Source organism: Takifugu flavidus, chromosome 3, assembly GCF_003711565.1.
Source record: "Takifugu flavidus isolate HTHZ2018 chromosome 3, ASM371156v2, whole genome shotgun sequence".
Taxonomy (NCBI): domain Eukaryota; kingdom Metazoa; phylum Chordata; class Actinopteri; order Tetraodontiformes; family Tetraodontidae; genus Takifugu; species Takifugu flavidus.
Window position 1 is genome coordinate 17,964,760 of NC_079522.1, and position 66,106 is coordinate 18,030,865.

At 41.0% G+C, this 66,106-nt stretch overlaps 1 protein-coding gene and 2 long non-coding RNA genes across 5 annotated transcripts; all 3 read right to left on the reverse strand.

Annotated features, from left to right (window-relative positions):
* Window positions 1-5,103: 5,103 nt before the first annotated feature.
* pudp (pseudouridine 5'-phosphatase) lies at window positions 5,104-23,865 on the reverse strand. The gene is made up of 4 exons (XM_057026131.1): window positions 23,555-23,865; window positions 22,988-23,206; window positions 21,593-21,822; window positions 5,104-5,398 (listed from the first exon to the last, which is right to left on the reverse strand). Exons 1-4 carry the CDS (start codon window positions 23,622-23,624, stop codon window positions 5,222-5,224), a joined length of 696 nt encoding a protein of 231 aa, XP_056882111.1. The 5' UTR covers window positions 23,625-23,865; the 3' UTR covers window positions 5,104-5,221.
* On the reverse strand, window positions 7,455-21,550 carry LOC130522106 (uncharacterized). Of its 2 annotated transcripts, XR_008949551.1 has the most exons (5): window positions 20,236-21,550; window positions 17,843-19,936; window positions 17,770-17,802; window positions 12,981-13,188; window positions 7,455-12,888 (listed from the first exon to the last, which is right to left on the reverse strand). It is a non-coding gene; the product is annotated as an uncharacterized LOC130522106 (long non-coding RNA). The 2 variants fall into 2 exon arrangements; XR_008949550.1 differs by having other exon boundaries at window positions 17,770-19,936.
* Window positions 23,866-44,873: 21,008 nt separating the features above from the next.
* On the reverse strand, window positions 44,874-47,284 carry LOC130522107 (uncharacterized). 2 transcript variants are annotated; one of them, XR_008949552.1, is made up of 2 exons: window positions 46,544-47,284; window positions 44,874-45,850 (listed from the first exon to the last, which is right to left on the reverse strand). It is a non-coding gene; the product is annotated as an uncharacterized LOC130522107 (long non-coding RNA). The 2 variants fall into 2 exon arrangements; XR_008949553.1 differs by having other exon boundaries at window positions 46,184-47,284.
* Window positions 47,285-66,106: the final 18,822 nt, after the last annotated feature.

A 66,106-nucleotide genomic window follows, 5' to 3' on the forward strand; every position in this document is an offset into this window, starting at 1 on the left:
GAGGGATGCCCAGACAGCCCTCTACCCGGCCATGGATGGATGGATGGATGGATGGATGGATGGATGGATGGACGGATGGATGGATGGATGGATGATGACAGAGATGGCTGTTATGTAGTAGATACAGGCCAAACTGGTAGCAATCCTACTTCTTCTTTCGGACTAGTTTTCTGCTGTGTTTCCACAACAGCCTGCACTAGGCAGCACTTTTGAATGCAGCTTAAACTGGAACCTTTTGCAAAGCACAGTAATTGTTAAAAAGAAAAAAAACCATCTAAACTTCAAGGCAAAACTATTTAAATCTATTAAATATTTAAATATATGAATGTGTTTTGTCCCAAGCAGCCACCGTAGATTCAGCAATGATATAGGTGGATTATTCAGTCCCCTCAGTATTCGTATTTGCATCAGCAAATGTTCTAAACAATTACACTTTTAGTTTTATGTGTCAATGCATTTAATAAAGAAAAAGATCAATTAAAAAGCATCTGTTTAGATTCAGCATCTATCTGAGAAGTGAAGCAATCTTATGTGAGTAAAAATTACAATATTAAAATCTTACATTTTCAGTAGCTTAAAATGAACATAATTCTTTATTTTTTTAAAAACTCAAATGCATACTCAGGTATAGTACTTGAGCAAATATTTTGAATAATATTGCAAAATGCTGAAAAACGCATTGTATTTTGCGCAACATAGCATCATCATTAAAAAAGAGAAAATTGTGATTTGTCTGATGTCATGTGGCCTTAATTGTAGATTAAACTCCTTTTGGAGAGAACAATTCTGCCTCCCACGTCGTCTTCCCGCTCACCTGCTCCTCTAGTCCAATTCATTGCCTCCTCTCTTGCAGATGAATAAAACATGAGGTCTACATGCTCCACTGAGGCTGCAGCAGCAACCAAGCCTGCGTCTTATAACCCAGGAAAGAGCTGCTTGTAGTGGGAGGTCTACCATATCTTCATCTCCATAAAAACTCATTGGGTGAATTTGAGATTGCACATTTGGCAGCAGGATATAGAACTTCATCTGGCAAAAATACTTCTTCTGAATCGCTTTTAGTTTGTTTGTAATTTAGCAAAAGCCTGGCCTTTGAAGATATGTAAATTCTGGTGATTTCGATAATATGTTGGGCAAAGAAAAATCTTAAGTTCTGCTACCTTGCAGAGTCGAGCTTTTTGTCCCAGCAAATGACTTTCACAAGACATTTGGAGGTCATAAAATCGCATATTCCTGGTCCTCATGGAGCACAAGCAGTGGGAATGCTCTCTAATAAGGCAGAATTATGGAATTACTGAGGTGCATTAGAAAGGTTGGGAAAAAATGGACATTTCCTGGGAAGTTTGTTCAAGGCTAAAGGTCTTTGTTTCCATGTTCAGTTCAGATACGGAGCAGTTGTGAAGCCGGGGGGAGTAGATTTTGCATAATAGGCTTAACATTTTAAATTAAGGAAATTTCTGGGAAGGAGAAATTTCTTCAGCACATATGATTGTATTTTGAAACTGAATCCTCCTTTTCAACTTCTTTTTTTCCCAGGACGTCACATGACTTTCAAGGACGCTATGAAAAACATTCCCAGGTACACGTAACATGTAACATCATGCAAAAGAACCCGTTTTGTAAAATCCCTCAATCAGTTTTAAAGACAGTCATAGAGAGTAAAACAGCCCAAAAACATAATTTTCAAAGTTTTAATGACTTCAAGTTAAGTATGTAGGTTTTCACAACTGCCAGAAAGTTTCTTTGATGATAAAGTATATTTAATATCTTTATCTTGAAGTAGCAGGATTGACTTTTAGCCAGCGCTGTTTCGGAATGTCTTCGATTCAAGTGTAAAGACTGAAACCCCTAAAGACAAATAAAAAAACTTTGATATCCAAAATTGGTTCATCCGTGCCATGTCTCTGTCATTCTGCGGTTCGTAACTCTCATAGCGGAGCTTTTTGTCGAACTGCTGATAAAACACCGATCTAAAAGCGATTTGTTGAAGACAGATGTGTCCCACAGCCACTCTATAGAGCACTATCTCTCTCTCTATATATATATACCGTATATATATATGGGTGAGCCCATATGAGGACGCCGGCCAGTGAAACATGCTTTCCAGTTATCTCTCTCTCCACTTCCCTTTTAGCCGCTGCTCTCTTTGCTCATAGTCACAGAGAAATTGGATGAAATGCTCTCTTTCTTTTCTGATTTTTTAGCCTCGAGCCATTTTCTGTACGGTCTATTTTCTAAGCGGTGCATTCAGAGACGCCTGTGAGGTGGTGTAGATGTCTGACCCATTTTGCAATTACCAATATGTCAGATGACAGCTGTTTTAAGTTAAAAAGAAGTGATCATAAATTTAAGCCGTCAGCTCAGGCCCATCTTTCGGTGAGAGGCTTCGTGCACAAACAACACTATTTTCTGTCAGGTGTCCGTGCACAAGAAAATAAGGCCCGTGTCTCACATCTCCTAGTATACAGGTGTCAAGGCAACAAACATGCAGTGGACATAAAAAGCACTTCTCTTCTACCGACTGAATGGTTCACCTTGATGTTCAGAAATATAGAGACATGTGATTACAAGCCTTTTATGTGTATTTAGCTTTAGAGAGGGGCTAATGGCTCATAAGACTGTTTCCACTCTTTAGTTGCGTCCAAGCACAAAATGTTTGAGCTCAAATCGTAGGTTTTTTGTTGGTTCTTGCTAGTTGCAGCACTTAACAATTTCAGGGAGTTCAGGTTTAAAGTGGTCAAAAAATAAAAATAAGTTATTTGAGTAACAAATAGTGGAAAATCAGCAGGCAAACAAGTCAGAAGCGGAATGAACTTAATTTATTTTACTGTCATATAACCAATTATAATGACATCTACCAAGCTGACATAAATGAACAAACCACATAAAACCTGTATTTTTGCAAAGTACATTTAATATAGACAGGAAACAACTGTACATCTGTATGGCAGATTTACCTGCCTGTGTTACACCATGGCCTGGGCCTTTTTGCTTTACCCACATTTTCTTTTTCATTGCTCAGGCTATTCAACCTCTCTGTCCCATTATCATTCCATTATTTAGGCTCTTAGCTCTACTCATGCCACTCCAGTTGGCCTCTTTGTCCTCTAATGAGTCCATTTAACCTCTCCTGCACGATTTCTAGGCTTTTCAAAGAATAACAGAGTAACAAAAAGTGGTCATAGGTTAAAAAGTGCATGCTTGTGTGCGTGTGTGTGTGTGTAAAATTAAATAAGAATATGCAGGATCTGAATGTGATATTAGAGAATTGAGACTGGTTTGCTGAACGATCAGCATAATATTTTAAAATTTTCTTTTGGCAGTAAATATATGTACATATACACACACACACACATGCTCTTTTGGGTGAATTTGAGATTGCACATGCATGTTATTTCTGATTTGACATGATTTTTATGGCCACACTAAGGACTTTGCCTGTGAGAAGATACATGGTGAATTTAAGCCAAGAGCCAACATCCCATTTGCATGCCTGATAAAGATTTGACTATCTGACCATTTTAAAAAGATGTGTTCCCTCAATTAAATCCAAGTCAAAAAGAAAATTAATAGAAAATGTGTGGAAATTGCATTATTATTGTTCTCTGAATATTCATTATAGATTTTTACATTTGACTTATATGCTATTACGCAGTTTGTCTGAGGTTATTTCAGGGTCAGAACTGTATCCTTTTATTCAGCTGCTGTGGGAACACAGAGAAGACTACATACCAAAAGCAAATGGTATATAAATGCTGGGAAATCACCAACTAATGACAGTATGAGTAAGAAAATAAAAATGCGGGGGGGGGGGGGGGGGGTGCAGAAAGGCCAGCTTGCAACATTACAGATATGATGGTACATGCACACAATACAGGACACGTAGGATGGAGTAAAGGAGCACATCCAAAGAGCTGGAAAGCTATGTTTTTGCATTAATTAATTTTGCTAATACTGGTTCTATGGTAGGACATGCAGGCTTTTTTCTGAGCAAAATCCTTTTTCTGCCCACATCTTAGACCTTGGGACCTTGCATTAATACTGCAAGTTGTGTACTAATACTTTGTGGTTATTTCTGCCAGTAAAAAGTCAACTGTGTGTTAAATCACACGAGACAAGGAGCGGATTGTAATTGTGTGAAGAACAACTTGTACAAGAAGCACAAAATGGGCTAAAGTTAATTATAGCCAAGATCCACAAATCCATTAAAATAAAGCCCAGAAACATACCTTTTTCCCTTATTTTGCTGAACTGGTTTTCGTCACTCCCCCTTAGCAACCTTGAGGTGATTCACCTCACAGGACGGTTAATAGCAATTGTAATAAAGAGAAAAGTTCAATTATTTTTTTTCTGAGCTTCAAAATAGAGATGGAACATATTACTAACCACTTTTGATAATGATTGACGTAACTGTTGTTCCCGCTCAGTGTGTGAATCAGTGTGCAAAATCAGAGATTGGCATAAAAAGTTAGCATAGGTTGTTTCTATCTTAAATTATTACATTAACTTGTGACTTTTACCTTTAGATTGTCACATTTTAATACCACCATATGGTTCCCGTCAGGATTCTGCCGAATTTTCTAAAGGTTTAAGTGGATTTAACCACATGGATGCTGTGGAAGGTGCGGCTCAATGTCGTGTTTTTTTAATCATCAAGTGACTTTTCCAAGCTCTTAAAGTGACATACCAGGGCTTTATTTCACACCTTGTACTAATTGGTAGAGCTCATATGGTTCAAATGAGTCAATTCTTGTTTTAAAGAATAAATTTAATATATTTAGTCATGCTAGCTTTTTATGCATCAACCTTCTGAGTCACCCAGATTTTATCGTGACAGGCAACAGAGCAAAACACATCATTACCTTGAATAAGATGAGCCTCTCTAGACCCAATCAATGTTTGGAAATTTAGGATAACATTAATGCGCCATAATCTGCAATAAATATCATGGCCATGGCCACGGCTCATGGGGTAGAGTAAATCCCGGCCTGTTAATGTGTCCAAGGGTAAAACACTGAAGTATGAACTGCTAATGTTTTCTATAATGTGCTGCAGTGCAGGTGCATTTGATGGAACAAGTAAAGTAGACAGGTGCAAGTCCTCTTTATGGTGCTTTAAATTAATTTTTTAATGACCAAATGTGTCAAAAATCACCAAAAAACAGTTTAAAACAATAATAATCAGCCTATTACGATGACATCATCTTTGTAATTCATCTGGCTCAGCTGAATGACGGCAGTCCGAAGAGTCCTGGCTCGAATTCTTCCACACTCCTGAGCCGCAGCGTGGCCTCCTGTGTGAGGCGGGGGTCCATGTTGTCGTCAGGAACCATCACCACCTGCATCCCCGCTGCCAGTGCCGCCTTGACACCATTGGGAGCGTCTTCAAAGACCAAACACTGGGCAAGGAGAGAGGAGAAGAAAAGATTTTATCCCGTAAGCCTATTAGGTTCTAGCCCACGGGCAGGCATCGCTCTGCTGTGAGCGGAAAAACAATCCAGGAGAATGGGAATCAGCGGTCCCAGTTCCATTTTAGTGTGATGAACTTGATATTTCCTCAGAGTTATAGCGTTTAGCTTTGTCAGCTGAGATATCCATTCAATCTACAATAAGCAGAGCGGCGTCCCTGTAGCTACACTTCATTGGATTTGTGTTTTGCCTAAATCCGAAGCAGTCTTGTTTGTAATTCATATTTTCCTTTGGTGCTGTACACCTTTCACAAATAAGGTTTCCATGCCAACAGTTGTTGGATGGTTTTCCATGCCAAGTTTTAGCGTTCTGAGCTCTTATAGGGCACAGGAACTAGTCACAAACTCCACAAATTAATCAAACAGTAATATTTACTGTTCCATTCTGTTGGGCGTGCGTGGAAAGTTTTATAATGAGGTACAGTGATTTTATTGTTCAGAAAACAAGGAAATCATTAATTTGTCATGATGCCTGATTGTTTGCTCAACTAAACTGTATCTAATTAGCTCAAAGCAACAAGCGAACAAACCAGAAAAAAACAAAACATGGTTGCATAAATGAGTCTTTAGTTAGTTCAGTTAGTGTTGTTCTTCAGAGGTCCTCGCCAATACAACAACACTAATGTGGAATTTAACTAACAGCTGTTCTGTTTCCTTGAAACAAATAAAAGAACTATACATAGACGGTGTACAACAAGTGAACCCGTTTCAACAAGGACACACCGAGACAATATTGCAGATGAACCATCAACCGGAGGTTAAATGTTTGCCGGTATCCAGTAATCACGCGTAAAGACAGGGAAAAGAATCTGTCTCACGCAGCCAGATCGACTCAACAAATGTATCCAGCCCCATCAGACCGATTCAAAGCTGGGATGTGACAACGTTTAGCACAGCAAGGCAGATATGGAAGTCACATCTGCGTGAATTCCAGACGGCCCATCAACGCCCAATGGAATGACACGTCCGCTATGATTCGCTTCTCAACAGTTTTAAGATTGCCGCTGATGTGCTATATTGTGCATGAGGACTGAGTTCTGGTCCAACAATGACTGCGGCGGAAGGAACTGCTGCAAAAAAACCCTGAAGGAAGGGCTCAGCCCTCAGCTAATGTATTTAGTCCACCCTCAAAAGAAATGATGTAAATGAATATCGAATAAACCCTATGTTTGGTGTTGGTGTGTTTTTTTAACATAACAAAATGGAGCTAATTATTAACTATTAAAAAAATAGCTTTTAAAGAGCAAGTTCCTGAGCAGAAAAGAGCAGGAAGACCAAAGACAAGAAGGAAGGCGGTATTAAGAGGTAAGAGAAATGTCCTTGGCTCTGAGTCACAGTGAGGAGGAGTAAGTTCATGTGTTTAGTCAAAAGGCACTTTAAGCCAATCAAGGAGGGCTGTATGAAAGCCTTCCTAAAAGAGCTGCAATGTAGTGTTTGGTTCAAACCACACGTACAGGCAGATAAATAGGCATCTACACAACAAATACAGCACATGTGAAGTTTCCACGAAAAATCCAATGCGCCATCTCCTTCGCTCTGACTGGAATTGAATGTCAATGACGTGATTCACCTAAAGCTCAATTCTGCAGCCATTCGCAAGCCATTGGCTGCTTCCAAGACACAAATCCTACCATCAGGATATAATAATACTAAAAATGATAACAGGAAGAATTGTATTTAATACTCTTTAAAAGTAGTGTAACTACAAATTAACGTGCTACATTAATTGATGTGGAAAATAATGGAGAAAAAGCCAAACGGACGCGTGTAGATATGGGTCTTATGGCTTCAAGCCGAGATGCCCTGGCAGCAAAAGCCACTTTAGCCTCCACTTTAGATCGAGCAAAAGTGCCTACCCAGAGTTCTTGATGCTAGCAAATACATACCAAATGTATTGTGCTAGATCACAATATAACATTATTTAAGATTGCTTCCTTCAAAAGCAAACATACATCGCTACAGTATTTACTTATTGTTTTTAACCGTCAATGTGTCGCTGGTTCGTTGAGGAATGATGTTCAGATAATGTAAAAAGTTGGTTGTTACAGAATTTGTGGTCTTTTTTCCCCTTTTAGCAGATTTGCATCAGGTGAGAAACAGCCTCAGCAGTTTCACAGTGTCTCCAAGTGAAAGTGTCTTCTTTATATCCGTGTCTATTTTAGAAACAATTGCCACCAAAACTGATGCTTCATTCAGGCTACTGTGTATAAAAAATGAGTTTGGTATCTTGACAATGCAGGTGCTGCACGTAGCCATGGTTGGAAATCATTTCACTTTGAGAAAATGTGATAGAAAAGGATTTTAGAAGGATTTGTACTAGTACTGGTTCAAAAATTGTATTACCATATTTCTAAAACCTAGAGGGGTTTTAGAAATTTTAATAAATTTGGAGAGGAAATAACTACACACCTCAGTAGGGAAAATGTCATACGGTGAGTCTAAAGCCATAAAGAAGCAAATTAAGTCTGAGAGAAAGCTTTAAGAACCCTCATTCTTTTCAACTCGCATACGCAGGTAAAACAAAGAGGGCTTGTTTTGACTCTTGAAACACTAATTGACTTCTATGATGTCACTAAGCCTGAAACTGGAGGATGTTGAACAATGAAAGCAAACACTAGAGTACACAATAAAGGACCTGGACTAAATCCCTTGATTGGAGGCAATTAGAACTGGTAATTACCCAATGAGCTTGTGAAATGACACTTTAATCTGCCTCCTTAGTGTATTAAAACGGATTAAAACAGATGTAGCTGCATTGCAGCACACAATGAAGATTGTGAGTGGATTTTTGAAGTAAATTACAGGAATTTATGTGCCTAAACCAAGACACATGCATTAATAAAGGGCAGACATGGGAATTGGAGTGACTGTGCTGATAAAATTACCAAAAAGATAACTGGTGTAGAACCTACATGCAGAAAAACGAACAACATATACAGCCAGCATGGAGCTTTTGAGGACGTTTAAGCTAATAAGTATTGCAGCACCACAACTGCACAATCCTTATCTTTACGATTTTACACTGCTTAAGACAAGACAACCCTTAAATCACACAACCCTGACCTCAAGGAATCTCACAATCAAATCATCACCTCAGGTGGAGGTCTGTACAGGTGGAGGTCAGTACGGGTGGAGGTCTGTACGGGGAGGTCAGTACGGGTGGAGGTCTGTACGGGTGGAGGTCAGTACGGGTGGAGGTCTGTACGGGTGGAGGTCTGTACGGGTGGAGGTCAGTACGGTGGAGGTCAGTACGGGTGGAGGTCTGTACGGGTGGAGGTCAGTACGGGTGGAGGTCTGTACGGGTGGAGGTCTGTACGGGTGGAGGTCTGTACGGGTGGAGGTCTGTACGGGTGGAGGTCAGTACGGGTGGAGGTCTGTACAGGTGGAGGTCTGTACAGGTGGAGGTCAGTACAGGTGGAGGTCTGTACGGGTGGAGGTCAGTACGGGTGGAGGTCAGTACGGGTGGAGGTCTGTACGGGTGGAGGTCTGTACAGGTGGAGGTCAGTACAGGTGGAGGTCAGTACGGGTGGAGGTCTGTACGGGTGGAGGTCTGTACAGGTGGAGGTCAGTACGGGTGGAGTCTCTGTACGGGTGGAGGTCTGTACGGGTGGAGGTCAGTACAGGTGGAGGTCAGTACAGGTTGAAGTCAGTGCAGGTGGAGGTCAGTACAGGTGGAGGTCTGCACAGGTGGAGGTCTGTACAGTCCTCAAGGATATGCCCTCCATGGACCATCACCAAAAACAATCATGCAGGCAGCACAATCTTCTCCACAGCAGCTACAGAGCTCAGTGACCTCCTGCCATCATCTGGGAAGAAAACAACATGCCACGATTCTGGTGTCCTCTGGCACATGCCAGTGTGCATGAAGTAGGACATTGAGAACAGGTCCATCTCCTGGAAGTCCAGCCCTAATGTCCTCCCTTTGGTGTCTGTTTCTGAAGGTCTAGAGAGAAAAAAGTGCTGATATGAGTGGCCTGCTGAAGCCTCTATTGGTGCGTCTTCTGGCTCTCCTCTGCATAAAGGAGCTGCTTTACCCTCCCCAATATGAAACATCCTAAATACACTTCTGGTTGACTGAGAAGAGCCTTCACAAAAAAAAATATTAACGTTATAATTTACCTACAACGCCATCATCAGGCTATCTTCACTCAACAATGCACAGCATATGCCAGCACATATACAGTAGGCAATATAATAAAGGTCTATTCATGACAACATGGCCGGTTGGTGGACGAAAAGTCAGTACAAATGTAAAGATCAGTGGGATAAATATTCCAATATTTGCCTGCTGATTTAAGTTTTAAATTAGAGTCCATGATGGGGTTCCCACAGGGAAGCACAACCCTGCTGAGAAGTGGTAGAAGATGGAAAGGGCGGATAGGCAATATGATGATGCTAATTTTTAGTGATGTTTAGCTGAAATTTTATGTTTTATCAAAGTTTTCAGGCCAATTTGTCCCAAATTAAAGGGACACTGTTCTGCTCCCAATAGCTCCAGCATCACCTTCTCCCTTCCCTCTGGATTTGAGTCATCGCTAATAGCACGTGAACAGCAAGATGGATAGCAATCCAAGTTAATCTGGCTAACAGAGGTACTTTTGAGGTCATCTCATCTGAACTACTAAAAATGCACCACTTCTCTGAGTAAACAAATCCACCTTTTACCAAGAGCGACAGCTTAATGTGAACACTTCCTTTTCAACTGACTACAGTAAAAACACTGTTGTATCAGTGGCTTAGTACTGCTGAATAGAGACTAAAACCATTTCCCAACGGTAGCTGCAACACAGACAGGAGGTGTTGTGATTGTTAAACACCAACAAGGCAACAAATCCTCATAAAAATGTAACAAGCTAAATGAACACTGAAAACACAAGTTCACCAAATCTCTGCTGACCAGGATAATACACCAAGGATAATACACCAAGGTCCAAGGTGTCCTGGAAATAACCCCCCCCCCCCCCTTCCGAGGAGAATAAAATGGAACCACAGTCCCAATCTGGATTCTCTGCCCTCCTATTTTGCCTTCTGGTTAATAGTGATTACTAAGAAACTGCAACTGCCTTCTGTCCCGCTTCACCATCACTATTTTACTATTGCAGCGTAGAGAAACTAACATCTTTCCAATACATGATCCTGGAAACCAAAACTTCAAGTGCTTTTCATCAGCACATTTCATAATTACGACGCTGACAAGGTAGAAACAGGTCATGTCATTTTGTACACTGAAAACTGACAGCTGTTAGACAGCTGTTAGGAAACAGGTGTTACCTAGTTACCAGTAAACCCATTCCTTATCAAAACATTACCCGAGTCAACTGGTGCAGGTTGATTCGCATAGGTAACAATCGATCCCGATTGTATTGCATTCACATATTTTATATTGCAGAGATTGATTCCAGTATCCTTCAGCTATTTTGAAAAAACATTGGAGTAAGAATTTGACCCAAAGGTTTTGCTCAGCAGCTCTGGATGTTCTGGTGGTACAAGTGTTGAGCTGTGGCTCAACACCAGAGAGCAGCTCAACACCAGAGATAAGCTCTCACTGAATATACGACTCCTGCGGTGACCTTACTGTGACCCTGCGCTCATACCCCATCTAAACTCTGCTTTGCCAAAATACTCATCCCATCCAATAGAAATGCATGTCCTTCCTGTGGCCATTGTGATCTTTCTTCAGACGACTGTGGCAAAAAAAGAAGTGTCTGAAAAGGGACTGTAGATTTCCAATTTTTGTCAGAGGCCTTGAATAATTTACTGTTTTTAAGCACTGTGGCCCTTAGTTTAAGGAGAAGGAAATAAACTCAAATAAGATCAAATGTTCATATTATGATTCTGGAACTGTCCAACCACCTGCTTAAAGGCAGAACCACCACGCCTTTACAAGCTCCCCACCCTTAAATGCTATGGGTAGAATTTATAAGACAATATCTACGCACAAATTTTGACATGTAAAATGACTTGTGCAAAGATGTGTTGCAGTGTGAAGAAAAAATGAAAAGATTAAATCAGTTGGAGTGGTTTTAATTGATTCAGGAGACAAACTGTTGACTTGGTAATAATGATGCAAATGGAAAAAGATTATAAAAGATTCTTTTTCATAAGGAGGATGATTATGTGTTGATAAACTGGTAATTAGCATTTTGATGGATAATAAAACTACTCTCTCATACTAACTCTGCATATCATAAAATGACTTCAATGAGTATGGCAGTACCAGCTTTGAGCGTTTCTACTAGTTTCAAAATTCCCCCGAATGCCGTCGTGATTCTCTTTTTTCTTCTGTAGAGACAAAAGAACGATTAGATTTAATCTCAATTTCTTTTGTCTGGATGGATATTGGTTATTTTCCCTTCATGGAAAATGTTACTGGCAGCTAGAAAGAAAATAGGATTTCAGACGAGCTTTAAATGTCACGAGGTTGAAGAGAATTACAGGAATAATGAAGCTTGGCTTAAATGAAGACTGAAGCACGAGCAGAGGTTCTCACAGGACTGGAATCTATTTGTGGTGGTGAGTTTCCGTGGGAAGGAGGGTTGGGCACATGCCTTAAGAGGTTAGCTTATTGGCTAACTATACAAACAGCATGACAGCGTCAGTTACTGTCTCTGCACATGTTGAGCTCCAAGCTGTGTTAAAATAATGACAGGTTAATATATGATAATGATATAACATGATAACTTAAAGGCTTGCTGATAAGTTCATTCATAAAAGATGCATTATGATGCGTGCTGCCACCAGACTTGTAACGACATGATCACGGGCCTGTCTAGGACAATCTCAGGATAACGTGTTTAAGCAAAAGCAAATAAAAATGTCTATTTGGTTCAGCTCTAAGTTATTTGTACAAATAAGTGAAATTATGGGAAACACTGACATTGAGGTTTTTTCACATTTGTGATCGCTGAGGGCAACAGTTCTGAATGTCTTGCTTGTTGGTCAGAATTTCCTTAATAAAACATTTTTTGTTTTTCAATTAGGTCTAACAATTAGATAAAGAGTAAATAAATAAAGCAAAATATAACAATTACTTTGTTTTTATTGAGAAAATAAACCAATATAAACCTGACAGCAGGTAAAATTATTTTAAGGTTTTTAAAAAACATTACAGCATGTTCTTGGCCTCCACTGGATTGTGCTAGTTATTCATTACTAGGGGAAAGGGGAACATTTTAGGAACTAAAAGCAGATTTCTGGTTGACAAATGTGTCACAGTAAATGTGATACAAAAAGGTTGGAGCCGCCTGGCATTGCCACTTGGCTTTATCTGGTCAAAGCTACAAGGAGTAGTGGCATCCGCTACGCTCTTCAGAAGTCACCGCCAAAGATTTACAACCAGTCCTCGGGCCTACACCCAAGCACATGCAAGATTAATAAGAGCCTGCAGAGTCTTGATTCACACTGTCTTGAAGTCGAAGCTCCTAACGGAAACGAGACAAATGGTTTGACGGGTGAGGCCAGGGCTGTAAAGCATGCACATTTGGTGTGCACGGATTCATAAACAGATCCTTACTATTGTGTGGAACAGAATGCCTCCTTTACACGTTTGGGCTGCGGACACCTTTCTGCATCCTGATGCCACCATCCGGGGCCTGTTTGCTCTGATCTGGAAGAGATCCAGGCCCTTTTTCTGGCTGCAGATGGCACACAGCTGGCCGTGAGGCAGTTCAGTAAAAGCACCTCTTCGTAGAGCTGCACCCCGACATTTACCTGTTCACATTCTAACAAGGGTCAAAGACATCGATAATCAGAATGCATTCGAGATTTTGTTCATGTGAAAGCACAATTACTATATTTATAATATCAGATGGCACAACAGTCATGTGGGTGCACCTAGTATCATCACATCCAGTATTCCAACTACTGCAGTATTTAGTACATCCCCTGTCACTCACTTCTTACTTTGAACATTATGGATTCATACTGGGGAGTTCTATTTCTGAGCTGCCATGAAAAGAGGAAATAACCGCAAATTGACGGTCTGGCTGAATGATGCAATGAACCTGGGACATTTCCCTGAGTGGATGGTTGGTTAGCCAATGTCTTCGCTATCAGTTCATCCAGTCACTTATTTCTTCTGCACTGCACACGTTACATGTGGCTCGGTGGCAAAAACTGAGTAGATTATACTGATAAATGCCCAATTCTCAACACCAACTTTACTAGAATGGTGTAGAAAGTACCAGCACCTGCTCCTCTTGAGTTAAAGTTTAAATAAAGCACTTAAGAGCAGCAGCTGCCCATTTCACATCTTCATTCTTCAGGTGCTCTCTATAAGATTCAATACATTCATTTATAGAAGACAATAATTTTCTGCATATAAGTGTTTGATTTTGAATAAATAATAGTAGTTTTTAGGTGTAGATTATTTTTCAAATAAGTTGAAGTCTTTATATGTTATATACAATATAGATCACAAAAGTTGCATAGATCCAATCATATATATGTATGGGTGGGGGGGGTCAGCTTTAGTGTGAGTGCACCCTAATGCTGTGGTGACTGTAGGTCAGGTGATAGAGGGGCTCTCTAGTGATGTAAAAGTCATTACTTTAATTCCCTTGCAAGATGCAAAGGTTCATAGTTTCAAATGAGAGCGAATGGATGAATGCGGAATGATAACATAACACTGAGCCATTAAAGATAAATATAACTATACAAACACAGTCCACTACCCATCGGAGAAGGAATACTACAGCCTTTCAGCTGGGAAACACAATTCTTTTACACAAGAGACAACAACTAAGAGCATTTAATTACAATATTATCGTAATAAATGCCTGCCTTTTGAGTGAAAGCACTTTTTAGCTCTAAGAAAAGCAGCCCAAAGGACTTTGAACATAAGGACACAGACTGGAAATAGATTTTCTTTCCCCTCTTGTGATGACTTGTACTCACCCTTGTAGCAGGCTTATCCCACACACAAGAAGGCTGCTGAGATAAAGTATCCAGTAAAGAAAGCAGGAACAGGAATCTTAGTCTTAGTCATCTGACCCCTAGCGTCACAGAATCCCAGAACAGTTGTTACTTGTTTATCTCTGGCAGGTATCGATTGTAAATATCTCATGGAATGAGCAAGTTGTGTAACGTGTAAAACTTAATGTGCCGCTTTCTGGTGCCTTAATTGCCCCCGTGTCAACATTCAAGTCGAGCAGACAGATGCAAGACTAGATAAGAGGGATGCAAACGCACAAACGCTGGGCAAAGTGGTTTTAAATTAACTTAGCCATCACTGCACTTTGAAAGAATCACCCGGCCCATAATAAGTTGAGTTGACTCCAAAAGCTTTAACATTTTAGTATGCACAAAATGAGCGTCCCTGCTGCTTGAAGCATTAGAACCCTTTAGGTGCTTTTACCTCACCCTGCATCCATATCCATCAAGATCAAATTGTCTCCTATAACCATGGATGTACACATGTGCTCTTTGAACAGCTTGATTTCTGTTGCCCAGTCAAGCGTCGAGCCGGCAAATTAAATGCTATGCCGAGAAACAAAAGGCTGCAAGTATATAGCAGCTTGGAAAGGGCGACGGTTTCATTTGAAAGGCATTTTCTTTGTTTTGTGCGTCCTTCTAATTTCAATGCTGTTCTGCTGAATGGACCAACAGACATGCAGGACGGGCGGATCCCAAATAAGCTCTTTCTCTTCCCCAAAAGTCGGACGCTTTGAAAATGCGGTTCAGCTGCAGCACACATGCTTGGAGGGCAACAGTTTTCTTTGGTCAAAAATATTTAGTTAAGACAAATGTGTGTGAAAGTTTTATTCATCTTCTTGCTTGTCAGAAGTCACCTGTGTCAATACTTGGGGCAGATTTTTTCCTTCCAGCAGCAGAAGGGTTGGATTAGCAGCCATATACGACAATGAGAGGCCGCATATCTACAGCTTATACCCATGGATCCATGTGAAAATAACTTCAAAACATGGTTCAAGTAAATGAGAATATCAGGCAAATTAAGCATGATCGACTCACAACTGGTCAATATACAGACAGATATTAAGATATTAAATGCCACATTGCTCCTAAAGCAGCAACTCCTCAATATCCGCCACCAGCATACTAATGAGAAAGTAAATGCAGACTTGTAATATAACACGCTTAGTGTGCAGGATGAGAACAAAGGAGTTTTATAAAAACAATCAAAATGTGAAATTTAAAAAAAAAAAAGGTGGAGTAGACAAAATATCATTAAATCCACAATAATTACAAAAATGTTTACCCATCGGTAACACACGCCCCACAGGAGCAGGGGAGTGTGCAGGTTTTTGAAGCAGATGAAAGTCGATCGTGCTACACAGGTGGAGATTTTAGGCCATTAAAATGGCACTGTAAAAAATAACCTCCTTGGAACTGGGTAATATATTTCCTGCCACATATTCACTCATTCAGTGGGAAACTCTGTTTACAGTCTTGCTGCACCATTTGCCCGGGTGCAATTCTTTCCATTATTAAACTATTTATCCTTGTGTCATTACCCAGGTCTGGAACGAAGCAACCAAATGGAGTAACTGCGAGAGGAAGTCCTCACGGGACAAATGTCTTTCTGCCTAGACTAAACTGAAGAGTGAGTAGAAAAAGCAATGGGCTCAAAAACACATATGGGAAGCTGGAACAACATGTGAAAATGTACACTGATGATATGATTCCCTTTTTGTTTAACTTTTCAGGAATGTAATATGACATCAGTGCAAAATGTAAGTCATAAATAAAGTTAATAAAAGTCAACACTACTTGTCAGTCCTTCACTGGTCTTACAGGTCTTTGAAAAAGAGTGCCTCTGGTCCTTTGCACTGCCCGTGAAAGTATTCTGCCATTTTCACTTCCATAAATGTGGACGTTCATCCAATGGTTTGGAAGGGAAAGGAAAGCAACATTAGGGCCTTCTCCTAATTTGCTGGCTTTCAAGAGCTCATGTATTCTATTTCCACTTTTATTTGTAATGTTAGAATGAAAATGTGGAGGAATGTGCGCTAGCTGGAGACAGTCCAAAGACAGTAAGGTTAAGCATGTATCCTCACTGTTTAAGACAAAATGGCAACATGTAATTCCCTGTATTTTGTTTTATTTCCGGGCAGCTTCAGCATAATTTGATCGGCATTTAGGCTTTTTCATATTGCCAGCAGTCGGGGGTCTGACCTTTACGTGCGCTGGAAAACTGCAAGGTAAAGAACCAACAGCATGGGCATCACAAATCGATGGTCAGCGTTGTGGTTCTGTGCTTTGCTACCTGTTCCTTTTGCAAAGTTTACAAACTGAGGACAGATTGAACAATGTCCAAGTGTAACGCAGCGAAGACGGACAAAATTTGTGGCTTATTCGGAAAGATTCTAACGGACAACATTTGACCATTTTGGCATATTTATTGATGTGATTAGGCTACTAAGGAAAAGGGTCACTCCTGAGGAATTTGTGTTTTGAGAATACATTTGTTTTAAATTCCTGTGGGGCTATCAGCTTTGTGCTCATCCCATTCCAACAGTTCTAATTTTCACAAAGTATAAATACACTGAGAATACATTGTCGTTATTAGACAACCATGTTATCATCATTGGCAGAAACAGTGGCACAGCTAGTCAGCTAGAGACATTCAGGGGGGTTACCGGTGTTGCATGACCCTATAGCTTTTAATTTGAAAATTTCATATCACTCATTGCACCCTATACTGGCAATATTGCAACGGATAACTGTGCAGCACATGCTCAAACATGCGTAGAGTTGTGCCAAAGCGCTTATTTTCCTGGAAAACTGAGCAGCTTGCAGATCTGGTAATCTTGCCAGTGTGTTTAAGGGCTCAGCATTAATGCTAAAATTAAAAATGCTAAATGACGAAATAACAGTTAATGCCATATTTTGTAAGGAAAAATATGCTGAAGCCCTGCCACCATCAAAGCGTTTGAGGCTATGGGATTAAAATTCTGTCACTGTCAACCATTACAGACCCTATGTGTGTGAAGGCTCAGAGGTGAGTTAAATACAGCAGCCTTTGTGCTGGTCAACATTATTCACACAATTTTAAAAGTGTGTAAATAAAGGTTCATGCAAAGTGCTTTGAAAAGTCAGGATAGACTAAGCAGCAACAATATTTGTGTGGAAGCAAATGTGGCATAGAAAATTGAGGCTGTGTTATTGTTGAGCAAAGGGCTTAATAAAATGAGTACAAAGCTACAAAATCAATCAGAAAATCCAAAGCATTCATTCACAAGTTTTAAAGGTCACTTTAGCTATAAGCTAATTCATCTCAGTGGGGTTAATCAGTATAAAAACAAGCAACAAATATAGAAAAACTATTTTCCCAAATGACTTACAATTCTGGGAACTGAGTGAAAAACTTGCGAGATCTGGCAGTGCCTTAGCTTAGCAAGCCAAATCCAAGGCGACCGCATCCACGCTGGCGATACCAAAATCCTCGGAGAGAGTGCAGAGAGCACACAGACAGCATTAGCATTATAAGCAAGTGCAGACGACAACAAAATACCAACAAGTGTCTCAGGACAAGGTCTCCGAGGAGTGCAGTTCACACACTTTCATTAGTCTGTGCAACAGTACATGCACTGTCAAACCGTTGAGCCTTTTCCACTGTAGGCAGTAACAAACCAATTTCCTGTTTAAGATAGAAGTGTTCAGGTCTTAGATGTTCCTGATTAAATATCTGGATTATGTTGTAGATGTCTTGTATAATAAATGAAAATGGGAAAAACTAGTTCTCTCTGCCCCTTCATGTCTTGTCTCAAACAAACGTCTCGATTTCTATATCCGGAAAAGCTAGAGTAAACTTTTTAAATGTTTGCATTTAATGAATCTATTATTTATTTATTATTTTAAGTTTAGAAATCTGTTAGTTGTCCATTGGTTTGAATTTGTGAATGTTCTCTGATGGACTGGCGACCTGCTCGGGGTGTATTCCTCCCTATTTCTATCTTGTGACTGCTGGGGTACATGCCGACATCACAAAATGAAATATTACAGATATTACCTTGCTGGGATTTATCAACAGGGTAACAAGTACCAACGGCGCTGAATGTTCCCGTAAATAATCAGGATTATTTTTCTATTTCGGTAAAAAAAAAAAACAGTCACGCTAAAGCCTGTCAGTCACATTGATATCAGCTCACTCCAGGTCTGCTTGTGAAGAGCCAAATATGTGACAAGGATCTGCTACTGTGATCATTCTTATGTGGCAAATCAAGAGGGACCAAAAATGGCTGCCAGTTACTATAGATGTGTCCTGTTACTATACATCTGTTTCTTGCTTTTACCCTATTTTCTCAAGCTTCTGGCCTCCGGCTTTGCCTCTGTCTTGTGTCTCGGCTCCTTGTCTCCTCTCTTCCTCCTCCTCCTCCTCTCTACTGTCACAGGATGGGGAGTCAGAGAGTGACGCAGCATCATTCGTTATTCAATTGAACACTCTGTCGATTCCACCTCTGAGCCTCAGTTTCATATCTCATCAAGAAAAATGCCAGGCCTAACTGGGAATGGCTCCAGATAACAAAAATAAATAAAAATCAGCTGTGTGGAGCCACGGGGAGAGCTATTTCCAACAAAAAGCCTTTTAAGTGAGTGGAGAAGAGCAGACTTTTTTTACTCAATGCCTCAAATTTCTCTTTCGAATTGAGGTTGCAAATATTCAAATGCTGCATGAGGATGTTTCCATTTGCCTGGTTGATTATGTCGTGATCATATCTTGAAGGAGGGAAATACAGATGATGGATATTCAAAATATAACATGCACGTCCTGCTTTTGAGGTCAAGCTTTTACAATATTGTCAATGTATCGTTTGCACCTAAAACTATCCTATAACGAATAGAAACTTGGTCTTAACTCAACTAAACACTATGGATCACATCATGGAACATGCTGTACAATATCATGTAGTGCATCAAACCGCTTTTTTAACCTCCAATACTGATACAGACACCTGAGTTTTAGTATCGACCCTTCTGATACACATACAAAAGCGCTGAGTATATTAAATTAAAATAAAAAGTAATCAGCTCTTTAAAGTGGTTTAATGCAAATACGAAATAAACATGCATTACAAAGTTAAATGAATAAACCAATAGCTTCACTAAAATGGTAAAAACGAAACATTAGTACAAGGGGCACAGAGGTATTAGGTGGTGGCAGGGAGGCCAGAAAACTTGGTGATTGGCGCCGCAACATTTGTATGAATCATCTACGACAGGAATTGTTTCTTCTGTAAATCATCCATCATATCCTTACAATTGTCCAGCAGTGCTAGAGCGGCTTGCTTTACCAGGACCTTGCTCATGCTCCTCCCCCCCCACACACACACACCCCCACACACACACTGAATTCTTCCATGAAGCTGCTGCTGGGTTTCCACTCGGGGGGGCTTTCCTGGTGGCTCTGAAGCCTATGACCCTCCATCAGCGGTGGGGTCCTCACATCTTCCACCTGTTCCTTAGCCAGGTCCTTTGCTCAGCTTGGCAGAGACTGCACTGGTAAAAAATCTGAAAAAAACCCAAACATGTTCAGCTCAGTTATAGACTCAGAAAGTAATGCTATCAATTACTTTATATTATTAATACTAATTCATAATACAAGTATGCAGTTTTCCTTACTTTAATTTTCCAATATGGTATTAGCATATGTAATATCTATAAGTTCTCTAAATGTATCCATTATAAGTTCTATTAAATATATATAATGTTTCTCACAAAGAATGAAATGACTGAAATTATAAAAATATTGAAATATTTCACTATACTCCCTACATTATACCTGTAATATAATAACTTTACAGTCTCACCTGTCTTCATATTTTGGGTCCAGCAGCCTGGAGAGCACGGAAGTTCTTCTTCAACCGTGCTAAAGTCCTTGTGAACAGCTTTTCAGAGGGTCTTCCTCATAGTTTTAATCCCATTGTCAGCTTGAGCTTCAACAGAGAGGATATATTTCTGAAAGGTGATGCGCGGGACATCAGCAGTGGAGGCTCCAGCAACCTCTCTATCATGAGGTGGGTGCTGTTCCACCTGGTTCCAACGTCCTGCTGCAGCCATTCCGTTACATGTTCGTCTCCAGCTGATATCTTGCAGTCGTGGCTGTGCCAGTGGAGAACATTTAAAGTGTCCAACAATCTGTCTCCCACTTGCAACAGCGTCACTCACAGCACGCTGTGATAGAAGTCCCTCGTTGACAAGTTGAATTGTACGTGCAACGCAGCTTAAACTACGCACGCTTACATTGACCCTTGCGCTCACATGTATTTAGCTCAATGGAATTTGCCCCTTGTCAAACATTTCCATTATGGTGGGTGTGTGACCCATAGATGTTTGCTGCATTTAATATTGCAAAGTTTGGCACGTAACTCTCATCAACCCAGTTTGCTGTTAAACTAAAGAGGAGAAACTTCAGAGCTCCGGAAATCTATTGAAAAACTCAGAACTTTGACATCTTTTATCTTCTCTAATATGCATTTGCAAAGGTTACCGTGCAGTTCAAATAGCGCTGTCTCGGAGAAATGTTTTCAGCCTGCCACGTCGCAAACGCTATTACTTGGAAATTTATCACCTCTTTCCTTCATCTCCTTCAAATATAGCTGCTTTGTGCCACCTCCTTTTTGTTTATCTAGATCAATTTGTAGGTGCTTGATTAAGTTTGGTTTGTTATAAGCTGACTCCAAGGTAGTTTTCTCTGTCAACTGGACTGGAAAGAAGGCGAAACGTCTTCAAGAGAAGAAACCCAGTCCAGTTGACAGAGAAAACTACCTTGGATACAATGACCTGGATGGTTATAAGCTGACGTTGTAACACCGACCCACAGAACATTTACTCCATAGGTATTGCAAGGTGCCATCAAGTTTTTGGAAAACAATTCGGGCAATTTCTGAAAACAATTTCTGTTAATAAATATTATAAAAACACTGAATCGACTGGCCCCTATGATTCAGGCCCATTGTCAGTGATACTCGATGAAGAGTGTTATTGATATTGGACCATACCGATGCCAATATGGCTCAGTGCACCCCTGTGCAATATTGCTGTCTCCTTCCAACTTGTATTCCTAAAACATGGGAGGAGCGTGTGTGCGTGCGTGCGTGCGTGCGTGCGTGCGTGCGTGCGTGCGTGCGTGTGTGTGTGTGTGTGTGTGGATTTATCATGTCTTACACTTTCAGGAGCTGCTGGAGGGTTGAATCTGCTGGCACAGACCAGGAAGGAATCAGGAAGAGGTTTGTTGTTTTTAACATCAGGATCGTCACCTAGAACGATGTGGTCAAAGCGACCAAAGAAGTCTTTATGTTGGCTGGTCTTCAAACTGAAGGTGGCACTGGCTGAACTGGTTGCCACAGCAATTGGGATGTTATGCTGCTGGAGATGGATCACCAGTTTCTCCACTCCTGATGAAAGAAGATACTTATGATACCAACTATGGTAAATATTGTTTCACACGAGATTTTTTTTTAAATAGTTCACATGTATTTTTTGTAGTACAGCAGATTATGGAATATACTCTAGTAGGAATAGAATGTTTAAAAGTTCCTTTTTGAGTGTAGTGCACTGATCACTGTCATTGAATTATTTATTTATTATATTACTTAGCTTGTTAAAAGTTGAAATAGGTAACAAAACAAATGCAGAACACAGCAGTTTTCAGTGTGAGGTTCAGAGGAGGCTTGTGGGGAAAAACCTAAAATTATACATTTAAAGATCTGGATAGCCAACAGGTCAGAATGGACACATTTTTAGTGAACAGGACAAAAGTTGATGAAAAAAATCATATTGGGGTGAGTGGAAAGTGCAGGAATTAGGATTATTCACATTTAAATTAAAACCCAGGGAGTAAATCTATACCAAATGTCCAAAAGAATCAGAGCCACAAAGTTGATAAGACAGAAAAACATAAAAAAGGTACAGCTACTGTACATAAACAGATTATCTGTGTAATAGGCAGGAGGGTGAAATAATGACAAGAATATGACATTTATGGAGACTAGGGAAGATTGTAGCACAATAAACATCTTACTAATTTAAAAAAAACGTTTGTTGAAAATGGGACAAAGGTTATAGTGATATAGAGAGGTTTTATGTGATTTTTCTTTGGTTAGCTGCATAAACATTTTAGGAAGGCTTTCATGATTCTGCTGTTGATATATTTGATGCAAGAAGCTAAACTATCCTGCTGATTGCAATTATAAACTGGCACAATCACAAGAAAAACTACTCAAAACGACAAGTTATTTTTAAAAACAGTAAGGTCAGTGGAATTAGATCCCTCAAGTGTGCTTATTAAATATGAAACACAACAAAAATGAATGTATCTGTCTGACTGTAAAAGCATATAGGCTTCAATATTAGTTTCATGGGAAATCAACTCAGTGTTGCGAAAGTAAAAACCCAAATGAGATAATAAAAAAAAGCAGATCGACAATATTCACTGGCAATTAGAAGAACAAGATTTTTTGTACAACAGTAAAGAGGAGCAGACCTCACTACAAGCATGTAGGCTGCGCTATCAAAGCAATTCAGCATTCTTCCAAAAAGAAACACAAATGGCAATTTTACCTGGAAGGAGTTTGGCAGAGGGGAAAATCCTCTCCTGAACCTGTCTACTTTCGCTGAGAAGTTCCTCTGCCGTCATGGGAAGCTCCAAAGTGTCCTTGATTATCTGACAAGCCTCCAGTGCACCTCTGCCCATCACCAGCGACTTCACGGCCCACGTGTACTGCTTCTGAAAGCGGTCACATATTTCCTGAAAGGCCGCCGTGTACAGCCGCTCCGTGTCTAAAACGAGAAGATCTTGCCACAATCATTGCTCAAAAACGATCCAAACACATGACATTTTTAAAACTGTAACGTTTATTTTCAGAATTTGTCAAATGTTTCACATATAGAGTAATACCTGAAGTGTTTGGACAGTAAAATCTCACAATTTACGTTGAAGGACGAATATGAACACAATTTAATGTAATACAATTATTAATTTACTTAGGTTAATCAAAAACTTCTTTATTCGACAAGCCAAATCATTTCTTCGCACGACTGTGAATAAATGGGATTTCATATGAACGGAGAAGTTGTCAAACATAGCGATTAGCAAATATAGTCAGATCATATATTAAACTCTCACACCTAAAAGCAAGCCGTCCATGTCAAAAATAACATTGGTTACAGGTTTGTAGGAGCAGCCGAGCACAGACATGTTTCCTTCACTTCCACGTTGAGCAGACGGCGCGTAGGTCAACTATAACCTATACCTAGAATCACGGTGAAAAAGCATCAGTTAAAAACTTATTGTTTTGTTTTTTTTACAGGAATTGTTGTATCAACGTGTCCAAAAAATACTATGAGCTGAACAAATTTGATAAAACGACTATATCCAAGGCGAACTCGTTCCTGCATTCGCACAGGGATGTATTTTGGTCATTCAGCACGAGTGCTGCTGGGAAATGAAGTCAAATCAAAATGAGGGCGGGAGGGAGAGAGGGCTGGCTGGCTGGCTGGCTGGCTGGCTGGCTGGCTGGCTGGCTGGCTGGATGGATGGATGGATGGATGGATGGATGGATGGATGGATAGATAGATAGATAGATAGATAGATAGATAGATAGATAGATAGATAGATAGATAGATAGATTTCTTAGAAAGTGGGGTAACAAGTCAGGACATGATGCTACAAAAATACAATCATTCTGAAATGGATACAGTGCAATGTATCTAATATTGTTGAAATATAATAAGTCCAAGAACAGTCCAAATGTGACAGACATAAATTTGACTCACGTCATCCATTTTATTGCACATCTAACTCTACTGCATTGCATTTATAAATTTGGCTTTTTAAAAAAAATAAAAAAATAAAATAAAGTTTATCTATTTTATTTTAGATCAAAGTTATAATTAGTTTTGCTCTTTGGAAAAATGTACATTTAATGAGTCATGGTGTCCCTACATTAATGCGTTGCCAAAAACCAGGACCTGTATTCACAAAGATTGTGAGTTCTGTCAGAGAGATCCTAACATAGCCTGAAAAGGAATCTTAGTTTAAGAGTGATTTAGGAGGTTTCTAAGTGCAACTCTGAGCAAGGAGGGGACAGAAACTTTTATCTTAATGAAGGGGTCTGGTCAAACTCGTTGCTTGATGGTAACGGTGTAAAGGAGACTTGGGCCCCATTTGGTGGGCTTATTTTGGCGATTCTTCAGTTAAGTTTATGGAAAGGAGCAAAAAACGAAAAATCTGAGCAAATGGCCAGTAAATGGTTACTTTTTCTCTGAATCCAACATATTAATGCAACAACAAAAGCAGGCAGATTTGAAGAACAGAAGAAGCCCTGGGCGACACTCTGCTGCATGAGTGAAACAGCGCATCTGTCGCTATTAATAGTGGTGAAATCACAGCCCAAGACAATGTTAGTTGGGTTTCACATCTCCCTCTGGAGTGTGACTACCGCCGATACGCCGCCACTGTTACAGATGCGAGATTCTTGTTTTCAAAACTTCAAACCTAATTATTAGACAAAGATCCATATATAGATTATTCAGATGTTTGATTCCAAGTCTGACTGCGATGTAGAACACAAGCCTTTGATATGGAAGAGATGAAGGCGTTTATTTCAATAAAACAAGAAAACATTAATTGTTTCAGTCACAATACCAACCTAAACAACAAGCTTTTTGTTAGCTAGTCAAATAAAGCCCCTCGATGCATGCGCATATTGCAAAAGGTTGATTGGCTCAGACAACTTAGAAACATTCTGAATGATCTGAACTCCCCTTTCTCTTATATCTCCAACAATAGGATATGGCACAGTTGCTCAGGATGTCATAGCTGCATATATTCTATGATATGACCTTTTTTCATGTTACTTTTTCCTCCATACTTTTTAAGGCTGTGACAGTTGGTCGCAGGGTAGCATTGTTTGATATATTTTTTGGATATACCAATTTGATATACCAATAAACAGTGGTTTAAAAAACAGAAATTGATCAGGAGATGGAATACCTTAATGCATCATCTGTTTACTGCTGGCTTTGCTGTGGCCTGTTGTGTCTGAGGTGGATTTTCAGAGATATATGCGTGTAGCTTCACACTGACCTAGTTGACTTGTTGTCGCGACTGTCTCGAATTGACAAACACTTTTACAAAACACAACCCCAGACATATTTTTGTGGATGCTGGAAATGTGATCATGTCTGTCTGCAAACTCAAGCCATTATCCTAAACATCATGGGCACTCTGGGATACTGCTCTGGGATACAACTGGTGGTTGGAGCAAATTGTGTGGATATTTTGAAATTTACCAGAATATAAATTTAGGTCAATACCTTTGGAAATAGAGCAGCAGATTTGTTTTTGGACTGACTGTACCAAAACATCAACCAGCAGATTCCAGTAAATTAATCTAGTTTGATTTGGTACAGTAGGATCAATATCTGCACCCATCATGATTAGGAGAGGTCCATCCATTAGAGCTGTCATTGTCAACACCCACAGTTGACAATGTCATTAGTAATTCTGCCTGATTTTATCCTTTAATTGCTAACTGTGGCACTTTCACAGGAGGGATTGGCCCTACCGATCAACACACATGCAAAACACACACCGCTATTTACATTGTGATGTTAAGCTCGTTAACTCTGTGGCTGATTGCTGTTGCCCTTGGCCACAATTCCCAAGCCAACCATTTGTCCTGACTGAGATACACACAATCAAATTCTAAATCATTGACTAAGATAAATACTGTTCACTGGAGGGAATTAAGTAAAGCTGGCGTAGACTGTTGTCCTCTGGTGTCTAGGGAGTCATGTGACATTGGGCCCCAAAACTTCAAATGGAAACTACCCTCAAGTACAAATCTTAGTTGTCACATGGATCCAATATACCGTTGTAATGTTAACATTTTTCAAAAGTCAGAAATCCTTAATGACAAACATCAACTAAAGAGACTGGCAGCAAACATAACACATACTGTATGTTTCAGTTCTATACGGAGACATACGTAGTGTTGGCAGTAATAGCTGTGGCAGCAACCGTTGACTGTAAAACTGAATAAGCTAAAATATCAGCCAGATCCTAAACCTTTGTGGTTGTATCATTGACCTGACATCCCTGTTGTTGATTCAACAGTCATAACAGCGCTATAAAGCCCCTGTTCTTCACCAGCTTGAACCCCAAATCCTGCCCACTCATAGGTTGGAAACCTTGGGGTTTGGGGGAGCAGGTAGGATCATAATAATTTATATTTTCCTCTGAGCTTTTATGGACTGCGAGAGTTCTACAGGGACTTTTTTCACCATTCTCTCAAGAAACGAGCTGCTAACATTTTGTGAGCAATTATGCTTTTGCCAGAAAGTGGCTGCTGCAACCTTTAAGTAAGAAAGCACTCGAAGAGTGCAAACCTCCATGCTGGCACTTACAGTATATATATATATATATATAGTATATATATATATATATATGTATAATGTGTGTGTATGCATGCTTGCACATGTGTGCGTGTTCAGTACTTATACAAGGTTATACGCTTTATATATATGCTTTATATATGCTTTATATATATGCTTTATATATGCAAACCTCCATGCTCGCACTTACAGTATATATATATATATATATATATATATAATATATATATATATATATATATATATATATATATATGTATAATGTGTGTGTATGCATGCTTGCACATGTGTGCGTGTTCAGTACTTATACAAGGTTATACGCTTTATATATATGCTTTATATATGCTTTATATATATGCTTTATATATGCAAACCTCCATGCTCGCACTTACAGTATATATATATATATATATATATATATATATATATATATGTATAATGTGTGTGTATGCATGCTTGCACATGTGTGCGTGTTCAGTACTTATACAAGGTTATACGCTTTATATATATGCTTTATAATCAAATCCCTTTCGTTTTGATCCATGGAAGATCAAGGTCAACGTCCCCCAGAATCAAGAACATCACAAAATTGTGATGAAATCATGTTCCTTGGCTCATTATCAATATTTCATTATAATCCATTTATATTATGCTAACGATCAGACAGATAAACGCTGGCTATCACATAACCTCTGTGGCAGAAGTAATAATGACCTTAATAGAGCAGGGCTAGTAATGTTATAGTCATATTTTATAACCTTTCCTCATTACCATAATCATGGTCCCAGAAAGATGCAATTAGAAAACTGTGGACAGTGGACAGTAGCATATACAGGAATATGACCTATCACTCAAACACGTGAACCAAAAACCTTTCGATATATAGTGATTAGGTATCACAATGTAGGTCACACTTTTTGGGTAGGTGGTGAAGCTCTACACCACAGTCCTGTAATGGGTCAACAAAGACTAAATCTCTGTACATGGAAATAGATCAGAGCTGTCAGACTGTTTGTTGGATGAACTTTAATGTTCATGTCTGTAAGTGCATCCAGAAATATTTCAACTTAAACTCAGCACTCTGTTCCAAATGCTTGTTTGATCATCACACTGTTCTGGCACCAAATATGAAGAGAATCTGTTCTGTCAGACTTTGCCGTCAGAGCCAGATCCTGGATGTATACCTACACTCCAGCTTGGGAGAAGCCTTTCGGGAGCAGTTGATTCAGCCAGCTTAGAGAACACATGTTCGAAATAGTTATTACATAATTACACCCATGAAGAAAATAGAATTAATGAGTATTTTCTCTTGTTCACTTCTCTGTTTATATACTTAATACATTTAACAACATTCACATTGGTGCTTGTGCATATTTGTGTCCTTAAAGCGGTCTGTAATTCTTCAATGATGATTCATAGACACCAAATACAGTATAGTACATATATAGGGGAAAAGTGGACATTGTAGGGGCTAGTTGGTGTCTGCACAAGGGAGGGTTGGTGATGATCGAAGCCATAGCCTGGATTCTTCTGGCCAGTGATCAAATTTTGTCTTTTTTTTTCTTTTTCCCATCTTTTTCTCAGATTGAAATCCAATATCTTGTCTTCAGTGCTGTTTTTCTACACCTTCATATTTTGAGTGACGCTGCAGAGTATCTTAAGTAAACCAAATGATCCAGCTGTAAGCACTTGAGCAGCTTCCCCTCACTGATGATGATGATGATGATGATTGTGTGCTCATTTGCAAGCATCTCCATATTCTATTGGAGATGGTGCTTGATTGCAGGAAAACTAAATTAAATGGAGAAATTAACCATTTTAATCCTTAAACTTAATATTTTTCCAAAAAGAAAAATTGGTTTTAATTAAAAATCCGCAATTTAAAGCCAGGTCAAGACAAACTAATATTTAAATATTTCATTTAAAGAGTCTTGTGGTTAGATGACAAGATTGTGTGTTTGTTGTTGTTTGCAGTTATTCCCAGATATTGACTATTTTTTTTACAAACACGAATGTTTGGGTAACAGGCAGAAGTCATTGTCATGGTGTTAATTAAAAATATTTCAATCACTGTGAGAAATAAATAGAACAATCTGAACCTATAATGATAATGTACTGTAATTTATTACATAATTTATGACATTTCCAACGATTTACTGCATAAAAGCTTTTGCCTGTCTCTCTCATGATGGTCTATGGTGTCTGAAGCATCACTTAATAATAAAAATGTTAATTTACAGTGTTTTCTAATTATTCTGTTGCTGGTGATTGAAATAGTTGAATAATTCCACGCTTCCCTTCCCAAAATATGCTTTGTGTGTGGCTGATAAAAGAAAGTTCAATATCCATTCTTCTTCTCCTTATTTATGCTCTGGTCTGCTGCACCATGTCCAAAGATGAATGTCTGAGTGCTAATTGCTTTGCTGCATTCACTAGCAGCTGTCTTCTGTAGAACATTAGAGTGACAAACTGTGTAATTCAACAACTACTGTAAACACTTTTGTTATGTCACGGACGTTTTGGAATAGAGTTTCAGTCGCCAAAGATTATATTATGGCTTTTTGTCGAAACTGAATTATAGAGATTTGCAACTGAGGATAAGTGGAAGTTCATTAAATGGTATAATATCTGAAATGAACAGTCAGGTTTAAGGTTTCAACATTTCAAGTTGGAAAATGTACTGGTTAAAATTACACATTTGAAATGCCAACTTTCACTAGCAATTCTGGTTATCTATGGGCTGCTGGTGATATTATAATCACTTGTTAGAAAAGAATTTTTACTTTGTTGAACTGACCTTGTAGATGAATGCAGACGTATTTCTTTATTTTTTTTATTTTTTTTCTTGAGCACTATACCCCTTTCAGGGTCACAGGAAGGGTGGGTGAGCCTATCCCAGCTGCATTTGGGCGGAGGCAGGGTACAGTCACCAGCTCACTGCAGGTCCCTATGGGAGCATTCGGGTGTTTGGTACCTTGATCAAAACTAGAGGACAAAGGACTCTCGCTGCTACTTTCCAGATGTTTTATATACTTCTTTAAATGCTAAATGCTGCTTGGGGCCTGTTGCTCAGTGTGATGGGGTTATGGGGTCTTACTAATTAGTACACCAAGCGGCAATCTTAACGCATACAGGAGGCTTTCAGATGCCAATCCTGCTGCCTCACTGCTGGACAGGACAGGAGTGGAAAAAAATGCTAAATGTTGGCTCAATATAAACAGTCACATCACATGTAGCTAACTTGAAACTAAGTGTAATATAGTATTAATCTACTTTAATATGCTAACTGTATGCATGATAGACAATACCCGGATCTTTTGACAGTTAAACAGGAATAATTGTGGTTTCTTCCTCTCTGTATGGTGCTCTCTTTGGTTTGTGCTTTTTTCCAGGACAGGTTTGTGGTCGTGGCTCATTGCTGCAGGTTCATCCACACCTGCAGCACATGGCCACCATCTGCCTGCTATTGAGACCAGTCTCTCCTGCCACTCTTTGCCAGTTGTTAAGAACCATTGCTGCAACCTCTCGGCACGCTCTATTTCTTTATACACACATTTTCCTGAAACTTGTACTCAGTGATTCCTTATCTCTGTTGTTCCTCCATCCACAGCACGACCACACCATATGTTCCTACTCATCTTCCTAGTTTCTTTTGTCTGGTCCCAGTCACCTCCTGAGCACCGCCCTCACCAAGCCTGACGTTCATCACCCCCCCCTCCATTATTTCCCTGGTGGATTTTTTTTTACTGTCTTATTTTCTGTAGCTGCAACAGCAACTTTTGATAACCAAATGTGATCAATTTTGTCTCTGGAGTCTGCACTGGGGGAGGTTCTGTTCTACCTGCCAGAACATTAATTGCAGTATGTAATTTGACAGGTGGATAGAGACTTGGTTGAACACAACTTTTATAGAACTATTTCCTTTAAAAAACAAACAAACTGTATTAGCTTGCATGGCTTGTGGCAATGCTGTCAAAGAAGCACATGAATGAGAATTAGAAGTTGCACTGAAGGAAACCCACTGATATTAGTGTCTGCAGCACACCAAACTCGCCTAATCAGCTGAATTCTTCATCAGTTGGTAAAATGTTGGTAATTGGTTCCTTGAAAACTTCTGATTTAATGATTCAAATATTGGGGGGTTTCAATTTGTTATATACATACTGAAATCAGTGATTAATATTAGATAGATGTTTGCTGCACAGGTCTGCTTAAACAGCACCATGTGCACCATTTTGGTGCTCTCTAATCATAAGAATCATTGTCTATTGTGACAATTGCTATGTTAAAATGGATGTTCTTAGACCAGCCCTTATCTCGGCCCCACTACAGGTCCATTGTCAACAAAAGATGGGGCACCATCATTATCATAATTTGAATTTGAGTCATATCTGACCAATGTGTAATTAAAGGGAGATGAGGTAAAAAGATTTGGCTAATTTAAACAAGTCTGAGGATTGCAGCCAGCTTCGAGCTGCGCTGTAGCTATCATATCTGCAGCTAGGCTCTCAAATATGTCATGAAATCATCAGCCACATTAATATGTTTGTATATATATAAGAGGGAAAAGACTGTTGGGGCAAATGAGCAGCATCCTGCACCTCACACACATCTTTCTGCTCCAAGGTTCTTGATTCACCAGTGGGCTGTGACCCCTGAGGACAATGAAATATTCATATGCTGGCGGGATGTTCAGTTGCTTATTTAAAATAAATACATTCAGGAGCGCGTTGAACCCCACAGAATTATATTTAAGAAATTACAGCAGTGTCTGACTTGTGGACAAAGAATTATTTTGAAAACCTGACTCTGAGCAACTGGGAATTATATGTGTCTTATTGGGTTATTGCAGGTTATGAGCTCTTCAAGAAGAAATGTGTATTGTATGTGTTTAATGCAAAAAAAAAAAAGGGGGGGGGGTGTATAATGAAGAATCCTGATCTCTTTTGGGTGCCCAGTCAGTGCTAAATCTCAGAGTTCTATGTGAGAGTGATGGCAGATGGAGAACAGGTTTGTTGTACCAAACAATCACCAGAAGGTGAGGCTATCAGTTTACCAGCTTAGCTCAGCACAAACCCTCTTCTGTGGCCACAGGATTCATGCAGCAGACGAGACAACACAATGAAAAAAAGAAGCAGCTGAAACAATTTCTTAGCGATAAGACAAGGAGCTTGGAAATCAGAAGGGAGTTTGGAGGAGAAGCCCCACTCCTTGGTTGACTGATAAAATATCTTATCTGGCCTGGAATTGGCATTGAATCCTCCAAGAGCTGTGGAATAATAGATCCCTGAATGAGGAACATTACATTTCTGGGAAAAAAAAGAGAAAAAGTTATTTTCTTTGTGGTTATTTTCTTATACTTGAATATGTGCTCTCCACTCTCAGCTGAGCCTTTACTATTCTGCCCAGCATGGGCACCGTCTCTACACACCACAAACCCTAGGTCTTATGTTTGTGGGTTAGCAAAATGGCTAACTTAGTAGACACAGTGAGAAAGTTGTTTATCGATGAAACCACTAGTCACAGTAGTATGATCAGTTCTCTTTCATAGCATTCATTTCATATCGCAGTTCACATTGGGAGAGCCTACAGCATGACCTCAGCAGAGGCTCCTATAACCTCTGCAAGCCAGGATTGGCTGGAATCAAGCATGGCAGTGTCAAAGAGGAAGGAGACCCTAACCTCTAAAAGAGCTTGACAGTGCAGATCAGTTAAAAACCTCTTCTCATTACGGGTAGAAATTATATTCATCGGCTTCCATTCTAAATGCCTTTCCGGGACCTAGCTTAATTGTCCACTGACTTGAGCAAAATCTCGCTCACCGCCGCTAACATCCCCACTGAAGCATAGATGAAAACACAGGCGCGAGGATGCCCTTGTGGGAATAAGATTGGTAGTTGGTATACTCACCAAATGTCTGTGAGGTGTTTTGGCCTGAAACATGCCCAAGCTGCTTCAGGCTCAGTCTTCGCATGAGTGCTCTCGCTGTAGCCGACTCTCCCTTAAAGTGCTCCGTCGCCGACTGGCTCGACAGACAAATTCGTCCGATTTGCACTGGATTTGGACTTGAAGAACATGTGTACAGTAAAAGCTGGTCAGCTCAAGATCCAGTAGCCTAAACTCCAAGCAGAGATAACACACTGCTGCCATAACAGTAAAAGGCCCAAGGAGTCAGTGGACCAGTTTGCTGTTCCCTGGCACAGCAGCTCCATGCTGGACTGAGGGGGAATGGAGGGCGTGATATGGCATCTCACCTCAAACAAAGTCATCCCTGTCTTCTGTGGGCTCTGCTCCTCTGGCCAGGGCAGCCTGCTACCTATCCAGCCTGATGGATAAACCCTACAAAGCTCTGTTGGTACATGCCCTCAATACCACTTCTCCCCTGAAGGCATATCAGACTGAGCTGTAAGAGGAGATGGTTGCTTCCCCTTAATCCTGCATTATGAGAGGGGTGCATCATCACCTAATTCTGTCTCCGTCTGCACAAGGTGATACAGTAGTACTGGCCCAGGGCAGGGCCTACTTTTAGAATCCTCCCCAGACCAGCCTGCCTCCCAGGTCTTGTCAAGGGCCTTGGCTCCTTAGAGCCTGTGGCAGAAGAACTCCCAGGAAGGCCCACCTACCTCCCCACTACTTCCTGCCCGTTTTCTGCTCACCTCAATAACCTTGTTCATGAGCAGGTTCATGGGGTTTGGTTCAGTTTACCATTTCATATCGTATCATAGATGATCCTAGCACAAAATTAGCAATCAGCATTGTCCTTCTATTCTACGAGAGAGATCTCAGTACAGGCCTGAAAAAGTGTCTCGGCAGTGAGCTGGTCAGAGTGAAAAGACTAAGAGTGGGTCATGAGAACAATTAGGAGTAAATACAGGCTTCAGCTTGCCATTGCGCCTGCTCGGTTCAGGGGAGTCATTCAGTCACACGCTCTAAGCGTAGCTGCTTCTTTTCTACATGAGGACATTTCTTCTCTTCTAGAGAAAAGACCAATAGAGAACGATTCTTCTCATACAGTCAGAGTGCCCTTTATTTAAGACATTTAATGGTTCCCAGGAAGGCAGTCCCTGGCCTCAGAGGACTAAAGAGGCACTTCAGAAAACACACATTCGGGACTTTGGTACACATCTTTGCTGCATTTCCTGCACCGGGGCAATTGGCTCTCTTCAATCGACCTCAAAGATGCTAATTTCACATTCCATTATATCCACCACACTGAAAATATCTCAGCTTTACTTTTTGGATTTATTGCAGCTTCTAAGACACACTTCTACACTCGTGGTATTCCAACCCAGACCCCTCTCTGAGTCGCTCTGATGGCCGCCAGCAAAAGCTGTCACTCATGTTGCTCAGGTGTATAATCGCCTGTGGCTCAGATAAACGCCACCATGGACCCTTCCGAGGTATCTGTTATTCTTTGACAGTTATGAACTCAAAAGCATTCACAAACCCAAAAAGCATCTCTACCTAAATCTCTACCTGTCATAAAAACTGTATTTACTAGGGCTGGGAAAATTAACGCTTTGATGTGGATTAATCCAGCATCATGACTGATCTAAAATTTACAAGGGAGAATGAGCGACTGTTACGCATGTGCAAATAGGCTATTGATTTGGTTGTGACAAGGAGCACAAGCCACTAATAAACAAATAAAAAAAACAAGATAAAACAGTCGCCTAACATAAAGTATAATGCACACTTTGCAGCAAAGAGTTTTCTTTTAGCGCAGTACTAAAATATCACATTAGCACAAAGCATGTTAAAGATTCTGCTAGCGCCTCGCCCAGCTTGCAACAAACCACTTTCTCTTTTTTGTTGAGGCAGTGTTCTCGTGCAAAATGAAATGTGATTATCATAGATTTAAAATGAATGTTATTTAATTGTGATTGGTTGAAATTAATGGATATCAACCCTGTGATTAATCTGATTAACTATTTTAATTGCCTCTGCTCTAATGAAGCTACTTCATACTTTCCTACTTGGTTGTTATCAACAAAACCTCCTTGGTTTTTTGCTCGGTAAACATTTTAATAGTTTGACAGCACTACTTTGCAACATACAACTTTGCAAAATATAATTAGATCAGTACTTAGGGGGAGGTTAAGGCATGCTGTGAAATATGCCTCCACACGTCCAGTCTTTCTCTTTGGTTAATTAGAAGCCACCGACTCTGGAAAAGGTTTGTTTCTTGGCCACCCTTTGGACATGCCTTGTACTTTAATTATTCCCTCGTGTTCCTGTGCACCGGGTACAGAAGACATACTACGGGACATACAATCCACCCCACTCAATTTGATTACAGTTGTTGAAATTCCCTGAGTATCAATGAAAACCAGTGAACGTTATCTTCTATTGAGTGGTTATATTGAGTTACATTGTTATATTGAGTTGAGGTACACACAAAGAATGGGCCCAGAGCAGCAGCTAGAAAGTCAGTGTGGAACATGCAGATGGACACACTCATGAACACGTTAGAAGTGTTGCTGTTACTTTGATTTTACATGGATGACGATATGGAGAAATATACAAAAAAAACCTTTTAAAATATGTTGGCCTTAGTGCGATAAAGATAGCATTGCAGTAACAATTCCAGAGAAAAGAAGTAGGTTAGTAAATAAACAAATGCCATAATTGTGTATCATTATATTTCCTTATAAATAATATTCATGAATAGTTGTATAAAAGCAATTTCACACTTGTGGTTGTGCTGTTGTGGTGCATATCAGCACATAATAATGCAACTAAAGATAGACTTTGCTCACTAATTTCCAGTATTTCTGCTAATTGGATATCAGTTTCCAATTCTGGACTTAATTCTGGAAATAATGTATTAATACTTACCATACTTAATATATACATAGATGCATATTTATATATAAATACAGCATACTTTTCCCTTAAAATATAACATATTTGATCAAATAACAGGGATATCTTCAAAGACACACAACTCAAAAGAGTAAAAAAAATAAAAAACTGTCATCAACCTTCAAGTCGAGTTAAGAAATTTACAACAACAGGCTCTGAAAATGTGCTGAGGTTTGGTTTTGCTTCTGGACATAAATACTACACCTGTCTTAAAGAATAAACCCAGGAAGCCGGCGGATGATTGTTGCCAAGGTAATAAATCAATAAGCTTCTGACTCTGTGTGTGCGTGTGCACGGCTGCTTGCGATCATTTCTTCCCATTAAGCATCCCTGATTAGTTGTTCCGGGCTCTGACTTGGCTGGTGGATGATCAAAGAGCCGCTGGATGGAGCAGCCATAATCTGTGATTCATAGATTTAAGGGGAGCCTGAAGGACTTCAGCGTCAAGGAGGAGTGTGACCAAACACGGGCCGCAGCTTTCCTCATCAACTCCTCATCTGCAGAACGTTGCATGTTCCACCCTTTGCCTCTACTGTGATTTTCTCATAAAACTATATCATTTCCATTGTCACTTTGGGACTTGAGGACAATATTAATGTATTCCTGAGAATTTGGAAGATGTGAAGAGCTCCGAGCCTCGTCTGGCTCGGTACCACACACACTCTGACTACAGCGCTCATCCCTTTCACTTTCCAATGATAATTCTTGTGGTTTTGTGTCCTTAATAAACTAAAAACTATCTCTTTGGCAGTGGTCGGATTTAAAACTCCAGGGAAAGCGTTTAGATGCTATTTATTACCTCCACCGAGGATGTTTGTGATAGCAAGCGGCAAGCAAACTCCAAAAGCAACAAAATCTAATAAATTTTAAGAATTGTTGATAAAGTGCCAAGGAAGAGCTCATTAAATTTTGCTGATGTTCTGTATTCCAGCGGAACTTTTGACCCTTGATCCAATGCTAAAGCAGCCTACTATGTTATGTAACATTGTATTTATATACGCATATATAGTAGACACTATCCTATGAGTCATAGTGAAATATGTTTGCCACCTTTTTATTTTTAACCCCTGGAAACAGCCAAATACAGGAAAAATGTGTTTGCTCCCAGGAGAGACTCCTGCTGTTCAGGACAGATATTCACTTCCTGCTATCTGTAATCATACTGCTGCAGATGCAGCGAAAACAAAGAGAGAAAAGTCAAAGCGGATTTTGATTCAACAATCAAGTTACAAAGAGAACCCGACCATGTTGTTCCCCCCATCACAGCGGTGTCTTCTTGCTGTAATCTTTTGAAGTCCTGCCATGTGCCACTGCTGTAACACAAAATCGGGACAGCACGATCCGTTAATTGTGTTGCCTTAATTTCTGCGATGAGCACACGCCAGACCCAGATGGCTCCCCATCGCTTCTCTTGTGAGCGCTTTATGTCATGTCACAATATTTGGGATGGACAATATTTAACAGCCTCGCGCAGATCAATGCTACGCAGCTGCGATTTGCAACCGTCTTGTGGAGGAGGAACGAAAATCAATGCAACCTCTCGGAGGAGTCCTCAAAAAGTGTTGACTCTTTTTCTCTGTGGCTGTCCATGCATTCAATCTGTCTTCAACTTTAGTGGAAGAGTTCTCACACTCCTGGCCTTTGCTGTGCTGAGTGTCACAACCCTTGATTACCCAGGCTCAGGGAGATCTTCCTGTAGATTCTCCTCTGGCTAGCTTGTAAGTGACATATACCAGTGTGAGCTGTCTGTGGAGAGAGGAGGCAATTTGGCGATGTGCTGCCTCAACCTCAACTTTAAACAGGCCCACTTAAACTTGACACAGGGTTCTTGTTTCATTTGAGGGACCCGGGCGTTTTCTAAAAAGCCCCGTACTCCTCCCAGCCCATTGGGGTAACAGAGTGCCACAGATGGAATGAGCCTTCGCTAACTGCAGCCGTCTCTATCGCAGATTCAGGAATAAGCTGCCAAAGCTTCGCAGCAATTTCCACGTGTGAAATGTTCACAGGGCTGCAGGGAACAAAGGGTCACCCAAAAGCAAAGTGGTCCTTTAAACTTGGCACAGCGCCACACAACAAAAGCTAGAAAGAGCCCTGAAAGGTGAATATGGCGTGTGGGGTTCAAATATTGCATATAAAATGAGCTTCCGCAGTAACATGATAAAATGTTCATCTCTGAACAGTCAGGAGATAAGTTTTCTATTTAATGAGACCTAATAAGTCAATTCTACTTATTACTAATTTACTTGTTCTGAATAGATAGTTGTCAACCTTGCTATTCAATGGTTCAAGTCTTCTGACCTATTTTGTCACGTTAGCATAAGTACGTATCGCTTGCATTAATGACGTGTGCACTGATAATACTTTTGCTTTGTTTCATTAACCTTCTTGCTTCCTAAAAAACATTTCTTCAGGTATTTGCAGGTTCATAGCTTCATCACTAATTCCTACCAGGAATTCCCTATTCTGTCCTAAGAAAACCCTCCTTGATGATTTTATTGAGCCCTCTGCTAGATTTAAAGCTGTCATTCCAACCAAATCCACTGTCTGCACTTATATATCCTGGAATACTTGGGCCAATGGTTTAGGGCTTGGTACTTCTGACCATGTTTTGAGAGCGGTTATTAAAGATATTTCTAAGTTTCACAACTTGTGCTAATCATGGTATAACTAAAACTAGTCTACGCACCTATTTTACGAAGGCCCAGAAGACGGGTTATCTGGAAATAAACTATTCCCCCTTCATGTGTTTGATGGATTCAAGATTGGCTTTATTTTGTAAACCTCAGGGATTCAACTCCTAACTAGATTATTCCGATTTTGATTGTCTTTTTTTCATTGTTTTTTCTGTTTTCTATATATTGTAATGTTTCATTTGCCTCCCATTGTTAGATGGCTTGTAAAATCCAATTTAAAAAAAAGATAATGAAAAAGAAAACACAATTTAGGGGATTTGATCGGCCAAAATTTCCCTCTGCTGGTGTTATTTGTCTTTATTAAGTGCAATAATTGCAGCTGTAGATTTTACCGCTTCTGAATCTTGCACTACACCCCTCGTTCCATAATGGCTGATGTTTATAGAGCACGGCACTGCGGCCTAATGCAAAATTACTTCATTTTCCACATCACATAGATTTATCTCTTGGTCCATCCAAACTATGAATTCACTGAGTAAGAATAAAAGACTGTTAAACTCCTCTGCAGACAGGAGCAGCCAGCTTGTCTAAATGTGGTAATTCTCAGGCACTTGACGACAACTTCAGACTCAGTGTAACTGCTCAAGAAGAAAAAATCCTTTATCATGCAATCAGGGGCCCTACTAAGCTTTTAAAGGCCCTAAGCATAATTGGTCAGAGCCTTCCAACACACCGTACACACACACACAAAACCATTAGTCTGGAAAAAAAAAAATCCCCACTGAATTTAACATGGGAGATAATGGAAGCTAACACTCCACTTGTCAGCGCAGGCATCATATGCTAATAAAGAAAACTTTTGGCTTCAAATGGATCCATTTCCATATCTGCAGTATTCCCATTTTCAGTAAATTATTCCATATGAGATGTGTTGCTGCTGCATTTGCGGATGAATTATGAAACACTGTTGATAAAGTCAAACACAGACAAATGGATTTCAACACAGTGGAGAGACAGCTGTGACGGAATGACTTCCCTCGCCCTTTAGACATTTTATATAAGGTCAAAACTGATGTGACATTTATTAGGAGAATTCAGTAGTAAAATTTCTGCACCATGGCTCACAATTTATATTAGAGAATAAAGTGGATTTCTAAAAAAAACAGAGCAAGGAATCTCTCCAATGGGGCTCTCGGACAGAAGCGGAGTGCCGCACGATTGAGACTGCTAGTTTATTCAGAGTTTGAAGCTCAGCAAGCTGTTTCTGCCCACATTTTCCAATATTTAACCCTGAATTGTGAGTCTGTCTAATGCGGTGCTGCCGTTCCCTAATGTAGTGGAGCTGATGAGCTGCGATGGTGTTCATCGGGCTGTTGATTGGACTTGCGGATCTCATTTAACACACGTCACAATGGGTCAAGACCTCCGCTGGTGTTCAATTTGAATCTGACAGTATTGGTTGACACATACGGCAGAGTCGTTCGATCCCCGGATCAAACTGTCAAATCATCATTATGCAAATGACGTTAGGTCTCAATACCGGTTGTCCTCGGCGCTTTCAGAAGGAATATTTTATAGAAGTGATCACAAGGGATCTGTTGCTATGTTATTATCACTCTGATAGCTTATTTGTGGGAATGGAGCTAGAGGAGTGATTGAGAGGTAAATGTGCATCATTTTGAAAAAATGCATCAATACAAAGCGGCTGAGATGGCTGTAAAATTAAATGTACCATTCAGTGTTAAAGTGGCTTTAATGTGGCTGAGGATTAAAGTTACGACAATTTTACTGCATATATAGAAGAGACATTAAGTGTATTTGGGATAAGAATGTACCCATAATAATAGAGCTCAAAATAAACTGATAGCACCAAAAATGATCTTAAACTCTATGAAGCATGTTGGTTATTGTAAAGGTCTATATGCTAGTTACTAGGTGCTGACTATTGTACATGGTTTGGTGTATTTTAGAATGCTTGGTTGTGCCAGTGGCGTTAAGCTTTTGCCAGACAGGACACGGAACCCACAGTGCAGACAAAAAGGGACAATGGTTTCTTCTCAAGATGAATGTATTAACAAAAAAAAAAACCATAAAACATAGCAAACATATTGAGTGATGGAAAAAGACACTATTTCCCCTCATTAGAACGTGCATTAAAGCTTTTGCCAGCCTCTGACCATTTCTTGTTTAAATAACCACTGGTTAGTTGATTGTCCATTCTTTACTTGTCTTTACATTTTATGTTTTTCTCAAACTGGAAACCCTTGTGGAGCTTAAAACGCAGTGACAGATCCAAACCAGCTGATAAAACTAAACAGCTGGGTAGAATTTAAGTTTTATCTGTAATAGATACTTGGTTCCTGATGCGTTTGTGGTGGCACTGGGTGGCTCCATCAGATTCTTGTCCGTGCTTTGAAAATTGGCTGAACAACATAGTTTCTTGTCTACATTGTGAAATCTCTTTATGACTCTTATTTTAAATTTGTAGGGATCCAATGACCATTTGTGATTTACCCAGGTAGGCAGCGGGATCAAAGTCCGTTAACATCTGCCTTCTGTTTTCTGCACTATAATATCATTTTCTTTTTTCTAAATAGTTATTCATTTAGTGCCTAATCACCAAATCACACTAGTCATAACACCTTTAGACCCCTGTAATTGCCCGAAAGTATACTCCTGCCTATAAATACCCCTTTTACTCCAAGCTTAGTGTGTGCACAACCTGAATTTACCTGCTAACAATAAGCATTTGAGTCAATTTCCACCGCCAATAGATCCGTATTTTTCCGTCTGGTGCATCGACTTAGATGTCGTCATAATTGTAACGTCCAAATCACACCAGAGAAAACAGTAGATAATAATGGAATGTGACATAAAAATGGGAGCATGAAGCTAACATTAGCACTCTCTCTTTCATAGAATACGAATTCAATGCAAACAATGTCTGAAGAGAGGCAGGGGAAGTTTTTGGCTGAGATGGCAGGTCACAGTGGTGTGATGGTGGTTCAGTCATCCGTCATCACTGGAAGAGGGTCCCAATTTGCCACATTGATGCGATGCAGATTCCCACCGCTACCGATCTCCAGAGCCGGTTAAAATCTGGGTCTATTGCAGGGTCATTTGACCTGGGACTGAACACGATTATACTCTTTCCCACCAGCTAAAAAACTTTGTGGTTCTTGGGATGTGCAGAACCACAAAGTAGCACTTTGCTAGCAGAAAATGGCAAAACATCAACTTAAAACGGTAAGGAAAAATTCCAATGGGATTTCTTTCCTCTTCAAAGGCACCATCCACCAACTCCATCCTCCAACAAATCTGACGAAATATGGATTAGTTCTGCATCCAATAGGACACAATAATTTCCTTAGTCCACCATTTTGCCTTGAGAGTGTGATGAGGACCTTGTGTGACATCAGCTAACTATTTCATCTAGTTACTCCCATCCTCAGTCACTGTAGCTTTCAGTGAAGATATCGCGGGAGGTTGTTTCTAACCGTCATTGGACTGAACCACTAAGAGTCCAGTTGTCCTGGCCCATAGCTTAATTCCTTCATACTCCAGAGCCAACAGCTCTACCGGCTGCCTCCTCAACCTTTGGATAGCTGTCTTCTTCCCTCTTGCTATCCCCAGAGCTGTAAGCGATGTCCAAGAGACTGCACTGGGAAGCCTCTGGACCTGATCTCAATTGGGAACAGCTAGACCTGCCACCCTTTGTCCCAGCTTTGTTGGATTAAGTCCAGCAAATTAAGCTTGGTAGCTTTCTTCTCTGAGTCCTCCATGCATTCATCTGTCCATGGGACCATCAGTGGAATCAGGTTGATTGGCCTCCTCAGTCCATATGACTGTGTCATGCCTCAGGGAGGTTTGAAGAATCTGGGGAAGATACCGCTTCCTTCCCAGGACCAACCTCATCTCCCATGATGGTGCTGTCTGCAGGTGGCCCTTCTTGGTCTTGGAGGATCCTCCCCTCCCTGAGAAACTGATTCCCCTGTAACCAGAAATATAGGAAAGTGTTTTTTTAAACATTATTTTTTTCATAAAATTATGTCAGAAAATAATGTTGAAATATCAGTTAATTGTGTATAGGTACCATAAAATCGAGAAAAAAAAGTGTCTAGAATTGGGCTTTAAACTCCCCAAGGAATTTTTGCAAGTCAAAAATTTGAAATTTGGAAACTGATATGTCATTTTTTTATTTTAATTCAAATGTTTAACACTGTTACATACATTAAACATAGCGTCTGAGATTGCATTAGGCTCCACACAACGAGCCAGAAGGGATGAGGCCAAGACCAAAGTGAGCCACGTGTGCCTGAAAAAGATCTGAAGCACCCACGACAAGTGTTAATATGCATCAACTGAGGCAACGCGGCTCATGTTTCTTTTCACCAAAGCAAAGCAATGGGACATGGAATCTTTACATCTGATAAAATTAGATTTGGATCATCAGAGGAGGTTGGTATTTGGGGCTTCAGTGGAAATGAAACCATAATGGGTGGGTTAAAGAATGAGCCAACAGCACGAGGGAGCCGGTGATCACAGCGTAGGTTTGTGCGTGTCTGATCTCTCTGTTTGTCTTCTTACGCTGACAGCAAATATCAGCAGTTGTGTGAGGAGGGAGAAGATAGAGACAGAGATCTTGATGAACATGGGGGGAAAAAAGCACTGCTTTAAGAAGTCTGGCAGAAATAAAACAGCGTGTGAGTAAACAGCAGCGAAACAACTAAAGCCGCGCTTGAAAAAGGAACATTTTCTTCCAGGGATGGAGCTACAAGCTCTATTGTTGGAGCTGAGATCAATACGAGGAGATTTTGCACCGGGCTTGCGCTACTTCCTGGCATGCATTGTTTTCTGAATGGGGGGGGGGGGGGGGGGGGGGGACAGATTCTCTGATGTTTTAGGGTCAATTAAAAATTGTAGCTCATGACAACAAAATGCAATACATTGCAAGTAAATACACCATAAAATAGATGTGTTGCTATGATATACTGAGTCCTTTGAACGTGTCTCTGTGGTCCCAAGTTTAAGTCTGTCGGTAAAGAGTCCCAAAGCCCTGCTTGGAGAGAAATTAGACTCACCGAAAGAGCCCTTGTGCACTGGGACAGGAGCCACACTCATCTGCCTCTGGCACGCTCCGATGGAATGGCAGGTTCAGGACGCGGCAGCAGAAAGTAAGCGTGCCCTTGTGGCTGACAGATGTGACTAATTGAAGAGCGATTTCACGCGATTAACTGTGCTGCAGAAATGTATTCGTCAATCCCTCCTGGATTTTACCAACCTGCTCCTCTGATGGGAGCCAAACTCCTGGAATGTGCGATGTAGTTTTGATCTTATTCCAACAGTGATAAACAATTTCCTCGTTGCAGCATGAGTGATTCCCCCAAATCATCACGTTTGTCCCCCGTTTTTCTTTCTGTTATCTGTTAATTGTAATTCTACCCTTGTGGAATTACCTAGAGGGTCCTGAGGGAGTGCTATGTGTGTCCGGGTGCACTTACCTTCCTTAATCGTCCCGAACATGCCTTGAAAATCCCCTGCCCTATGCATTTTTCATTTCATGATTCTGCACTGTGTCTGCATTTGTCAAATGCCAAGAACAGAGAAAAAACATAGTGTAATAAAAGCTTTGACATTCCGCATAAGACTAAAGGCTTTGTGAGAAACCCGCTGAGGGTACCAGAAATGAATCCTCTCAAGATGAAGCCCAAACATGTGGGAGCTGCAGCTCATCCCTCATTATTGATACGTGGCAGGCCCAACAGCCCCTGTCTGATTCCATAATGTCAAATTTTCTCCACCATTTGCATAGCACTTGAGCAGCACAATGTGTTTCCCCTCCACACAGAGTAGATGATTTGACCCCCGCCACACACACAAAAAAGGCATCGCCAATAGAGATCTGCTGACAAATTAAATTTCTTGCAACCACGACAGGCCTTACTTTAAGTTTTTAAAGATTAATGGCTCGATATTCACATGTCGGAATCTGCTCACTGGGAAGAAAAAAAAAACCGTCAGCAGCATTTTTACATGGTCCCAAATCAAAGCGCTGAAACGATTAGCAGCACATCAATAACTGTTCAAAGCTCATTCTGCTCGTTAATTAGCATGCTGGTGTCACCTCTTCTCCAACTCGATATCGTGACTGCGTGGCCACGGATCACGCGTGGGTGCGAAGCCCTGTCTACTAATGACAGTGTTTTGCACCGCAATTATAAACTTCAGATGTGTTCACGAGCCCCATCCATACATAATTGTATATCTTCATAACCCACAACCAATTAAAACTGTGACTGTGGTAATCAAGGTGCCATTAGGGCACTATTGTACCGTATGCTGCTAACTCTGACCTTGTTGACCAGTCGTCTAGCATGGGAAATATGAGGTTAAGTGAATGAGGTTTGTGAGGTAACTATGTAAGCATGTATGCGATAAGTATGTAAACACGGTCACACAAAAGCCAGGTGTTTGCCCAGACTTGCAGAGCAATTGTTTTCACATTTTCAAAGATGTGAATAAAATAGCTGAAGAAAAACAAGCAGTCAATGTTTGCATTGGGAACAAATTTATTATACGAACATAAGCAAGATTCTGAACTACTGTAATATGTGCATTATGATGAACAAGGTGTTGGACAGCAGGTTACAACGCCATGGAAATGTATCCACATAAATCTGAAAGAATCTGGCAACATTTGACTTATGTTACCGCCCAACATGAGGGAGGGAATCAAGACGATTTATGGTTTCATCTTCTCGGACTTTAGTCATTATCATTAAGCATTTATTTGTAATTAGAATCTGAGGGGAATGCTGAAGCCTGCTGTAGAAGTAACATGACAATAATACCTCCCAGACATGGGGGCATATCTACAATCAGTCAAACACAAGCACCTTTAGAAATGTTACATCCAACCAGCATGAGCTTTATAGACAGTGATGGTGCAGTACTTTCCTGGAGTAAATAGCAAGACAAGTTGGAGGATTCAAGGATCTCTTGTTGCAATACCAGCACATTAACACAGCTAAAGAACAAATAAGACAACTAATGGCAATTATAAAGCAAATAAAATAGGGGGAAAGAGCAGTGCACACTGTACAACATCAGGTTTGCTAAAAAAAAATGTGATAAATTGTAATTAATGTGCTAATTGTCTTTACAAATACAATAAATCCAACTAAGTGTAATTGCAAGGTTAGAGTAAAATGCTCGCCTTAAGGTTTAGGAGTGTGTTTATGGGAATTTTTGACCATTCTTCCAGGAGCACATTTGAGAAATCAGACACTGATTTTGGATGAGAAGGCCTGCTCTGATTTGTCCCAAAGATGTTCTTTGGGACTTGAGATCAGGACTCTGTGCAGGCCAGTCACACCAAACCCCCTCATCCATGTATTTTTGCTGGAACAGGAAGGATCCCTCCTCAAAGTTCCCACAAAGTTGGGATCTTGAAGTTACCCAAAAAGTCTTAGGAGAAGTATGAAGAGTTCCTTTGACTGGAACTAGGGGGCCCAACTCCTGAAAACTCCTGTGGAAGCAAAAGTGATTGGAACACCTGAATTCAAAAGGGATCTATAATAAGAATCTCACAATCAACATGAAGCAGAGTGTTAAAAATATGTTTGTAAGATTTCTTGATTACATTCAATGAATGCACGAAGTGATGAATGTGCGGTGGGGATCCGATATCTTTAATTTAATCAGAAATTAATGTTAAAATAAATTACTTAAATTAATGCAGAAAACATGTCAGATCTCAAATGTTTCTATTTTCATTCCCGAGTTAAAGACCTTGAAAGAGCAAGCTCATACAATGAAAGAGCAAGCGTCTGTAAGTGGAGCAGGAGTTGCAGTGGTTGACCTGGAATTCTGTCCACGATGATTACTGCTCCGTGTTCACGTCTTCAAGGCCATCTGTGCTCGCTACCATGTTTATTAGCTTACAGGCTGAACTGTCTGCGCTGATGAGCACATGCTCCTGTTGACTGGCTGCAGACAACAACTCACTGAATTTGTCTCCGTCATAAAGAGAGAGCCCACAATGGGCCAGTTCTTTACTTTTACCTCTGAGATAGTCGAAAAAGCTCCTTTGCTGTACGTTGTAGCTGCATGTGTTTAAGTGGCTCATTACTCCTACTGACTGGATTAAAGCTGCAGGTGGAATGATACAGGCCAACGTCACATTCTACAAACCTAACAACATGATGTCCTTCCACATTACCCGCTCTTAATTGGAGAATGTCAACGGAGGAGTGTTTTATCCAGAAAGATGCTGAATCGGCTGCTATTTCTCTTGTTATTACCTCGTTTCACGTGCCGCTGCGCATCCACAGCTGATAGCTGTCTTTAAGCGTATCACTCAAGGCTCGCAGCTGCTGACAGGACGTCGCCTTTCCCCATCCACCACTGGTTCTGTGCTCTGCCTACAGAGCAGCTTATGTAAGAACAAGCAGCTACACACCCTGATCGACAGTAGAGGAGATTTTATTTTGAAAATCACATACTGATACCGTACTATCATAGTTGCCTTCCATCCCTCCCTCTACCTATGAACAAATCCATCCCTCCATCTAACATCCACCCATCTGAATCACCAGTTTTATTGCTCTGTGAGCTACAGGCGGTATAAACTGTTAAACAATTTCAGATTCTCTTCCTTCCAGTCACTCTCACCTTTAATTCAGCTTATGTTATTGAGGTTGTTGCCTTTGATGATATTTGGGTTGGATGGTAAATCCAGGAAAGGACGCCAATTCATTACCAGGCTGATATACAAACAAGCTAAATTAAGAAATCAATTAACCAAATGTGCCGTTGTTAGACTCCAGGCCAACACACTAAAATTAAACTTTTAATGGTCGACTTTAAGCAACAACGATCTCCTTTTGTTCATGGTATATAAGTGACTAACATCTCTAATCACTAACAATAATATACTAATAACACTAATATACAAACGCAACTCTCAGATTTATATAAAAAATATATCCCAGATGCATAGCAGAGGATTGTGTACAGGATCGAAGTAGTAAAAACAGATCATTCAATTGTAAACTACTGCATACTGCCTAACGGATCCATGCTAGCCAGAGAGATAACCACCTGCCACCGCTTCTGTTTTATATTTATTTTCATCACCAAGTTCAACCGCAGTCGTTTCATCAAATTCTGAGAAATTCTCAAACTTGCGTGGAGATTTCATGGGTTTCTCAACATCCCTGTCACACTTAATCTCAGTATCCTCAAGATAAACTCTTGAGTATCCTCAAGAGAAACAACTGAAGGAAAAATCAGCTGTAAGTGTTTGTAGTGAGTGGTTCAGTGCATTTCCTGTTATTTTCTTGTCCAAAGAATTTGGGCTCAGAACAAATCATTCGCTCTGCATGTTAGCGTCATTACAGGCTTTGAGAAGTTTAAAGGCTACAGTCAACTTAATTTGCATGTTTATGAGTCTGCGAAGGCTGCAGTGCCTTTAGAAACACATGCAGGAAGCCAGAATCAAATCTGTCGATGTTTTAGACGGTAATGTCTCAAATACCCAGTTTTAGAAGAAAGTAACTTTGCACATAACTTAAGCCCATGTCTTGTTTGTTTCCCGTATGTGCACAAACATCTTGATCGCTGTGAATACAGCTGGTGTGATCTAAGGATGGACAAGCAGTAGCTCCTAATGGAAAATTGCTTTGGCAGACCTATTTTCTTTCTTTCCACTCAGTGTTTCAGTTGTGTACTAAGGCTTGTGTATGATCCCCCCACCTCTCAATCTTTCTGTCTGTCTTCATACCCTAAGTTGGAAAAATTGTTAATTTGCGCTGACATGAGCATTCAAAAGAAAATTCCTTCTATTTTCTCCGTCTGTCTTACATCAATGCACGCAGAGTTAAAATAAATATGGGAAAGGATTTTGTAACAATGTAAATGTATGTAATGTAAAGCAGGTTTATTCCTTCAAAAAAAATAAAAATCCAGGGAGGGCATTTTAGATGGAGCAAACCATCAGTCCTGAAAGAGTAAAAGCTTGTTTCACAGCACACTGCACAACAAATAAGCACTACTGCAGCGGCGGCATGTGCGCCTGGACTGATTGCTAACCAGTCAACTCCGAATGGCTGCAACACACACTTCATCACAGCAGGCAGAGCACACCACCTTTACACTTTACACTGCATTACTCTTCATAAATCATAACAGAGACCTCTGAGAATACAAACAGCCGAAAAAAGAGAGGCATCAGTTATTACCTTTGCTGAGTCATGAATAATAGATCAAGCTGCTGAATAATCCCTGGGTGCTAACTAGTGAAAGGCCTGGAAATAGAACTAAAAAAAAACACATTTCCAGCATCACTAGCTCTGCACGATAACCTTCATTCCACCAGCTGTGACAGAACTGCCCTTTAAAAGTTGTGTAATCTGTTTCTTTGTTTGAACATCCATCCACCTTAAGAAAGGGGTCCTGGTTCCGATCGCCACAGCAACAGTGATTCTATGGGGTGTTTTATGGCTGCCGCATAAATCCGCTGCATAGATGGATATAGGTGGCACCTCTGAGGTAAGTGATTGTATTAGAGCTGTTCACCCTGCCACTATTTCAAAGCAACAAACTTTGCATCGCCTTGGAGAGCTGAATAGCAAATACACCCCCGTACCTGTTCCGTCAGCCACAGATCAACTGCGCCCTCACTTGACTCAGGGTGGGACTGCATGTCTCCAGCCTCTCCCCGAAGAGACGCTGGCTGTCTCTGTGGACACTCCCCCGCATCAGATGCAATTCACCATCACACCCTCGTGTGTGTGTGTGTGTGTGTGTGTGTGTGTGTGTGTGTGTGTGTGTCTTTCTTTCTCTCCCTGCACAAACACACACTCCCCTGCACTCAGGCATAAAGTCAGGTAATTGATATTTAATTTTAAGAAGGCTGCATTTCCTCCTCCATCTTTGTGGTTAACTACTTTACTTCCCACTCGGTTATTTTGATGATTCGGGAACTGAAATAGCACATTCCGATAAATGGACTTTTAAGTCTGAGAGTGGCTACCACGAGGTGTTTTTATTTTTACCAGATCATTCAGTTCGATAACTGGTTTTGTCGTACGTTTTATGGTGATTCGAAAAGACCAGGGGGCTGCTGACTGATATTGTGACCATGACAGATGAGAAAAGCTGAGCCCCATGTCACGTTCATATCATCATATTCATATCAGTCATATCAGCTTTGTCATTTTTCCCTAATGACCTGAGGGTTCGTGATGATGTGTGTTTCACAGTGATTAAAATAACAGTGCATGAATTTGGCTTTAAATGTTTGACACTCATAGTCTTGATAAAATGACTCTAAGAGCAGTAAATCTACTAGTTGGTTTGCATTTGTATAAATGTTGATGTGGTGAAATTGTCATTGCTTTTGTGAAGAAGTTAAGCTGGACAGGTACATTTCACATCAGCTATCTGAAGTTTAAGGCAGCAAAGTTAAGTTCCAGTCATCAATGGAACCCCTAAAGCTCAAAATCCTTTTAATATTTTTCAATTTTCAAATGAAATCAATATATGTTTATTCATGATGATTCTCCTACATGTAATAGCAGTTATTTATTTATGAAAAAAAGTTGTGGAAATAATTGATGCATAAGAATTTCCCATTTATTTCCGTTGTCATGGCGCCCTGATCGATTCCAATCTAAATGTCATCTGTGCTTCCTCAAAGTTGTTTTGCCCATCTGAGACTGTCACTAGCTGATGAAATAAGCGTGCATTTATCATGTTTAATACTATTCATTATCTGAATTTCCAATCACTTCATAATAATGTGAGATAAATCACAACCAGATAAAGGTTATGATATTTATCAAGTCTGAAATGTACAGTACTGATAATAAAGTTACCCTTTTCCCACTTGTATGGGCTACATATCTGAACTGTTTAATGTGTTATCTAAATTTGGGTCATTAATATCATGTGCTCTAATCAGTTTTCTGTTCAAAGCAGCAGGCGCATATTTACAATAATGTTAGAAGACATAAACTGGGTGAATTGAGTGGAGTTTTGGCTCCTGGTGTTTAAAATGGTTCTGACCTGCTTCAAGAGATCTATTAAAGTGCGGCTGTGCAGAATCTGAAAGCAAATCAAGGACTGCACTAGTCCATAAAAAAAGACAAAATAATCAAGTATGATTTTGTGGTTCTCTCTCTCTCTTTGCAGTCTTCCAAACTACAACTGGCTCTGCACCATGCCACAATTAAGACTTATTAATTATTAATTATTATCCGTCTTGTTATTGCTGGATTAGAGTGCCATCAGCGCCTTATTCATTTTTCGGCAAGCCGGAGCCTTGTGTGCCAAAGAACACTGAATGTCGGCTGAATAGCACCATTGTTGCTCTGCTCCCCACATTTCATTCCCCCCTCTGCACCACTCTGGATTTTCCCAACCAAATGTGAAAATTGCCCGGAAAAATCGTTTGTTGACAATTGAGGTGGCCAGTCGGGTGGGGAGGTAAAACGCTGGTGCACTTCCTGAGCCAAGCAGGAGAATTAGTGTAAATGCAGGCGGTAAAGTCAAAAACTGAAAATTACATAACATTATTAAACCTAAGAATTTACTATTTTAACGAATGTATCCTTTGCCCTTTAAAGCACATTTATTCAATATGCTTTTAAGTGTGTTACTTCAGTGGTGATCTATGTTGTATTTCTTTCTTGGCAGACTCTGGCATATATGCTGAAATTCTGGAATCTGTACAAATACAAATGTGGTTGGAGATGGCTTTATTTTATTTCCAACCTTGTGCAGGAAGTGAAGATTATTTGCTATTGCTACACTGCAGTTTGAATTAAATTGCATTTATAAATGCATAAATCTGAAGGACACTCTGAGTAGTCCACAATTTCTTCATAAAACAGCACAGTTATCAATAGTGTTCTCATTCTGTTTCAGGAAAAGGCTGTTTTTTCTTTAACTGGTCGAGCATAATAAAAGACAATGTAGAATCAGTTTCAGGTAGAAGTTGCAGTCCCACCATCACCCCCTGCAGATATCCAGTTATTATAAACTCTGAGGAGGAACCATGTATCAAACAAAAGAAAGAGAGGGGCAGCAGTGCGCAGCGGCTTGACTTTTACAACACAGTGGCCCAGCCTTCTCTGGTTTGATCCACTGGGGAATACAAATAAGTGGAAAACGGGACATCTGCATTCAGCTCAGCATCATTCAGCCCGGAGAGGGGCAGCTGTTCTCCGAGCAGAACTCTCTGATTATGCTTCACCCTCACAAGGTACACCTTGGGATAATGCATATATAAAGTGGCCCATCTTGTTATTGTTATTTTATACCATTAAATCCCATTGTGCTAGATTATTCCAGAAGTCATTGTTGTTGCTGTTTTTGTTCTTGTTCATGTTGTTGCTGTTGTTGCTACATGGTTGCTGTTGCTACTGCTGCCCATTTGGCGTAATCTATTCACTGTCACTCTTAAATGCTTGCTGGAGCTGCATATGGGTTAAGAGTCCACCCCTGAATAAGTCACTAGTTTATCGCAGGGCCTTATGTGAGCATTTGGGGGATCTGCGCCTTGCTCAAGGGTAGCTCGGCAGTGCTCTAAAGGTGTGCTGGTACTTCCCCCCTGCTACGAGAACACCTCCCAAGTTTAGTTCCTGCCAGGGCTTGAACCGAGAATCCTCCACTTCTATGTTCGGGGAGGATTGTAGCTTTGTTTGTTGCTTGCAAAAACAGAGAGAATTCAGATGTCAATCAAACAGATCAAAGAAGAGTGGAAAGGAAGCAAATCAGAAGAAGAAAACAAAGCCACCCCCTTTGAAAATATAGGAGTAACAGCATGGCTCCGCTGTGGTGCAGCAGGGCGACATGTTTCAAGCATTGACAAGCTTCTTCATATGCACTGAAATTTTGAAACACAAACAGGTGTGACTGATGTTTACACACACACACATCAGTCACAGAAGACTCATTCATGTGCAGAAAAGGTGACACTAGCGGCAGCTGAAAGAGCTTATCATGGTGCAACATACTGCATCACCACATACAGGCTCATTCGAAATAATATGTTGCACAATGATTACAGGTCTCTTGCAATCAGACCTGAAGTAGGGCCATTTTGAACTTGACTATTTCATGTCCACGCCTAGACCAGATATTGGATGGGAGAGAAAAATCAGTTTATTCTGTTTTGTATTAGCAGCAACACCTTTGTAGCAATATGTACTTAAAACAATATTTTACTTACAATGATACCGAAAAGCATTACACTTCAAGGATAGACCGATGAGATGATAAGGCTGTTGAAGTGAAATGTGGATTCAAACCTGGAAGAGAATGTGTTTCTTTCTTTCATAAAGATAAGCGTACTGCATGATTGTAAAGAAAAGTTAAACTGCAAATAACCTCTGCAGCGTCAACAGCCTGAGCACAGCCCTGAATCTGTTTTAGCCTCATAACGGTGCTGATATATCCTCAGTCCTTTGTCGCTCTTTTATTAGGTTATATTTCTGAGTTTAACGTATTTTGCAACATGCTCCAGCATTTCCACTTTTTTGCCCTTTCTTTACAGCCAATTTGGTGATACTAATGATTTATGTTCCTGTCTGTCCATCTGTCTCAGGTTAAGACAGCTAATCAAATCCAATAACCAATACATCTAAAAATAAGTGTAAGGGAAGCCTACCAAATTAGACACAAGAAGTGGTGCAAAGAAAATAGCACAGAAGGGAAGACAGGACCCAGTTAAAGACAAGAGAAAATGACAAAAATGAAATGAATGAATATGGAAAAAATCTGCACCGAGTGATGAATCCATGTCTGCCCTCTACAGTACAAAATCAAATTGCATAAAGTCCAGAAGAGTTTGCCTTATAACATCCTCTGATAGACAGACAGGCAGGCAGGCAGGCAGACAGGCAGGCAGACAGATAGATCGATCAATCCACTTTATTGTGGAAGGTGCTGTGTGAAGGTTAACGATGTGCTCCATTCATTAACCTGAGTTAAGAAATAATGTGATCCAACTTTAGCATTTCGCTCATTTTTATAAATTCTTGAAATGTGAAAACAGTCATTAATTCTCACCTTTTACTGTGTCAAGTCTTTTAGAAAAGTGACAGCCATGGACACATTGCAGTGGTCATTAATCACACATCACAATGCATTACGTTCTATTCAAGGCTTATATTACAGAGAAGGGAATCAGAATAGAGACGCCAATGTGATATTCTCTGGGAAAATCAACTGAAGTACATATAATTATAAACCTTAAAAACCCAATTTTCCCTTCTTTGAAGGGGGTTTTGTTACTCATGCTCTGTGGGACCACGCCACAGCATTTTGTTTTGGTTCTGGTTCAGGTTTTTTTTTTCAGCTCACAGCAAAGAACAACCCAACCTAGATTATATTGTGTTTTTACAAAATCCTCCAGACACAAACTTCAATCTGTGATGCTCAGTCGGACATTTTGTGCTGCTAAATCGTAGCAAACTGAAAACGAGGGCACGGAACACAAATCTAATGCCAAATCTAATGGTTTTAGTAGCAGCTGTTACATTTGTTCAGCTTCAAAAGAGAAAGACTGAATTTATGAGTCAGGATGTTGTGATAAAATTGCAAAGGCCGGATTATACGTGTAACCACAAACGCTGTTTCCTTTATGTAATAGAGACATATAAAACACTGATCATTTAAATGATATTCAGTAAAAAAAAAAAACAGCCCCAGAGTTACACTTTAATGTAAAGCGTGGGTGGCAAAAATGCTTGAGATTCGAAAACACCATACTAGTTTGAATAGAGATTTGTAAGAAAATTGACCAAAAAATGACTTTTATAAAAATTCTCTTCCTCGCCCCTTCTGGGCAGTGCCTCCTTCAGACTCGGGTCCTCTACCAGAGGCCTGGGAGTCTGAGGGTTCTGCGCAGGATCTTAGCTGTTCCTAGGACTGCGCTCTTCTGGACAGAGATCTCTGGTGTGGTTCCTGGTATCTGTTGGAGCCATCTTCTCAGGTTGGGTGTTACTGCCCCTAGTGTCCCGATCACCACTGGGACTACTGTTGCCTTCATCCTCCACATTCTCTCCATCTCCTCCTTCAGCCCTTGGTACTTCTCCAGCTTCTCGTGTTCCTTCTTCCTGATGTTGCTATCACTCAGGATTGCTACATATATCACCACCACTGTCTTCCGGTGTTTATCCACCACCACTATGTCAGGCTGGTTGGCCACCACCATCTTGTCAGTCTGGATCTGGAAGTCCCACAGGATCTTGGCCTGCTCGTTCTCCACCACTTTCGGAGGTGTCTCCCACCTGGACCATGGGACCTCCAGTCCATATTCAGTGCAGATGTTCCTGTACACTATGCCAGCCACCTGGTTATGCCGCTCCATGTGTGCCTTGCCTGCCAGCATCTTGCACCCTGCTGTGATGTGCTGGACTGTCTCAGGGGCATCTCCACACAGTCTGCACCTGGGGTCTTGTCTGGTATGGTAGACCCTGGCCTCTATTGCTCTGGTGCTGAGGGCCTGTTCTTGTGCAGCCATGATTAGAGCCTCTGCGCTGTCTTTCAGTCCGGCCTTTTCCAGCCACTGGTAGGTTTTCTCGATATCGGCCACCCTCAATTTGCCATATAGATAAAACTCACAACATCTAAATTAAAGACAAACACATCTCAGTATCTTGACTGCATATAATCCATTTACCGTACAGAAAAACTTTAGAATTGTTTTAGGAAAATTGTCAGTCCAAATGTCAGCATTGGATCCGTTACAAACATTGGGCCCGATTCACCAATATGTTCTTACGAATCTTCTTAGATTCTTTCTTAAGTTGTCCTTAAGAAGTTTTTTAAGAAAACCCTACGTCGGATTCATCAACGCGTTCGTAAGCCCCAGAATTGTTCGCAGCTGTGTTCTTAGATTGATGAATGCCATCTGTTCGTAAGTTGAAAGCGCGTGCCAGGTGAGTCTAATTAACATACGATTAGCATAAGTCACCGCCCACTAATGCCCATAAAAGGAACTGCAGCAGGACCCTGTAGACCAGGGGTCGGGAACCTATGGCTCGCGAGCCAGATGTGGCTCTTTTGATGATAACATCTGGCTCGCAGATTTCGGCTTTTTAATCTTATCATTTGTTTTAATCCATCAATCGATTTTCCACTGCTCATGTTTTGTTCAGAGCTGCAGTTGACTGCAGGAGCGATCGTCCATTATTTTAATTGGATGATAATAGCCTATGTTGGCCGTTGCTGGGCCGTTGCTAGGTAAACAGGTACACGCCCCCTTTTGAATCAGTCGGCTCGGTCATTAGCTCAAAGCTAACCCTTCGGCGATGAAGATGACGAAAAGAAAAAAAGATGACGAGTATCGTTCATTTCAGGACGAATGGACTGAAGAATTTGCCTTTGTGGAGAGAGCAGGTCATGCGGTGTGCCTAATTTGCAATGAAAAAATTGCATCGATGATCTCCACCAGCTAGCTTGCTTGACATCCAGTCTCCTCCAGTCATTCAAAGCGCGCTTTGGAGAATTTCGTGAGCGCTCCAGTCTTTTTAAGTTCATCACCCATCCAAACGAGTGTTCACTGAACACAGCCGACCTGAGTTACATTCCTGATGTCACAGTCAGAGATTTTGAAGCAGAAGTGGCAGACCTGAAGGCCTCAGAGATGTGGGTGATTAAGTTCAAGTCACTGAATGAAGATTTGGAAAGGATTGCACGACAGAAAGCAGAGTTGGCTAGCAAGCACATGTGGACAGAAATGAGTAAACTTCAACCCGAAGACGAGCTGATTATCAAAACTTGGAACGCGCTTCCAGTCACATACCACACACTGAGGCGTGTGAGTATTGCTATATTGACAATGTTTGGATCTACGTATTCATGTGAGCAGTCATTTTCACATCTTAAAAACATCAAGTCCAACCTACGATCACGTTTAACGGATGAAAGCCTCAATGCCTGCGTGAAGCTTAACCTCACCAAGTACCAACCAGACTACAAAACCATCAGCAAATCCATGCAGCACCAGAAGTCGCATTAATGGTGAGTATTATAACAACATTATTTAAAAGAATAAATTCAGAGGCTTGTTATGCTCACATTTAATTAAATTCAGTCTTGAAATATATTATATGGCTCTCACCAAAACAAATTTCTAAATATTTTGCTTTTATGGCTCTCTGAGTCAAAAAGGTTCCCTACCCCTGCTGTAGACGGAGCAAAAAGCAGCAAAATGCCCAAAGCGAAATGCCCAAAGCTTGCCTCTCCACGCCTGATTTCTGACGCCGTGTTGAACAATCAAGAAAGGATGGCTAACACGCTTGATAAAATTGCCTCAACCCTGATGACGATAGCCAACACGCTTAAAGAAATCAACGAGAATGTAAAAAAAAGAAGAATGTAAAAAAAAATAAACGTGTAAAAGCTGTGCTCGGATTGTGACAATAATGCATTTTATTCACAAATGGGCAATTAATCGCGCTCGAACGTGAACCGCGTGCCTGCAGTCTGGCCCCATCATTGCGTCAGGACGCACATCCTCACGGGGTTGTGGCTCTGTGTCCAAACACATCCAGCGCCTCTTTAACATGCCGATGGTGCGTTCAATGGTGGAGCGACTGCGCGCATGCATCTGATTGAATAAAACTCCTGTGGAGTCTGAGGGTTGGTCAGTGGTGTCAACAACCAGGGCATATCCTCGATCCCCTAATAAAATAAATCAAGATAAAATCAAATAAAAAGACAGTTTTGGCATGGTTTCCAATTTGGTTGATTAATGTTAAGTCATTGGCACATTTACGTAATTTTAAAATTCTCCGTAAATCACCAAAAATAGGAAATAAACAAATAAATAAATAAATATATAAGAATTATCATTGTAATATTGAATTTTATTGAACTTGTTTGCGCTGAGGCACATTTGAAACCATCTCTTTATTTTTGTTCATAATTAAATGGTATGTGGTGTTCCACACCAGCTTCATTATCTCTTATATAAACCTCTCAGTGTTAAGTATCTGGCATTGAGTGAACAATGCAGCATGCCCTCCAACTAGTACAATTAGAACTTCACTATTTTAAGAAGATAATCTGGTTGCTATTACCACCAGATTACTGATAGATACACTTGTTGTATAACACCTGCAAATCACACCATCATCTCTCATGCTCATTGGTCCCCGTTCTGACATTTCTGGTGCAACCATCCAGCTTGAGCTTCTGATAGACAAGCTGCTGGAGAGGCCTCTAACCAACACCACAGTCTGGTTCTTGGACTACATCATTGGCTAGCCATAGTACATCAGCACAGATGAGTACACTTCTGAGGTGATCACAAACAAAAACAAAGTACCTCAAGGGACTGTACTGGTGCCATTCCTCTTCCTAGTCTACACCTCAGGCTGCCACTGATCTGCTGCCATCTGCAGAGGTTTTGGTTTATCAACCGATGAATCAGCAGTGACGATTAAGAGGAAAGGGGACTGAGCTTCACTCAGCGTCACTACAGAGCTTCACTGAGAGTGTAACATCAACAAAAAATGGCACTAATGCTGGAGTTCTGGAAGAAGAGGATCATGTCATCATTGAGGGACAGGAAGAGGGTAGACTCATTCAAGTACCTTTGGGTGTATAGCGATAACAAAACTGGTAGAGCAATACTGGGCCGTTCTTTAATAGCAGACAAAAAAGGGTAGGAAGCTCAAATCATTCGACAAAGTAAAGCCTCTCTGGAGACAGTGGCGGGGGGCAAAATCATTGCCATCCTGGAAAACTGGTGTCCATTTGTGCCCCGTGCTAAAAGACTGTTCAGGATCACTGCACATCAGTCTGTGATCATGATGTTCTACACCCACAACCCCCCCCCCCTCCTCCCGTGTTTGTCACACTCAAGAATCACATTGTCATTTTATTGCATACATATTTTGTCCCTTTTTCTCACAAGTTTTATTATATATAGTTCATTTTTAATTGCATTTTTTCATATCATCCCTTAAACCCAATGGATGATACTTTAATCTAACAATGATGTCATCTTTTTATTGACTGCAGCTGATTATGTAAACTTCCTTTCTCAGTGTTTCCAGACTGCCTAGGATCAATATTATCTACAACATCTTACTGTGACCAGGGGCCTAACCCAAAGGCCAGAATGGATAACGACGGTCTGTGCATGTCTTTCGTGAAATTGATCATTCCAAGCACACTGCGGGGACTGGTTACGTGCTCATCTGTGATTGAACACTGACATCAAAAAAGCCTGCCGGCTCAAGTTGAATCAGTTTGCATGTTGTTCAAATTAGTCAGAACATGGCATCTGTGTCTCGCATGCCCTGCAGCAAACAACTATTTTATTACTTACTAACAGGAAGGGGGCAGCAGGTTGGGGTCTGATTCCACTGGTATATTTTTAAAAAGATTCACCCATCCGAGACAGCACATAAAGTAGTTGGTAATAGAAAACAAATCCTGCCAGTGTGCAGTTTTAGAACACACAGCTAGCAGCAATACAATCTCCAGAATGACATGGCTGCGAGATTCTTAAAGATAAACCACTCATCCTTGAAATGACTATTGGCTTTCAAGGATCAGCATGTTTATTCGAATTGTAGAAATCAATCCTACAACACGCAAACATTATCCAATTGAATAAAAAAGAAAAATCTTTACATTGAAAGTGATTGCAAGATTGCTTTAGAATGCAAGATTACAGCAAAGAACCATGCACTTGTGAGCATGTGCTTCTATGGTAACTGGTAAAGGCCTCATTTTTTTCTTTTCTGTTTATCCAAGTGATCATGCGTGACCGATTAAATCCCGAACTGGAGAGCGGTAGAAAAAGTTGGGTCCATTGAGTTTTAAGGCCTGCTCATCATAAAAAAGATCAAATGTGTCTTTAATGCATACGGCTCTTATAAAATATGAGGCTGACACATTAGAGAAACAATGAAGTGGGATAAAATGGGAAATGAGAAATTAACCTCATTATGAAAAATTATCCTAATATCAGTTTATTAAAACCTTACTTTTACTGTTTTCACTGATCTTGAGTGGGTTGGAAAATCATGACATCTACTTAAAAGCTCCTGTCAAGCTTGAATTTCTAAAATCGCAGTCGTGGATTATAACAACATATCGATATGGAACAAATGCAAAACGAGAATGCGCTTTGGGGCTAATGATGCTACAAACCATGGCATCTGTTCCTCCCAATTCAGGGATGAATTTTCAGCTTTATATTTGGAACAAAGGATAAATATTTAATCAGTCTGACAAACACTGTGGAGGACAGACAAAGTGCTTTAACTAGCTTCAAGGTTTGGCAAATAGCAATTATTCATGACAATTTCTATTTGATGTTGGCTGACTTATTGGTGGAAAAGGGGAAATGCTTTGTCTGTCCTAGAGCCTAGATTTAAGAATAATGTGTAAGTGTAGAGTGGTAAGAGGAAGGGGGGAATGGCAGTATTTGTGAACGATAGATGGTGTAACTCTGGGCACATCACTATCAAGGAGCAGCAATGCCGTAAGGACATTGAACTGTTGGCCGTTAGCATGAGGCCTCACTACCTGCCAAGGGAGTTCACACATGCCCTCGCGGTGGTTGTGTACACTCCCCCCGACTCTGCTAACGCCGATGCAGCCTGTGATGTCCTGCTCTCAGCACTGAGCAGGCTTCAGACACAGCACCCTGACGCCCTCCTCCTCATCTCTGGAGACTTCAACTATGCCTCTCCGTCATCTCTGCCCAAATTCACCCAGTTCGTCACTTGCCACACCAGGGACAATAAAACACTGGACCTGTCCTATGCCAACACCAAGGAGGCATACCACTCTCTCCCACTCCCTCCCCTGGGCCGTGCTGACCACAACCTTGGACACCTCCAGCCTGTGTACAAACCTCTTGTGCAGAGGCAGCCTGCTGTCACCCGCACAGTGAAGAAATGGTCCGAAGAAGCCGAGGAGGGCCTGAAAGACTGTTTCAACACAACCCTGTGGGATGTATTCTGCGACGCCAATGGGGAGGACATTGACAACCTCACCAGCTGCATCACTGACTATATTAATTTTTGTGTGGAGTACACCGTACCCACCAGGTGTACGGAGCTTCTCCAACAGCAAGCCCTGGATCACCCCAGACATAAAGGCCCTCCTGAAGGAGAAGAAGAGGGTTTTTGTGTCTGGAGACAAGGAGGAGCTGAAGACTGTGCAGAGGGAGCTGAGGAGGAAGATCAGGCAGGAGAAAGACAACTACAGGAGGAAGATGGAAAACCAGCTGCAGCACAACAACATCTGTGGGGTCTGGAAGGGACTGAAGACCATCTCGGGCTTCAAGGAGCAGAAGTCCCAACCTGTGGGAGACCGGGGGTGGGAAACGACCTGAACTTGTTCTTCAACAGATTTGATCAGGTACCCACCCCTCCCCCAGCCAGTCTCCTCTGCTGCTACCCCCGCCACTGTCTGTGCCCCCAATCCACTGTTCCTCCTGCCCCCCCCCCATGACCTTCAGCTCACACATACCTGACTCTTCACACTCTGGCCCATGTCCATCCCCCCCACCAACACCTCCCTGCTCCAGCCTGTTCCTCACAACACACCAGGTGAGGAAGGACCTGAAGAACAGGGCCAGGAAAGCGACGGGTCCGGATGGCATCAGCTCCAGGCTCCTGAAGTCCTGTGCAGACCAGCTGTGTGGGATCTTCAGTCCCATGTTCAATCTGAACCTGAAGCTGGGGAGAGTGCCACAGCTGTGGAAGACGTCCTGCATCGTCCCAGTGCCAAAGACACCGCACCCCAAGGAGCTCAACAGCTACAGGCCGGTAGCTCTGACGTATCATCTGATGAAGACGCTGGAGAGACTCATCCTCGATCACCTTCGCCCACTGGTGAGCTCCTTCATGGACCCATTGCAGTTCGCCTACCAGCCAAGCATCGGGGTGGACGATGCCGTCATCTACCTCCTCCAGACCCCCCTCACTCACCTGGAGAAGGCTGGAAGCACTGTGAGCAACATGTTTTTTGATTTCTCCAGTGCATTCAACACCATCCAGCCCAGGCTGCTGGGGGACAAGCTGCAGGTAGCTGGGGTGGATCACCACCTCACAACATGGATTCTGGACTACCTCACACAAAGACCACAGTTTGTGAGGGAGAAGGGCTCCGAGTCAGATCGCCTTCTCTGCAGCACTGGTGTCCCACTGGGAACAGATCTCGCTCCTTTCCTGTTCACCCTCTACACCGCGGACTTTTCATACAGTTCATCATCATGTCACCTCCAGAAGTTCTCTGACGACTCTGCTACTGTCGGCCTCATCACTGATGGGGACAATACGGAGTACAGAGGACTTATTCAGGACTTTGTGGACTGGATCCTGCGGAACAACCTCCAGATCAACGCTGGCAAAACCAAGGAGCTGGTGGTGGATTTCCGCAGGTTTAACAACCCCCCGCCCGCACCGCTGAACATCCTGAGAACAGACGTCGATGTTGTGAAGACCTATAACTACCCGGGTGTTCACTTAAACAATAACCTGGACTGGACACACAACACAGACGCCCTTATCAAGAAGGGCAATAGCAGACTGTTCCTGCTCAGGAGGTTGAGGTCTTTTGGAGTGCAGGGACCCCTCCTGAGGACTTTCTATGACTCTGTGGTGGGATCAGCCATCTTCTATGGGATGGTCTGCTGGTCCAGTAGCATCACGGACAGGGACAGGAAGAGGATGGACAGACTGGTAAGAAGGGCCAGCTCTGTCCTGGGATGTCCCCTGGACTCAGTGGAGGTAGTGGGAAATGGGAGGAGGATGGCTAAGCTGTCATCCATGCTGAACAACACGTCCCACCCCCTACAGGACACCCTGGCAGCACTGGGCAGCTCCTTCAGTGAGCGGCTGCTCCACCCTCGCTGTGTGAAGGAGAGGTATCGCAGATCTTTCCTGCCGACTGCTGTCAGACTGCACAACAAGCATAATGCCCGATAGCACAGACTGAATATTATATATATTCTGTTATGTAATTGTACGCACCCTCTGTACTACGTACTGGTATACAGGGGCTGAGTATCCATTTATCTGGATTATTGTATATATACTGTATATACATCCTTTTGTATAGTCTCTAATCTAGCCCAATTTTATTTTATTTTTTCTGTGTGCTTTTGCTGTTATTGCGCTGTAAATTTCCCCATGTGGGACAAATAAAGGATCTGAATCTGAATCTGAATCTGAATCTGAAAGTGTATCCCTAATGAAAGGACAGCCAGCAAGTGTAAACTTAAGAAGCCTGTAAGACACAGCACCAAGCTGATGCTCAGCTACCATAACTCATCTAAAAGTAGCATTGGTAGGCCATGTTATGGCAATATGCTCAACATTATTGGCATTTACTGTTTACTGATAAACAACAACTTATGCTGAAGCACTGATAAGAGAGAATGAACTTTTTGCTTTCAGCTTCAGTGACTCAGAGATTCATGAATCAGGTTTAGTGAATCAGAGACAAAACAAGCTAGGAGGATTTTTTCTGCATGTGTCAAAAAGTGTTACTGGTTTTGCTATGATCTTTCTATAGTTTGATGAAACCTTTATGTGTAGCAAATTACCCCAAAATACAAATAATGTTATTTCAAATTCCAGCTCAGCTTTCATCATTCATTAAAATATATTTTGTGAAAAAGCAGAGGAGTGGAAAAGTGAAAAACATGCAATAGACCATTTCAATTGTCTCTCTCCAACTCAGCAAATTGTAATATGCAATCACCCATTTAGGGCAAAACTCATTAAGTGTGAACAAAATGTGAGAAACTTCTAACATGCGTACAGGCATTGAGTTCTCTCAGTGCAGCCACAAAATGTGATTAAGTCCAGTGGACATTTCCATGTATACACTATACGTTTCTAAAAATGCCCTATAGGTTGCACCTGCTCCCCCAACCCCAGTCCTTACAAATGGGTCATTTAAGGTATCGAGTGCCAATAGATGCTAAGCTTTTGGGATGTCGCACTGTTGTCGGATGAGGAGATGTCCAATTATGCCAGGACACCAAACTTTTAGCCTCATCCTCTCGGGTAAACTTGTTCCACGGTAGAAAGCAATTGAGTTTCCTGGATTTACCCCACCCCCCTCTGCTGCCAATGTATCCGCACTGAGAATCACAATCACCCCTTTCCTCCTCTTGAAGGACATCCAATTTTCCATTCCTTATATAGCTTGTCCTGTTTTTTCTGAGGACGCTGGAAGATTTCAGACAGTCTGAGTGGACAGGCTACTGCTCATTACAGTGATCGTTGCAATGTTGTTTCTTTTGCACATCTGCTGCCTCTGAAGGTTAGCATCCTAACACGAGAACAGAAATTGCTTGAACAGCATTTGTGTTTGGGGGAAACAGCTATTTTCGTCAGGAGCGCTCACTCTTGTACTGGCATGGCACTAAAACAAACTGACATTATGATGAATCATGTTCATGATCGTGCAGTGAGTAATGGTCATCTACTCACACCCTGCCACGTAGATCTCAACTCAAAGGACAGTTACATGGTTACAATTGATGTGATTGTCCTAATGGCCTTTAGCAAGGCATCACCTCATCCCTGTCATCTGTCACATCCAGCAAGTTATTTTGCCATTATCCTCGAACCTACATGCTAGACTTCCATGGCTCTCACGGCTTCTTTACAGCACTTTTGATTTCTTCCCACTTTTGCTTCAGCTCGGCATCCCATTTTGTGATCATGGGAACTATTTGATCTTTGGACAGATTCATTTTATCTATGTGACCTTGAGGTTTCTTTCCAACAGCTCTGCTGTGGGGGTGGAGTGGCTGCTCTCACTTTAATTTGCCTGTCTTTAAAAAAAATCCTCAGCAGCTGGTCTGAGCCCTGAAGAGCATAATTACTCCCAGTATTTTGAGGCAAACATGAAAACATGCAGCCAACTCCCAATCTTTCTTCCAACATTTTTATGAAAGAGACACTTAATTACTGTATATGCTTTGGATAATGGACTGATATCTGAAATTGGACTTCTTCATTTATTTTATTAAAGAATGGCATGGATTCTAGGCTGTGTTCTGCACATGCATCCTGTATCCCAGCTCTGCTTCATGGCCACAGGCCTGTCACCGGCAGCCACAGCCTTTATTCACTGGCATGATTAAATCACAGCTTAGTGTTAAAGCCTTGTGAGCCTCAGTCCGACTGGTATTTGAACAAATGCTGAGAGTTTTCTACTTGGTTATTCTGGTTACTCAGGCTTTTAATAAAAAAATAATAATAATAAAATAAACGGGCACAAACCTTGATAAAACGCACACAGACCACTTCACCACTTACCGCCCCCTCCTGTAATCTTTTATCATCAAATAATAAATCTTAGTGTGTTTCTAAAACATCAGACCAGGGACGCTACAGTTAATGTCAAATTTTAAAAGAAAGTGCCGCAGCACTAGACAACTTCTAACCAATAAATGGCTTTCAGTGCGTGTTCTTAATCATCACTGTGTTGGGAATGGAAATTTATATTAGGTGAACAGCCCGTAGGTCGCAAAGTGGGGCTAAAGCACTGTCCGTCATGTCAGTTATATAAAGCCTAAGGAGACATTGTCATATTAATTTTCATTACTTCATGATTTCCTTAGTAAAACATTCAGGAATGAGTAAGTGCATGTAATCCATCTACTTACTGGCCAAAGAGAATGTTTTAGCATTATTCTGGAAAGTACAGTATTGCTACAGATACCACTCGGGTCTTATAATGGCATTGCTTTTGTTTTCTGTGTCGTTTTAACTGAGTAAGAGAAGGATTGTCTTATGGTCATGATACATTAACCTGTAAGACATTACACTGAGGCTCTGTAAGCAAAAGTGCCAGAGTAGCTGGGAAAGGCAAGAGAAGGTGAGCAGACTGTTCCAGGTGTCTTGACAACAACAGAAGATGTGATCCCAAAATGTTTCCTAGATGAGGGTTGAAGGGTTGAACCCAGACATTTGAGACACCAATAGAAAGGCTTTTTGTGTGATGCCTACTAGCTTTATCATACAACATAAAAAGGGATGCACGGGTGTGAAAAGCAGTTGTTCCATGGACAACGGTTCTAACGCTTGCAAGTGCAGTCCACAGCCTTCAGACTAAAACTGTTTCTCAAGCACTACAGTTAATGTAAATCATTTCAATTTGGAAGCCTCACTTTGAGAGTATACTTAAAATTGAAATGTAACAGCACATATCAAACAGGTCTCACTTTACTCACCCTCGCAGATAGTAAAGTCCATTTCCTCCATGGAATCATCCTCATCCTCCGAGACAGGAAGGGTCAAGATGCAGGTTTCCCCACACTCTGCATCCAAAGGAAGCAGGAATCCAGAACCTCCCTTCTGGGCCATAACACTCCCAGTCCATAAGGTAATGAAGACCTCTACCCCACTAACAAGAGTGGATCAGACAGTGGGAGGTGATGGTGTTTCAAATTGTTCTGGACTGGCTTGGAGAGATGACTGGTAAGGTGAAGTCACATTTCGTCTGGCACCATGTGGATTGTGAATGGCCTGATTAAATTAGGTACCACCTTTTTGGTCACCATCGGGAGGGGGAAATCTCAGGTGGAGAACCACACTTGATAGGTGGGAGCAGGTGTGCAGCAGCGGTTAGAGGTGACAGAAGAGCATCCCACAGGATGACAGAGGATTGAGAGCTCACAGCCATGTCCTATAGTAGCAGACAATGAAGGCCAAGACATACGTGAAAGAAACCTCCTTCTCTTGTGCTAGAAGTAGCAGTGATTGACAGCCATGCACATTTA

Coding starts and splice junctions, on each gene's coding strand:
- pudp (XM_057026131.1), bottom strand. CDS start 23,624: ATGTCTGTGCTCGGCTGCTCCTACAAACCTGTAACCAATGTTATTTTT. Junction 23,207..23,554: donor CATGGACGGCTTGCTTTTAG/GTGTGAGAGTTT, acceptor TTCTCGTTTTAG/ACACGGAGCGGCTGTACACG. Junction 21,823..22,987: donor CTCTGCCAAACTCCTTCCAG/GTAAAATTGCCA, acceptor TTCTTTCATCAG/GAGTGGAGAAACTGGTGATC.